This window comes from Carcharodon carcharias (assembly GCF_017639515.1).
Source record: "Carcharodon carcharias isolate sCarCar2 chromosome 35 unlocalized genomic scaffold, sCarCar2.pri SUPER_35_unloc_3, whole genome shotgun sequence".
In the NCBI taxonomy this organism is placed as follows: Eukaryota; Metazoa; Chordata; class Chondrichthyes; order Lamniformes; family Lamnidae; genus Carcharodon; species Carcharodon carcharias.
The window spans coordinates 1,414,096-1,486,184 of NW_024470719.1; the positions used below are offsets into that span (position 1 = coordinate 1,414,096).

General features: G+C 45.2%; 2 protein-coding genes across 3 annotated transcripts; both read right to left on the minus strand.

Annotated features, from left to right (window-relative positions):
• Positions 1-22,470: 22,470 nt before the first annotated feature.
• On the minus strand, positions 22,471-26,637 carry LOC121274217 (tubulin alpha-1C chain-like). Of its 2 annotated transcripts, none has more exons than XM_041181416.1 (5): positions 26,617-26,637; positions 24,825-25,047; positions 24,564-24,712; positions 23,268-23,948; positions 22,471-22,767 (listed from the first exon to the last, which is right to left on the minus strand). In XM_041181416.1, exons 1-5 carry the CDS (start codon positions 26,635-26,637, stop codon positions 22,471-22,473), a joined length of 1,371 nt encoding a protein of 456 aa, XP_041037350.1. The 2 variants fall into 2 exon arrangements, with proteins under 2 accessions (XP_041037350.1, XP_041037351.1); XM_041181417.1 differs by lacking the exon at positions 26,617-26,637 and adding an exon at positions 26,306-26,314.
• Positions 26,638-31,503: 4,866 nt separating this feature from the next.
• On the minus strand, positions 31,504-34,070 carry LOC121274218 (tubulin alpha-1A chain-like). Its single transcript, XM_041181418.1, has 4 exons — positions 33,836-34,070; positions 33,573-33,721; positions 32,301-32,981; positions 31,504-31,800 (listed from the first exon to the last, which is right to left on the minus strand). The coding sequence occupies exons 1-4, from the start codon at positions 33,954-33,956 to the stop codon at positions 31,504-31,506; spliced, it is 1,248 nt and encodes a 415-aa protein (XP_041037352.1). The 5' UTR covers positions 33,957-34,070.
• Positions 34,071-72,089: the final 38,019 nt, after the last annotated feature.

A 72,089-nucleotide genomic window follows, 5' to 3' on the forward strand; every position in this document is an offset into this window, starting at 1 on the left:
ATCAATCAACGTCACATCAATCACACCCCATCAATCAGCCTCACATCAATCACACCCCATCAATCAGATTCACATCAATCACAGCCCATCAATCTGCGTCACATCAATCACACCCCATCAATCAGAGTCACATCAATCACACTCCATCAATCAGTGGCACATCAATAACACTCCCTCAATCAGAGTCACATCAGTTATACCCCATCAATCAACGTCACATCAATCACACCCATCAATCGGAGTCACATCAATCACACCCCATCAATTAGAGTCACATCAAACACACCCCATCAATCAGCGTCACATCAATCACATCCCATCAATCTGCGTCACATCAACCACACTCCGTCAATCAGAATCACATCAATGACACCCCATCAATCAGAGTCACATCAATCACACCCCATCAATCAGCGTCAAATCAATCACACCGATCAATCACACCCCATCAATCAGTGTCACACCAATCACACCCCATCAATCAGAGTCACATCAATCACACTCCATCAATCAGTGGCACATCAATCACACCCCATCAATCAGCGTTACATCACTCACACTCCATCGATCAGCGTCACATCAATCACACCCCATCAATCAACGTCACATCAATCACACCCCATCAATCAGATTCACATCAATCACAGCCCAACAATCTGCGTCACATCAATCACACCCCATCAATCAGCGTCACATCAATCAAACCCATCAATCGGAGTCACATCAATCACACCCCATCAATCAGAGTCACATCAATCACACCCCATCAATCAGCGTTAAATCAATCACACCGATATTCAGCGTCACATCAATCACACTCCAATCAGCATCACATCAATCACACTTCTTCAATCAGTGTCCCGTCAATCACTCTCCATCAATCAGTGTCAAGTCAATCACTTCCATCAGTCAGAGTCAAATCAGTCACACCCCATCAATCAGCGACACATCCCATGAATCCGAGTCACATCAATCACACCCTAAAAATCAGAGTCACATCAATCACACTCCATCAATCAGCATCACATCAATCATACCCCATCAATTGTTATCATTTCGATCCCACCCACCAATCAGCTTCACATCGATCGGAGTCACATCAATCACACTCCATCAATCAAATTCACGTCAATCACACTCCATCAATCGGCGTCACATAACTCACACCCCATCAATCAGCAGCATATCAATGACTCTCCGTCAATCAGTGTCACATAAATCACAGCCCATCAATCAGCTTCACACGAACCACACATCATCAACCAGTGTCGCATCAATCCCACTCCATCAATTAGTGTCATATCAACCACCCCCCATCAATCAGCGTCACATCAATCATACCCCATCAATCGTTATAATTTCGATCCCACCCACCAATCAGCGTCACATCAATCACACCCCATCAAGTAGCGTGACATCAATCACACTCCATCGATCAGCGTCACATCAATCACACCCCATCAATCAGCATCACATCAATCACACCCCATCAATCAGCATCACATCAATCACACTCCATCAATCAGCGTCACATCAATCACACCCCATCAATCAGAGTCACATCAATCACACCCCATCAATCAGCGTCACATCAATCACACCCCATCAAGTAGCGTGACATCAATCACACCCCATCAATCAGCATCACATCAATCACACCCCATCAATCTGAGACACATCTACCACACCCCATCAATCAGTATCACATCAATTAGACCATGATAAATCAGCTTCACCTCAAACACACTCCATCAGTCAGAGTCACATCAACCACACCCCATCAATCAACAGCACATCAATAACACCCCATCAATCAGAGTCACATCAATCATTCTCCATCAATCAGCATCACATCAATCACACTCCATCAATCAACATCACATCAATCAATCTCCATCAATCAGCATCACATCAATCACACCCCATCAATCAGCGTCACATCAATCACACCCTTCAATCAGTGTCGCATCAATCACACCCCATCATTCAGCGTCACATCAATCACACCCCATCAAGTAGCGTGAAATCAATCACACTCCATCGATCAGCGTCACATCAATCACACCCCATCAATCAGCATCACATCAATCACACCCCATCAATCAGCATCACATCAATCACACCCCATCAATCAGCATCACATCAATCACACCCCGTCAATCAGCATCACATCAATCACACCCCATCAAGTAGCGTCACATCAATCCCACTCCATCAATCAGCTTCACATCACTCAGACAATATCAGTCAGAGTCACATCAAAAACACACCATCAACCAGTATCACATCTATCACACTCCATCAATCAGTGTCACATAAATCACACCCCATCAATCGGAGTCACATCAATGAGACCCCATCGATCAGAGTCACATCAATCACACTCCATCAATCAGATTCATGTCAATCACACCCCATCAATCAGAGTCAAAACAAACACACCTCATCCATCAGCATCACGTCAACCACACACCATCAACCAGTGTCACATCAACCACACCCCATCAATCAGCGTCACATCAACCACACCCCATCAATCAGCTTCACTTCAATCACACTCCATCAATCAGCGTCACATCAATCACACTCCATCAATCAGTGTCACATCAATCACACCCCATCAATCAGAGACATAAAAAACACAGCTCATCCATCAGCATCACATCAACCACACACCATCAACCAGTGTCAAATCAACCACACCCCATCAATCAGTGTCACATCAACCACACTCCAACAATCAGCGTCACACAAATCACATTACATCAAACAGAGTCATATCAAACACACTCCATCAATCAGCATCACGTCAGTCACACCCCATCAATCAGCTTCACATCAATCAGACCATATCAATCAGTCACATCAACCACACAACATCAACCAGAGTCAGATCAACCACACAACATCAACCAGTGTCACATCAATCACACTCTATCAATCAGAGTCACATCAGTCACACCCAATCAATCAGTCACATCAATCACACCCCATCAATCTGCGTCACATCAATCACACCCCATCAATCAGAGTCACATCATTCACTCCCCATCAATCAGAGTCACATCAATCATACCCCATCAATCAGTCATATCAATCACACCCCATCAATCAGCGTCACATCAATCATACCCCATCAATCAGAGTCACATCAATCACACCCCATCAATCTGAGACACATCAATCACACCCCATCAATCAGAGTCACATCAATCACACCACATCAATCTGCATCACATCAATCACACCCCATCAATCAGCGTCACATCAATCAAACCCCATCAATCAGAGTCACATCAATCGCACCCCATCAATCTGCGTCACATCAATCAATCTCCATCGATCAGAGTCACATCAATCACACCCCATCAATCAGCATCACATCAATCACACCCCATCAATCAGCATCACATCAATCACACTCCATCAATCAGCGTCACATCAATCACACCCCATCAATCAGAGTCACATCAATCACACCCCATCAATCAGCGTCACATCAATCACACCCCATCAAGTAGCGTGACATCAATCACACCCCATCAATCAGCATCACATCAATCACACCCCATCAATCTGTGACACATCTACCACACCCCATCAATCAGTATCACATCAATTAGACCATGATAAATCAGCTTCACCTCAAACACACTCCATCAGTCAGAGTCACATCAACCACACCCCATCAATCAACAGCACATCAATAACACCCCATCAATCAGAGTCACATCAATCATTCTCCATCAATCAGCATCACATCAATCACACTCCATCAATCAACATCACATCAATCAATCTCCATCAATCAGCATCACATCAATCACACCCCATCAATCAGCGTCACATCAATCACACCCTTCAATCAGTGTCGCATCAATCACACCCCATCATTCAGCGTCACATCAATCACACCCCATCAAGTAGCGTGAAATCAATCACACTCCATCGATCAGCGTCACATCAATCACACCCCATCAATCAGCATCACATCAATCACACCCCATCAATCAGCATCACATCAATCACACCCCATCAATCAGCATCACATCAATCACACCCCGTCAATCAGCATCACATCAATCACACCCCATCAAGTAGCGTCACATCAATCCCACTCCATCAATCAGCTTCACATCACTCAGACAATATCAGTCAGAGTCACATCAAAAACACACCATCAACCAGTATCACATCTATCACACTCCATCAATCAGTGTCACATAAATCACACCCCATCAATCGGAGTCACATCAATGAGACCCCATCGATCAGAGTCACATCAATCACACTCCATCAATCAGATTCATGTCAATCACACCCCATCAATCAGAGTCAAAACAAACACACCTCATCCATCAGCATCACGTCAACCACACACCATCAACCAGTGTCACATCAACCACACCCCATCAATCAGCGTCACATCAACCACACCCCATCAATCAGCTTCACTTCAATCACACTCCATCAATCAGCGTCACATCAATCACACTCCATCAATCAGTGTCACATCAATCACACCCCATCAATCAGAGACATAACAAACACAGCTCATCCATCAGCATCACATCAACCACACACCATCAACCAGTGTCAAATCAACCACACCCCATCAATCAGTGTCACATCAACCACACTCCAACAATCAGCGTCACACAAATCACATTACATCAAACAGAGTCATATCAAACACACTCCATCAATCAGCATCACGTCAGTCACACCCCATCAATCAGCTTCACATCAATCAGACCATATCAATCAGTCACATCAACCACACAACATCAACCAGAGTCAGATCAACCACACAACATCAACCAGTGTCACATCAATCACACTCTATCAATCAGAGTCACATCAGTCACACCCAATCAATCAGTCACATCAATCACACCCCATCAATCTGCGTCACATCAATCACACCCCATCAATCAGAGTCACATCATTCACTCCCCATCAATCAGAGTCACATCAATCATACCCCATCAATCAGTCATATCAATCACACCCCATCAATCAGCGTCACATCAATCATACCCCATCAATCAGAGTCACATCAATCACACCCCATCAATCTGAGACACATCAATCACACCCCATCAATCAGAGTCACATCAATCACACCACATCAATCTGCATCACATCAATCACACCCCATCAATCAGCGTCACATCAATCAAACCCCATCAATCAGAGTCACATCAATCGCACCCCATCAATCTGCGTCACATCAATCAATCTCCATCGATCAGAGTCACATCAATCATACCCCATCAATCAGAGTCATATCAATCACATCCCATCATCAGCGTCAAATCAATCACTCTTCATTGATCAGCGTCACATCAATCACATCCCATCAATCAAAGTCTCATCAATCATATCCCATCAATCAGCATCACATCAATCACACGCCATCAATCAGCGTCACGTCAATCACACCCCATCAATCAGCATCACATCAATCGCACCCCATCAATCTGCGTCACATCAATCAATCTCCATCGATCAGAGTCACATCAATCATACCCCATCAATCAGAGTCATATCAATCACACCCCATCAATCAGCGTCAAATCAATCACTCTTCATTGATCAGCGTCACATCAATCACACCACATCAATCAGAGTCACATCAATCATACCCATCAATCAGCATCACATCAATCAAACACCATCAATCAGCGTCACATCAATTACTCTCCATCAATCAGAATAACATCTACCACACCCCATCAATCAGCATCACATCAAACACACCCCATCAATCAGTATCACATCAATCAGACCATAATAAATCAACGTCACCTCAAACACACTCCATCAATCAGAGTCACATCAACCACACCCCATCAGTCAACAGCACATCAATAACACCCCATCAATCAGAGTCACATCAATCATTCTCCATCAATCAGCATCACATCAATCACACTCCATCAATCAACATCACATCAATCAATCTCCATCAATCAGCATCACATCAATCACACCCCATCAATCAGCGTCACATCAATCACACTCCATCAATCAGTGTCACATCAATCACACCCCATCAATCAGAGACATAACAAACACAGCTCATCCATCAGCATCACATCAACCACACACCATCAACCAGTGTCAAATCAACCACACCCCATCAATCAGTGTCACATCAACCACACTCCAACAATCAGCGTCACACAAATCACATTACATCAAACAGAGTCATATCAAACACACTCCATCAATCAGCATCACGTCAGTCACACCCCATCAATCAGCTTCACATCAATCAGACCATATCAATCAGTCACGTCAACCACACAACATCAACCAGAGTCAGATCAACCACACAACATCAACCAGTGTCACATCAATCACACTCTATCAATCAGAGTCACATCAGTCACACCCAATCAATCAGTCACATCAATCACACCCCATCAATCTGCGTCACATCAATCACACCCCATCAATCAGAGTCACATCATTCACTCCCCATCAATCAGAGTCACATCAATCATACCCCATCAATCAGTCATATCAATCACACCCCATCAATCAGCGTCACATCAATCATACCCCATCAATCAGAGTCACATCAATCACACCCCATCAATCAGAGTCACATCAATCACACCACATCAATCTGCATCACATCAATCACACCCCATCAATCAGCGTCACATCAATCAAACCCCATCAATCAGAGTCACATCAATAGCACCCCATCAATCTGCGACACATCAATCAATCTCCATCGATCAGAGTCACATCAATCATACCCCATCAATCAGAGTCATATCAATCACACCCCATCATCAGCGCCAAATCAATCACTCTTCATTGATCAGCGTCACATCAATCACACCCCATCAATCAAAGTCTCATCAATCATATCCCATCAATCAGCATCACATCAATCACACGCCATCAATCAGCGTCACGTCAATCACACCCCATCAATCAGCATCACATCAATCGCACCCCATCAATCTGCGTCACATCAATCAATCTCCATCGATCAGAGTCACATCAATCATACCCCATCAATCAGAGTCATATCAATCACACCCCATCAATCAGCGTCAAATCAATCACTCTTCATTGATCAACGTCACATCAATCACACCACATCAATCAGAGTCACATCAATCATACCCATCAATCAGCATCACATCAATCAAACACCATCAATCAGCGTCACATCAATTACTCTCCATCAATCAGAATAACATCTACCACACCCCATCAATCAGCATCACATCAAACACACCCCATCAATCAGTATCACATCAATTAGACCATAATAAATCAACGTCACCTCAAACACACTCCATCAATCAGAGTCACATCAACCACACCCCATCAGTCAACAGCACATCAATAACACCCCATCAATCAGAGTCACATCAATCATTCTCCATCAATCAGCATCACATCAATCACACTCCATCAATCAACATCACATCAATCAATCTCCATCAATCAGCATCACATCAATCACACCCCATCAATCAGCGTCACATCAATCACACTCCATCAATCAGTGTCACATCAACCACACCCCATCAATCAGCGTCACATCAACCACACCCCATCAATCAGCTTCACTTCAATCACACTCCATCAATCAGCGTCACATCAATCACACTCCATCAATCAGTGTCACATCAATCACACCCCATCAATCAGAGACATAAAAAACACAGCTCATCCATCAGCATCACATCAACCACACACCATCAACCAGTGTCAAATCAACCACACCCCATCAATCAGTGTCACATCAACCACACTCCAACAATCAGCGTCACACAAATCACATTACATCAAACAGAGTCATATCAAACACACTCCATCAATCAGCATCACGTCAGTCACACCCCATCAATCAGCTTCACATCAATCAGACCATATCAATCAGTCACATCAACCACACAACATCAACCAGAGTCAGATCAACCACACAACATCAACCAGTGTCACATCAATCACACTCTATCAATCAGAGTCACATCAGTCACACCCAATCAATCAGTCACATCAATCACACCCCATCAATCTGCGTCACATCAATCACACCCCATCAATCAGAGTCACATCATTCACTCCCCATCAATCAGAGTCACATCAATCATACCCCATCAATCAGTCATATCAATCACACCCCATCAATCAGCGTCACATCAATCATACCCCATCAATCAGAGTCACATCAATCACACCCCATCAATCTGAGACACATCAATCACACCCCATCAATCAGAGTCACATCAATCACACCACATCAATCTGCATCACATCAATCACACCCCATCAATCAGCGTCACATCAATCAAACCCCATCAATCAGAGTCACATCAATCGCACCCCATCAATCTGCGTCACATCAATCAATCTCCATCGATCAGAGTCACATCAATCACACCCCATCAATCAGCATCACATCAATCACACCCCATCAATCAGCATCACATCAATCACACTCCATCAATCAGCGTCACATCAATCACACCCCATCAATCAGAGTCACATCAATCACACCCCATCAATCAGCGTCACATCAATCACACCCCATCAAGTAGCGTGACATCAATCACACCCCATCAATCAGCATCACATCAATCACACCCCATCAATCTGTGACACATCTACCACACCCCATCAATCAGTATCACATCAATTAGACCATGATAAATCAGCTTCACCTCAAACACACTCCATCAGTCAGAGTCACATCAACCACACCCCATCAATCAACAGCACATCAATAACACCCCATCAATCAGAGTCACATCAATCATTCTCCATCAATCAGCATCACATCAATCACACTCCATCAATCAACATCACATCAATCAATCTCCATCAATCAGCATCACATCAATCACACCCCATCAATCAGCGTCACATCAATCACACCCTTCAATCAGTGTCGCATCAATCACACCCCATCATTCAGCGTCACATCAATCACACCCCATCAAGTAGCGTGAAATCAATCACACTCCATCGATCAGCGTCACATCAATCACACCCCATCAATCAGCATCACATCAATCACACCCCATCAATCAGCATCACATCAATCACACCCCATCAATCAGCATCACATCAATCACACCCCGTCAATCAGCATCACATCAATCACACCCCATCAAGTAGCGTCACATCAATCCCACTCCATCAATCAGCTTCACATCACTCAGACAATATCAGTCAGAGTCACATCAAAAACACACCATCAACCAGTATCACATCTATCACACTCCATCAATCAGTGTCACATAAATCACACCCCATCAATCGGAGTCACATCAATGAGACCCCATCGATCAGAGTCACATCAATCACACTCCATCAATCAGATTCATGTCAATCACACCCCATCAATCAGAGTCAAAACAAACACACCTCATCCATCAGCATCACGTCAACCACACACCATCAACCAGTGTCACATCAACCACACCCCATCAATCAGCGTCACATCAACCACACCCCATCAATCAGCTTCACTTCAATCACACTCCATCAATCAGCGTCACATCAATCACACTCCATCAATCAGTGTCACATCAATCACACCCCATCAATCAGAGACATAACAAACACAGCTCATCCATCAGCATCACATCAACCACACACCATCAACCAGTGTCAAATCAACCACACCCCATCAATCAGTGTCACATCAACCACACTCCAACAATCAGCGTCACACAAATCACATTACATCAAACAGAGTCATATCAAACACACTCCATCAATCAGCATCACGTCAGTCACACCCCATCAATCAGCTTCACATCAATCAGACCATATCAATCAGTCACATCAACCACACAACATCAACCAGAGTCAGATCAACCACACAACATCAACCAGTGTCACATCAATCACACTCTATCAATCAGAGTCACATCAGTCACACCCAATCAATCAGTCACATCAATCACACCCCATCAATCTGCGTCACATCAATCACACCCCATCAATCAGAGTCACATCATTCACTCCCCATCAATCAGAGTCACATCAATCATACCCCATCAATCAGTCATATCAATCACACCCCATCAATCAGCGTCACATCAATCATACCCCATCAATCAGAGTCACATCAATCACACCCCATCAATCTGAGACACATCAATCACACCCCATCAATCAGAGTCACATCAATCACACCACATCAATCTGCATCACATCAATCACACCCCATCAATCAGCGTCACATCAATCAAACCCCATCAATCAGAGTCACATCAATCGCACCCCATCAATCTGCGTCACATCAATCAATCTCCATCGATCAGAGTCACATCAATCATACCCCATCAATCAGAGTCATATCAATCACATCCCATCATCAGCGTCAAATCAATCACTCTTCATTGATCAGCGTCACATCAATCACATCCCATCAATCAAAGTCTCATCAATCATATCCCATCAATCAGCATCACATCAATCACACGCCATCAATCAGCGTCACGTCAATCACACCCCATCAATCAGCATCACATCAATCGCACCCCATCAATCTGCGTCACATCAATCAATCTCCATCGATCAGAGTCACATCAATCATACCCCATCAATCAGAGTCATATCAATCACAGCCCATCAATCAGCGTCAAATCAATCACTCTTCATTGATCAGCGTCACATCAATCACACCACATCAATCAGAGTCACATCAATCATACCCATCAATCAGCATCACATCAATCAAACACCATCAATCAGCGTCACATCAATTACTCTCCATCAATCAGAATAACATCTACCACACCCCATCAATCAGCATCACATCAAACACACCCCATCAATCAGTATCACATCAATCAGACCATAATAAATCAACGTCACCTCAAACACACTCCATCAATCAGAGTCACATCAACCACACCCCATCAGTCAACAGCACATCAATAACACCCCATCAATCAGAGTCACATCAATCATTCTCCATCAATCAGCATCACATCAATCACACTCCATCAATCAACATCACATCAATCAATCTCCATCAATCAGCATCACATCAATCACACCCCATCAATCAGCGTCACATCAATCACACTCCATCAATCAGTGTCACATCAATCACACCCCATCAATCAGAGACATAACAAACACAGCTCATCCATCAGCATCACATCAACCACACACCATCAACCAGTGTCAAATCAACCACACCCCATCAATCAGTGTCACATCAACCACACTCCAACAATCAGCGTCACACAAATCACATTACATCAAACAGAGTCATATCAAACACACTCCATCAATCAGCATCACGTCAGTCACACCCCATCAATCAGCTTCACATCAATCAGACCATATCAATCAGTCACGTCAACCACACAACATCAACCAGAGTCAGATCAACCACACAACATCAACCAGTGTCACATCAATCACACTCTATCAATCAGAGTCACATCAGTCACACCCAATCAATCAGTCACATCAATCACACCCCATCAATCTGCGTCACATCAATCACACCCCATCAATCAGAGTCACATCATTCACTCCCCATCAATCAGAGTCACATCAATCATACCCCATCAATCAGTCATATCAATCACACCCCATCAATCAGCGTCACATCAATCATACCCCATCAATCAGAGTCACATCAATCACACCCCATCAATCAGAGTCACATCAATCACACCACATCAATCTGCATCACATCAATCACACCCCATCAATCAGCGTCACATCAATCAAACCCCATCAATCAGAGTCACATCAATAGCACCCCATCAATCTGCGTCACATCAATCAATCTCCATCGATCAGAGTCACATCAATCATACCCCATCAATCAGAGTCATATCAATCACACCCCATCATCAGCGCCAAATCAATCACTCTTCATTGATCAGCGTCACATCAATCACACCCCATCAATCAAAGTCTCATCAATCATATCCCATCAATCAGCATCACATCAATCACACGCCATCAATCAGCGTCACGTCAATCACACCCCATCAATCAGCATCACATCAATCGCACCCCATCAATCTGCGTCACATCAATCAATCTCCATCGATCAGAGTCACATCAATCATACCCCATCAATCAGAGTCATATCAATCACACCCCATCAATCAGCGTCAAATCAATCACTCTTCATTGATCAACGTCACATCAATCACACCACATCAATCAGAGTCACATCAATCATACCCATCAATCAGCATCACATCAATCAAACACCATCAATCAGCGTCACATCAATTACTCTCCATCAATCAGAATAACATCTACCACACCCCATCAATCAGCATCACATCAAACACACCCCATCAATCAGTATCACATCAATTAGACCATAATAAATCAACGTCACCTCAAACACACTCCATCAATCAGAGTCACATCAACCACACCCCATCAGTCAACAGCACATCAATAACACCCCATCAATCAGAGTCACATCAATCATTCTCCATCAATCAGCATCACATCAATCACACTCCATCAATCAACATCACATCAATCAATCTCCATCAATCAGCATCACATCAATCACACCCCATCAATCAGCGTCACATCAATCACACTCCATCAATCAGTGTCACATCAATCACACCCCATCAATCAGAGACATAACAAACACAGCTCATCCATCAGCATCACATCAACCACACACCATCAACCAGTGTCAAATCAACCACACCCCATCAATCAGTGTCACATCAACCACACTCCAACAATCAGCGTCACACAAATCACATAACATCAAACAGAGTCAGATCAAACACACTCCATCAATCAGCATCACGTCAGTCACACCCCATCAATCAGCTTCACATCAATCAGACCATATCAATCAGTCACATCAACCACACAACATCAACCAGAGTCAGATCAACCACACAACATCAACCAGTGTCACATCAATCACACTCTATCAATCAGAGTCACATCAGTCACACCCAATCAATCAGTCACATCAATCACACCCCATCAATCTGCGTCACATCAATCACACCCCATCAATCAGAGTCACATCATTCACTCCCCATCAATCAGAGTCACATCAATCATACCCCATCAATCAGTCATATCAATCACACCCCATCAATCAGCGTCACATCAATCATACCCCATCAATCAGAGTCACATCAATCACACCCCATCAATCTGAGACACATCAATCACACCCCATCAATCAGAGTCACATCAATCACACCACATCAATCTGCATCACATCAATCACACCCCATCAATCAGTGTCACATCAATCAAACCCCATCAATCAGAGTCACATCAATCGCACCCCATCAATCTGCGTCACATCAATCAATCTCCATCGATCAGAGTCACATCAATCATACCCCATCAATCAGAGTCATATCAATCACACCCCATCATCAGCGTCAAATCAATCACTCTTCATTGATCAGCGTCACATCAATCACACCCCATCAATCAAAGTCTCATCAATCATATCCCATCAATCAGCGTCACATCAATCACACCCCATCAATCAGTGTTACATCAATCACACCCCATCAATCAGCGTCACATCATCACACCCCATCAATCAGAGTCACATCAATCACACCCCATCAATCAGCGTCAAATCAATCTCACTGATATTCAGCGTCACATCAATCACACTCCAATCAGCATCACATCAATCACACGCATCAATCAGCGTCACATCAATCACACTTCTTCAATCAGTGTCCCGTCAATCACTCTCCATCAATAAGTGTCAAGTCAATCATTTCCATCAGTCAGAGTCAAATCAGTCACACCCCATCAATCAGCGACACATCCCATCAATCCGAGTCACATCAATCACACCCTAAAAATCAGAGTCACATATATCACACTCCATCAATCAGCGTCACATCAATCATACCCCATCAATCGTTATCATTTCGATCCCACCCACCAATCAGCTTCACATCGATCGGAGTCACATCAATCACACTCCATCAATCAAATTCACGTCAATCACACTCCATCAATCGGTGTCACATAACTCACACCCCATCAATCAGCAGCATATCAATGACTCTCCGTCAATCAGTGTCACATAAATCACAGCCCATCAATCAGCTTCACACGAACCACACATCATAAACCAGTGTCGCATCAATCCCACTCCATCAATTAGTGTCATATCAACCACCCCCCCATCAATCAGCGTCACATCAATCACACCCTATAACTTAGCATCACATCAATCACTACCCTATCAATCAGAGTCACATCAATCACACTCCATCAATCAGCGTCACATCAATCATACCCCATCAATCGTTATAATTTTGATCCCACCCACCAATCAGCGTCACATCAATCACACCCCATCAAGTAGCGTGACATCAATCACACTCCATCGATCAGCGTCACATCAATCACACCCCATCAATCAGCATCACATCAATCACACTCCATCAATCAGCGTCACATCAATCACACCCCATCAATCAGCATCACATCAATCACACCCCATCAATCAGCGTCACATCAATCACACCCCATCAAGTAGCGTGACATCAATCACACTGCATCGATCAGCGTCACATCAATCACACCCCATCAATCAGCATCACATCAATCACACCCCATCAATCAGAGTCACATCAATCACACCCCATCAATCAGTGTCACACCAATCACACCCCATCAATCAGAGTCACATCAATCACACTCCATCAATCAGTGGCACATCAATCACACCCCATCAATCAGCTTTACATCACTCACACTCCATCGATCAGCGTCACATCAATCACACCCCATCAATCAACGTCACATCAATCACACCCCATCAGTCAGAATCACATCAATCACACCCCTCAATCAGCATCACATCAATCACACCCCATCAATCAGATTCACATCAATCACAGCCCAACAATCTGCGTCACATCAATCACACCCCATCAATCGGCGTCACATAACTCACACCCCATCAATCAGCAGCATATCAATGACTCTCCATCAATCAGTGTCACATAAATCACAGCCCATCAATCAGCTTCACACGAACCACACATCATCAACCAGTGTCGCATCAATCCCACTCCATCAATTAGTGTCATATCAACCACCCCCCATCAATCAGCGTCACATCAATCATACCCCATCAATCGTTATAATTTCGATCCCACCCACCAATCAGCTTCACATCAATCACACCCCATCAAGTAGCGTGACATCAATCACACTCCATCGATCAGCGTCACATCAATCACACCCCATCAATCAGCATCACATCAATCACACCCCATCAATCAGCATCACATCAATCACACTCCATCAATCAGCGTCACATCAATCACACCCCATCAATCAGAGTCACATCAATCACACCCCATCAATCAGCGTCACATCAATCACACCCCATCAAGTAGCGTGACATCAATCACACCCCATCAATCAGCATCACATCAATCACACCCCATCAATCAGAGTCACATCAATCACACCCCATCAATCAGTGTCACACCAATCACACCCCATCAATCAGAGTCACATCAATCACACTCCATCAATCAGTGGCACATCAGTCACACCCCATCAATCAGCGGCATATCAATGACTCTCCGTCAATCAGTGTCACATAAATCGCGGCCCATCAATCAGCTTCACGCTAACCACACAACATCAACCAGTGTCGCATCAATTCCACTCCATCAATCAGTGTCACATCAATCACACCCAATCAATCAGAGTCATATCAATCACACCCCATCAATCAGCATCACATCAATCACACCCTATAATTTAGCGTCACATCAATCACTACTCTATCAATCAGAGTCACAAGAATCACACTCCATCACTCAGTGTCACATTAGTTACACCCCGTCAATCAGTATCACATCAATCACTCTCCATCAATCAGAATCAAATCATCACAGCTCATCAATCAGCATCACACCAATCACACGCATCAATCAGCATCACATCAATCACACGCACCAGTCAGCTTCACTTCGATCACACCCATCGATCAGAGTCACATCAATCAGATTGCATCAATCAGCATCACATCAATCAAACCTAATCAGTCAGCGTCACATCAATCACTCTACATCAATCAAAGTAACATCAATCACACCCCATCAATCAGTGTCATATCAATCCCACTCCATCAATCAGCGTCACATCAATCACTCTCCATCAATCAGCTTCACATCACTCATGCAATATCAATCAGAGTCACATCAACAACACACCATCAACCAGTATCACATCAGTGACACTCCATTAATCAGCATCACATCAATCACACCCCATCAATCAGCATGACATCAATCACTCTTCATCAATCAGTGTCACATAAATCACACCCCATCAATCGGAGTCACATCAATCAGACCCCATCGATCAGAGTCACATCAATCACACTCCATCAATCAGATTCATGTCAATCACACCTCATCAATCAGAGTCACATCAATCACACTCCATCAATCAGAGTCATATCAATGACACCCCTTCAATCAGCGTCATATCAATCACACCCCATCAATCAGCGTTACATCAATCACATCCCATCAAGTAGCGTGACATCAATCACACTACATCGATCAGCGTCACATCAATCACACCCCATCAATCAGCGTCACATCAATCACACGCCATCAATCAGAATCACATCAATCACACTCCATCAATCAGCATCACATCAATCACACTCCATCAATCAGTGTCACATCAATCACACCCCATCAATCAGCGTCACTTCAATCACACCCCATCAATCAGATTCACATCAATCACACCCCATCAATCAATGTCACACCAATCACACCCCATCAATCAGAGTCACATCAATCACACTCCATCAATCAGTGGCACATCAATCACACTCCATCACTCAGAGTCACATCAATCACACCCCATCAATCAGCATCACATCAATCACACCCCATCAATCAGAGTCACATCAATCACACCCCATCAATCAGCCTCACATCAATCACATCCCATCAATCAGAGTCACATCAATCACACTCCGTCAATCAGAGTCACATCAATGACACCTCATCAATCAGAGTCACATCAATCACACCCCATCAGTCAGCGTCAAATCAATCAGACCATATCAATCAGAGACACATCAACCACACACCATCAACCAGTGTCACATCAATCACATCCAACAATCAATGTCACATCAATCACTCCCCATCAATCAGCGTCAAATCAATCACACCGATCATTCAGCGTCACATCAATCACACTCCAATCAGCATCACATCAATCACACGCATCAATCAGCGTCACATCAGTCACACTTCTTCAATCAGTGTCGTGTCAATCACTCTCCATCAATCAGTGTCACGTCAATCACTCTCCATCAGTCAGAGTCAAATCAGTCACACCCCTTCAATCAGCAACACATCCCATCAATCCGAGTCACATCAATCACACCCTAAAAGTCAGAGTCACATCAGTCATACCCCATCAATCGTTATCATTTCGATCCCACCCACCAATCAGCTTCACATCGATCGGAGTCACACTCCATCAATCAAATTCACGTCAATCACACTCCATCAATCGGCGTCACATAACTCAAACCCCATCAATCAGCAGCACATCAATGACTCTCCGTCAATCAGTGTCACGTAAATCACAGCCCATCAATCAGCTTCACGTGAACCACACATCATCAACCAGTTTCGCATCAATCCCACTCCATCAATCAGCGTCACATCAATCACACCCTATAACTTAGCGTCACATCAATCACTACCCTATCAATCAGAATCACAACAATCACACTTCATCAATCAGCCTCACATCAATCACACCCCATCAATCAGTGTCACATCAATCACTCTCCATCAATCAGAATTAAATCAATCACAGCCCATCAATCAGAGTCACATCAATCACATGCATCAATCAGCATCACATCGATCACACCCATCGTTCAGAGTCACATCAATCAGATTGCATCAATCAGCATGACGGCAATCACACCCCATCAATCAGCGTCACATCAATCAGCCGATAATAAATCAGCGTCCCCTCAAACACACTCCATCAATCAGAGTCATATCAACCACATCCTGTCAATCAGCGTCACATGAATGACTTTCCTTCAATCAGAGTCATGTCAACCACACCCCATCAATCAGCAGCACATCAATCACACCCCATCAATCAGAGTCACATCAATCATTCTTCATCAATCAGCATCACATCAGGCTCACTCCAATCAGCATCACATCAATTAATCTCCATCAATCAGCATCACATCAATCACGGCCCTTCAATCAGCGTCGCATCAATCAATCTCCATCAATCAGTGTCACATCAATGACACCCCATCAATCAGCGTGACATCAATCACTCTCCATCAATCAGCATCACTTCAGTCACACTCCATCAATTAGCATCACATCAATCAATCTCCTTCAATCAGCATTACGTCAATCACACCCCATCAATCAGCATCACATCAATCACGCCTCTTCAATCAGAGTCGCATGAATCACACTCCATCAATCAGCGTCACATCAATATCACCCCATCAATCAGCGTCACATTAATCACACCCCATCAACCAGAGTCGTATGAAACACACTCCATCAATCAGCTTGACCTCAAACACATCCGATCAATCAAAGTCATATCAATCACACCCCATCAATCAGCGTCACATCAATCACACTGATCAATCAGTGTCACATCAATCACATGCATCAATCAGCATCACATCAATCACTCCCCGTCAATCAGTGTCACGTCAATCACTCTCCATCAATCAGAGTCAAATCAATCACACCCCATCAATCAGCAACACATCCCATCAATCAGCATCACATCAATCACACCCTAACAATCAGAGTCACATCAATAACACCCCATCAATCAGCTTCACAGCAGTCATACTCCATCAATCAGTGTCACATCAATCATACCCATCAATCGTCATCATATCATTCCCACGCATCAATCAGTGTCACATCAATCACACCCCATCAATCAGTGTCACATCAATCACTCTCCATCAATCAGCTTTACATCACTCAGACAATATCAATCAGACTCACATCAATAACACACCATCAACCAGTGTCACATCAACCACACCCTATCAATCAGCAACACATCAATCACACCCCATCAACCACGTCACATCAACCGCACCCCATCAATCAGCGTCACATCAATCACACTCCATCAATCAGAGTCACATTAATCACACCCCATCAATCAGCGTGACATCAACCACACCCCATCAAGCAGCGTCACATCCAGCACATTCCATCAATCAACATCACATCAATCACACTCCATCAATCAGCATCACATTAATCACACTCCATCAATCAGCATCACATCAATCACACTCCATCAATCAGCATCACATCAATCACACCCCATCAATCAGAGTCACATTAATCACACCCCATCAATCAGCGTGACATCAACCACACCCCATCAAGCAGCGTCACATCCAGCACATTCCATCAATCAACATCACATCAATCACACTCCATCAATCAGCATCACATTAATCACACTCCATCAATCAGCATCACATCAATCACACTCCATCAATCAGCATCACATCAATCACACCCCATCAATCAGCACCACATCAATCACACCCTATCATTTAGCATCACATCAAGCACTACCCTATCAGTCAGAGTCACAACAATCACACCCCATCAATCAGAATCAAATCAATCACACCACATCAATCAGCACCACATCAATCACATCCTATCATTTAGTGTCACATCAAACACTACCCTATCAATCAGAGTCACAACAATCACACTCCATCAATCAGTGTCACACCAATCACTCACCATCAATCAGAATCAAATCAATCACACCCACCAATTAGCTTCACATCAATCACACCCATCGATCAGAGTAACATCAACCATAGCCCATCCATCAGCAATACATCAATCACACTCCAGTAATCAGCATTACATCAATCATACTCCATCAATCAGTGTCACATCAATCACACTCCATCAATCAGTGTCACATCAATCACACTCCATCAATCAGCTTTACATCACTCAGACAATATCAATCAGAGTCACATCACTCAGACAATATCAATCAGAGTCACATTAACAACACACCATCAATCAGAGTCACATCAATCACACTCCATCAATCACCTTCACATCACTCAGACAATATCAATCAGAGTCACATCAATCACACCCCATCAATCAGAGTCACATCAATCACACCCCATCAATCACCTTCACATCACTCAGACAATATCAATCAGTCACATCAATCACAATCCATCATTCAGCGTCACATCAATCACACCCCATCAATCTGCGTCACATCAATCACACTCCATCAATCACCTTCACATCACTCAGACAATATCAATCAGAGTCACATCAATCACACCCCATCAATCAGTGTCACATCAATCACACTCTATCATTCAGCGTCACATCAATCACACCCCATCAATCAGCATCACATCAATCACACCCCATCAATCAGCATCACATCAATCACACCCCATCAATCAGCATCACATCAATCACACTCCATCAGTCAGTGTCCCATTAATCACACCCCATCACTCAGCATCATATTGATCCCACCCACCAATCAGCTTCACATCGATCACACCCCATCAATCAGCATCACATCAATCACACCCCATCAGCCACAGTCACATTACTCATACGCCATCAAGCACAGTCATATCACTCACACCCCCTCAACCACCATCACATTGTTCACAACCCATCAACAACAGTCACACCACTCACGCCCCATCAATCGCAGTCACATTGCTCACACCCCATCAACCACAGTCATATCACTCACACCCCATCAATCACAGTCACATCACTCACACCCCATCAATCACAGTCACATCACTCACACCCCATCAATCACAGTCACATCTCTCACGCCCCATCAACCACAGTCACATCACTCACGCCCCATCAACCACAGTCACATCACTCCTACCCCATCACAGTCACATCACTCACACCCCATCAATCACAGTCACATCACTCACACCCCATCAATCACAGTCACATCACTCACACCCCATCAATCACAGTCACATCACTCACACCCCATCAATCACAGTCACATCTCTCACGCCCCATCAACCACAGTCACATCACTCACGCCCCATCAACCACAGTCACATCACTCACACGCCCTCAACCACAGTTGCTTCACTCCCACGCCATCAACCACAGTCACATTGCTCACACCCCATCAACCACAGTCACATCACTTATGTCCCATCAATCACAGTCACATCGCTGACAGCCCATCAACAACAGTGACATCACTAATGCCTCATCAATCACAGTCATATCGCTGACACTCCATCAACAACAGTCACATCACTCACAGCCCATCAATCAGTTACATCGCTCACACCCCCTCAACAACAGTCACATCATTCACACCCATCAATCACAGTCACATTGCTCACACCCCCTCAACAACAGTCACATCACTCATGCCCCAATCATCACATTCACATCTCTCACACCCCATCAATTACAGTCACATCGTTGAAATCCCATCAACAACAGTCACAGCACTCACGCACCATCAATCACAGTCACATCACTGACACTCCACCAACAACAGTCACATCACTCACACCCCATCAACCACAGCCACATCACTCACGCCCTATCAATCAAAGTCACATCGCTGACACCCCATCAACCACAGTCACATCACTCACGCCCTATCAATCAAAGTCACATCGCTGACACCCCATCAACAACAGTCACATCACTCACACCCCAGCAATCACAGTCACATCACTCAATCACGTCAGTGATGGAAGGGGTCATCAAGGAAGGTTATCAGGCAATAAAAAAGAAAAATGGGAGACGGTGGTGTAGTTGCAATATCTCTGGACTTGTAATCCAGACATTCCGGCTAATGCTTGGAGACACGGGTTCAAATACCACCATGACTGCTAGTGGAATTTAAAGTCAATGAATTTGATCTTGGGTTCACTATTAAATCTGCTGTCCCCACCTGGCCTGGCCTATGTGTGACTCCACAGCAATGCGTTGACTCTTAACTGTGTTCCAAAATGGCCTGAGTGCTATTAGGCGTGGCCACAATCATGAATAATGGAGAAGATGGTGGCCATCTGCCTTTTTGAACCACAGACTCTAATTAAATATTGAAAGGTATGTAACAGAGGTCATTGTTTTAATGAATGAAGTGCTGTGTGAATCCTGGGATTCCCGCTGTGGGGTTTGATGGACTTTCACTCTTGGACCCACTTTCTGGGTCAATTCATCTACTTCTATCGTCAAACTTCTTTTACACCGAATTTCTCAATCTCTTGTCTGCAGCTGCAGCATTTAATCAGACACACTTCCAAAATCATTCTAAATACCTTATTTTATTAAATAAAATGTATAATATCCATGTGAAGTAATGTTAGAATCGTTAAATTTTCTAAATTAATAAATCTTATTCTTCCTCTTCGCCCTTTCTGTCCAGTGATGAAGAATCGATGCCCACCTCTTCATAATCCTTCTCGAGTGAGGCCATGTCTTCCCGTGCATCCTGGAACTCCCCTTCCTCCAGACCCTCCCCCACGTACCAGTGGACAAAGGCCCGTTTGGCGTACATCTTATCGAATTTGAGGTTCAGGCGGGTCCAAGCCAAGGAAATGGCGGTGGTGTTGCTCAGCATACAGAGGGCCCGCTGCACCTTGGCCAGGTCACCCCCTGGTACCACCGTCGGGGGCTGGTAGTTGATGCCAACCTGTTGGGGAGAAGCAAATTTGTTCTATTTCAGTTACGTACGACGCAGCCTCAAAAATCAGACCTCGGAGCCGCCCGTTACTTTTCAGACAGACACATTTCTCAATGTGTTTGTGTCTTTCCCTGTACAAACACCGAGATCTGCTTATTCCCTGGGCTCTTCCCCCAGATCCAAGCTGCAGTTTGTGATGGGCGGGACTGCATTCAGGAGCAAATTCATTCTTTATCACAGAGACCGGGGAGAGGCCTCTCGTGTCAAGAAGCCTCTTCCTAGTTTCAGGACGGGATTTCTCCTGGAACATTCTGGGCAGCAGTCAATGGAGTGAACTCAAGAGAATTCCGCCTCAAGCCTCTCTTTGAGGGCTTCTCTGTCACCAGGAATGGGAAGAGCCTGTTCCATGACTGAGCCGGACTGAATAGAATATTGTTCACATCTGTTATCAGATTGACACAATCCACAATTCCCTGGACTCTTGGATTGAGGACAAACTCCACACTTACCTTGAACCCAGTCGGGCACCAGTCAACAAACTGGATCGAGCGCTTGCTCTTGATGGTGGCGATGGCAGCGTTCACATCCTTGGGCACCACATCTCCCCGGTACAACATGCAGCAAGCTATGTACTTGCCCTGGCGAGGGTCACACTTCACCATCTGGTTGGCTGGTTCAAAGCAGGCGTTGGTGATCTCCGGCACCGAGAGTTGTTCGTGGTAAGCCTTCTCGGCTGAAATAAGGGGCGCGAAAGTTGCCAGAGGGAAGTGGATGCGGGGATATGGGACCAGGTTGGTTTGGAACTCAGTCAGGTCCACATTGAGGGCACCGTCGAACCGGAGCGAGGCCGTGATGGACGACACTACCTGTCCAAGAAGTCGGTTGAGGTTGGTGTAGGTTGGTCTCTCAATGTCCAGGTTACGCCGACATACATCATAAATGGCCTCATTGTCCACCATGAAGGCGCAGTCAGAGTGCTCGAGGGTGCAGTGGGTGACCAGCACAGAATTGTATGGCTCAACCACCGCAGTGGAGATCTGGGGAGCAGGGTAAACGGAAAACTCCAGCTTGGATTTCTTGCCATAGTCGACGGAGAGTCTTTCCATCAGGAGGGAAGTAAAGCCGGAGCCGGTCCCACCCCCAAAACTGTGGAAGACGAGGAACCCCTGCAGTCCTGTGCACAGATCAGCCTGTGGGGAAAAGCACACCCAACGCATCAAACAGGCAACAGGCAACGGAATCAGTCCTCAAAAGGGCAGTGGATTCGATACATGAGCAATTGTCCTCACGGTCCCTGCTGAGATGGCGCAATGGGAGCGTGGGAGTTGGAGCAGTGGGAGCCTGGGAAATGCAATCATGGACATTGTGGCGGAGGGAGTGGGGAACCAGGGTGAAGCAGCTCAGAGAGTACTGATGTGAGAGGCGTGGGGCTGGGAAGAGGGAGCAGGGACAATCAGGCACCGGGAAATGCCGATTGCACAGGATGCCTGCAAGGATTTAGAATTCCTTGCAAAAATTCCTTCCTGAATCCCTGTGTTTCTCATCGCCAGTAGTTTGAGCGGAATACAGAGTTAGAAGCTTGTTCTCGGTCTGGGTGGGGCACTGCTGGAGGACAATCTTCCTCCTGATATAGATCTCATGCGATTGAAATGAGGCGGCTTATAGAAAGGACAGGAAACATAACGTCTCCGATTCACCGAACAGAGCCACCCATGGGTGCATCTCCTTCACTGGGACCACCCAGAATCAATATCCTGGTGAATCTGGGGCGGAAAATGCTGGAGCACTAAACCGAGAGGACCTACCACCTTGCGGACGCGGTCCAAGACCAGATCCACGATCTCCTTGCCGATGGAGCAGTGACCCCGGGCGTAGTTATTAGCCGCATCCTCCTTGCCAGTGATGAGCTGCTCGGGATGAAAGAGCTGTCGGTAGGTGCCTGTGCGGACCTCATCTGGAGACAGGGAACAGAGATTTAACAACAGGAACAGAGAACTCAGGCCACATTTCACTGAGTTTAGTGAGAACACGGACTGAGCAACCCCATCAACAATCTCTCCTCTTACCAATCACAGTGGGCTCCAGGTCTATAAACACGGCTCGGGGAACGTGTTTCCCTGCCCCCGTTTCACTGAAGAAAGTGTTGAAGGAGTCGTCACCACCTCCGATGGTCTTGTCACTGGGCATCTGCCCATCAGGCTGGATCCCATGCTCCAGGCAATACAGCTCCCAGCAAGCGTTTCCGATCTGTACACCGGCCTGGCCAATGTGGATTGACAGACACTCACGCTAAAGAGGGTACAAGAGGTGGTTATTGACACAGGATGGAGAGGGATACTTTATACATTTAGTCTGGTGATGGATGGAGAAGGGTCTGGGGTCCGCTCCTGTATCCTGTGGATCCCATCCAATCCCCACTATAACTCTATTCTACCTCGATCTACTGTCCATGGAAATCCGGCCATGTCCTGGAAAACCCGATCCTTGTGACTGCTCTGTGTGATTTCCCATTCCTACTGCAGCACGGGAAACAGGAAACCCAACCGTCCCTCCCACAATGACCATGGATCCTGTAACCACACTGCACATCTCCCTATCCATGTTGATCCCCATTTTCCGATGGATTTGTGCTCCGTGTGACCCTCCTTCTCCTTGTATTTTCACCCTCCCACGGGACCTCTTTTCGTCTCCTTTATATCCCGCCCCACCATGTGGAATTCACTTCTCCCACTGTGGATCCCTCTTCCCTACTTGGGGATTGCATCTCTTCCTGTGGGTCTCTGGCTCGCTCTATATCTTGGATTCCACACTCGGTTACAGATCCTGCTCTCTCCCTGTTGATCCCCCTCTACCGAGTGAGCACTCCCTGTTTGTGCTACACGTTCCATTCGCCATTACTCAATGCTCACTCACCATGATGCCCTTTTATTCTCACAACTCCTCACAATGTGTTGCGTCCGTTCCCGCTCGCGCTATTTATACCAAATTCTATGAAGCCAACTCGAGTTCCGATTGGTCAGTGAGAACAAAGTGCTCCGGTTGCTTGGGGAAACATCAACATAAAATGGAATTTCGGTGCACAGCGCTGATTGGTTGCTTTGTGTAAAAGGAGGAGCCAAGTGATGGTCACAATTGGTGATGGGAGGAGCTTTAGACAACGAGAGAGACGAGCTTTGTCGATCAGTCTCCCACCTCAAAGTGCCATCAATCAGAGCCCTACATTCAGACCTCCTATTGAGACAGTATCCATCCGACCCCCGTCAATCAGACCCGATAATAAACAACCCATTCTAACATTCTAAAGGAGCAGATCGCTGTCTGTCAAACCCCGATATATCTGTCCACTCTCCCTCAAACCTTTTTCAGTTTGGCGGCCTTCCATCAGAAACCTGTCTGTCAGAACTGATACAACCAGATATAAAAACAAAAAACAGCGGATGCTGGACATCCAAAACAAAAACAGAATTACCTGGAAAAACTCAGCAGGTCTGGCAGCATCGGTGGCGAAGAAAAGAGTTGATGTTTCAAGTCCTCATGACCCTTCAACAGAACTGAGTAAATATTAGGAGAGGGGTGAAATATAAGCTGGTTTAAGGTGGGGGGTTGGGGTTGGGGGGTGGGTGGGGGTAGGGGAGAGAAGTGGGAGGGGGAGGGTGGTGTGGTTGTAGGGACAAGCAAGCAGTGATAGGAGCAGATAATCAAAAGATGTCAACGACTGACAGGGCCCTGAACCGTGTCCGACCCATCTCCTGCGCATCCACCCTCACGCCTTCTCCTCCCTCCCAGAAACATGATAGGGTCCCCCTTGTCCTCACTTATTACCCCACCAGCGTCTGCATTCATAGGATCATCCTCCACCATTTCCGCCAACTCCAGCATGATGCCACCACCAAACACATCTTCCCTTCACCACGCCCCCCCCCCGCCGTGGCGGCATTCCGTAGGGATCGTTCCCTCCGGGACACCCTGGCACTCCTCCATCACCCTCTACCCCTCAACCCCCACCTATGGCACCTCCCCATGCCCACACAAAAGATGTAACACCTGCCCCTTCACTTCCTCTCTCCTCACCGTCCAAGGGCCCAAACACTCCTTTCTAATGAAGCAGCATTTCACTTGCATTTCCCCCAACTTAGTCTACTGTATTTGTTGCTCCCAATGCGGTCTCCTCTACATTGGAGAGACCAAACGTAAACTGGGCGACCGCTTTGCAGAACACCTTCCATCTGTCTGCAAGAAAGACCCAAACCTCCCTGTCGCTTGCCATTTTAACACTCCACCCTGCTCTCTTGCCCACATGTCTGTCCTTGGCTTGCTGCATTGTTCCAGTGAAGCCCAACGCAAACTGGAGGAACAGCACCTCCTCTTCCGACTAGGCACTTTACAGCTTTCCGGACTGAATATTGAATTCACCAACTTTTGATCTTGAACTCCCTCCTCCATCCCCACCCCCTTTCCATTTCTTCCCCCTTCCTTTTATTTTTTCCAATAATTTATATAGATTTTTCTTTTCCCACCGATTTCCATAATTTTTAAATCTTTTATGCCCTGCTAGTCTTTCCACCCCACCCCCACTAGCGCTGTAACCTGAGTGCCCTGCCATCCATTCTTAATTAGCACATTCGTTTGTTCTTTTGTCTGTGACATCTTTTGATTATCTTCTCCTATCACTGCTTGCTTCTCCCAACAACCACACCACCACCCACCCCACCACTTCTCTCACCCCACCCTCCCCCACTTTAAACTAGCTTATATTTCACCCCTGTCCTAATATTCACTCAGTTCTGTTGAAGGGTCATGAGGAATTGAAATATCAACTTTGTTCTTCTCTGCCGATGCTGCCAAACCTGCTGAGATTTTCAAGGTAATTCTGAAACAACCAGACCACATCCATCAGACATAATCTATTCAATCAGAATCTATCAAACCCCATCCGCCAGACACAGTCCATTCAATCAGAGTCTATCAGACCCCATAATTAATTTCCCTGCAACCATATTCATGTCCCGCATTCTGCATTTATCACATCCCGTTTAATATCATTCTGCTCTCATGTATCTGAAAAGCATCCTTCAGACTCACAACTCTCTACAACTAATTGTGCTCTTATTGTGTGTCACAGCGCATGTGTTCACTGTGGATGCATCATACCAATATCTGCCTGGTCCCATTAATCAGCTGGCTGCTCATCAGGCCCTATTAGACTCTATCCAACACAGTAATGCACCAGAGACTCACTTAACAAGACCCACAATTTCATAGTTGGTGTTTTAGATACTGGTCCGCCAGGGTCCCACACCTTCCTGTCTTCTATGCATCAGGCATCATTAAGGGAACACTACCTACCAGAGCTGCATATATCAGCCCACATATCTGGGCCTGAATTTTACACTCTGAATTGCTTGTGGTCCCCGACAGAGCCCGAGGGCCAGGAAGAACACAGAAATTCTCAACGGAGGCACAGATGAGATTATGCCACCCCAAGCATAAACACACAGCAATCAGAGTCACATCAATCACACCCCATCAATCTGAATGAGATCAATCACACCCCATCACTCAGTCACATCAATCACACCCCATCAATCAGAGTCACATCAATCACACACCATCAATCTGAATGACATCAATTACACCCCATCACTCAGAGTCACATTAATCACACCCCATCAATCAGAGTCACATCAATCACACCCCATCAATCAGAATGACATCAATCACACCCCATCAATCAGAGTCACATCAATCACACTCCATCAATCAGAGTCACATCAATCACACCCCATCAATCAGAGTCACATCAACCACACCCCGTCAATCAGAGTCACATCAATCACACCACATCACTCAGAGTCACATCAATCAAACCCCATCACTCAGAGTCATATCAATCACATCTCATCAATCAGCATCACATCAATCACTCTCCATCAATCAATGTCATATCAAACACACCCCATCAATCAGAGTCACATCAATCACACCCCATCAATCAGAATGACATCAATCACACCCCATCAATCAGAGTCACATCAATCACACTCCATCAATCAGAGTCACATCAATCACACCCCATCAATCAGAGTCACATCAACCACACCCCATCAATCAGAGTCACATCAATCACACCCCATCAATCAGAGTCACATCAATCACACCCCATCAATCAGAGTCACATCAATCACACTCCATCAATCAGAGTCACATCAATCACACTCCATCAATCAGCGTCATATCAATCACACCCCATCAATCAGTGTCACATCAATCACACCCCATCAATCAGTGTCACATCAATCACACCCCATCAATCAGTGTCATATCAATCACATCTCATCAATCAGCATCACATCAATCACTCTCCATCAATCAATGTCATATCAAACACACCCCATCAATCAGAGTCACATCAATCACACCCCATCAATCAGAATGACATCAATCACACCCCATCAATCAGAGTCACATCAATCACACTCCATCAATCAGAGTCACATCAATCACACCCCATCAATCAGAGTCACATCAACCACACCCCATCAATCAGAGTCACATCAATCACACCCCATCAATCAGAGTCACATCAATCACACCCCATCAATCAGAGTCACATCAATCACACCTCATCAATCAGAGTCACATCAACTACACCCCATCAATCAGAGTCACATCAATCACACCACATCAATCAGCGTCACATCAATCACACCACATCACTCAGAGTCACATCAATCAAACCCCATCAATCAGAGTCACATCAATCACACTCCATCAATCAGCGTCATATCAATCACACCCCATCAATCACACCCCATCAATCAGAGTCACATCAATCACACTCCATCAATCAGCGTCATATCAATCACACCCCATCAATCAGTGTCACATCAATCACACCCCATCAATCAGAGTCACATCAATCATACCCCATCAATCAGCGTCACATCAATCACACCCCATCAATCAGAGTCACATCAATCACACCCCATCAATCAGCGTCACATCAATCACACTCCATCACTCAGGGTCACATCAATCACACCCGATCAATCAGAGACATATCAAAGACACCTCATCAATCAGCATCACATCAATCACATCCCATCAATCACAGTCACATCAATAACGCCCCCTCAATCAGATTGACAGCAATCACACCCCAGTGGTGGCAGAGACTTAGTGGCATTGTCACTGGGCTGGTAATCCAAAAACGGAGGTAATGATTTCGGATCCATCCAGAGCAAATGGTGGAACTTGTATTCAAAAATCTGTAATTAAAAGTCATTGTTGTTAAAAAAAAAACTCTCTTATACATTAATGTCGTTTGGAGAATAAAATCTATAGTCCTTACCTGGTCTGGCCTACATGTGCCTCCAGATACTCAGTAATGTGGTTGACTCGTAAGTGCCCTCTGAATTGGCCTAGCAAGCCACTCAGATGCATCAAACCTCTACAAAGTGAATACAAAGGAATGAAATCGGACGGACCACCTGGCATCAATGTAGGCACTGGAAACGACAAAAAAATCTTAGCCCTGTCGACCCTGCAAAGTTCTCCTTACTAACATCTAGGGGCTAGTTCTAAAATTGGGAGAGCTGTCTCAGCCTAGTCAAGCAATAGTTGACATAATCATTCTCAAGGAATCATAATTGACAGATCATGTCCCAGAAACTAGCATTATCATTGCTGGGTAAGAGGTGGCAGCAAAGTGGTATACAGTCGGGAAGGATTTGCCCTGGGAGTCCTCAACATCGACTCCAGCCCGCTCGAAGTCTCAAGGCATTAGGTCAAACATGGAAAAGAAAACCTCCTGTTCATTGCCACATACCTTCCTCCCACACCCCCACCCCCGCATTGCCGACTCCCCCTCCCCTCAGCTGATGAATCATTACTCCTCCATGTTGAACAACACTTGGAGGAAGCACTGAAGATGGCTAAGGGCACAGAATGTACCCTGGGTGGGGGACTTCAGTGTCCATCACCAAGAGTGGCTCGGTAGCACCACCACAGAATGAGTTGCCAGGACAAAGCAGGACAAATCCAACCTGACCAATTACCGACCCATGAATCTACTCTTTACTGTCAGTAAAGTGATGGAAGGGGTCATCAACAGTGTTATCAAGCAATACAGAGAGAAAAATGGGAGACGGTGGTGTAGTTGCAATATCTCTGGACTTGTAATCCAGACATTCAGGCTAATGCTTGGAGACACGGGTTCAAATACCACCATGACTGCTAGTGGAATTTAAAGTCAATGAATTTGATCTTGGGTTCACTATTAAATCTGCTGTCCCCACCTGGCCTGGCCTATGTGTGACTCCACAGCAATGTGGTTGACTCTTAACTGTGTTCCAAAATGTCCTGAGTGCAATTAGGCGTGGCCACAACCATGAATAATGGAGAAGATGGTGGCCATCTGCCTTTTTGAACCACAGACTCTAATTAAATATTGAAAGGTATGTAACAGAGGCCAGTGTTTTAATGAATGAAGTGCTGTGTGAATCCTGGGATTCCCGCTGTGGGGTTTGATGGACTTTCACTCTTGGACCCACTTTCTGGGTCAATTCATCTACTTCTATCATCAAACTTCTTTTACACCGAATTTCTCAATCTCTTGTCTGCAGCTGCAGCATTTAATCAGACACACTTCCAAAATCATTCTAAATACCTTATTTTATTAAATAAAATGTATAATATCCATGTGAATTAAAGTTAAAGCCGTTAAATTTTCTAAATTAATAAATCTTATTCTTCCTCTTCGCCCTTTCTGTCCAGTGATGAAGAATCGATGCCCACCTCTTCATAATCCTTCTCGAGTGAGGCCATGTCTTCCCGTGCATCCTGGAACTCCCCTTCCTCCAGACCCTCCCCCACGTACCAGTGGACAAAGGCCCGCTTGGCGTACATCTTATCGAATTTGAGGTTCAGGCGGGTCCAAGCCAAGGAAATGGCGGTGGTGTTGCTCAGCATACAGAGGGCCCGCTGCACCTTGGCCAGGTCACCCCCTGGTACCACTGTCGGGGGCTGGTAGTTGATGCCAACCTGTTGGGGAGAAGCAAATTTGTTCTATTTCAGTTACGTACGACGCAGCCTCAAAAATCAGACCTCGGAGCCGCCCGTTACTTTTCAGACAGACACATTTCTCAATGTGTTTGTGTCTTTCCCTGTACAAACACCGTGATCTGCTTATTCCCTGGGCTCTTCCCCCAGATCCAAGCTGCAGTTTGTGATGGGCGGGACTGCATTCAGGAGCAAATTCAGTCTTTATCACAGAGACCGGGGAGAGGCCTCGCGTGTCAAGAAGCCTCTTCCTAGTTTCAGGACGGGATTTCTCCTGGAACATTCTGGGCAGCAGTCAATGGAGTGAACTCAAGAGAATTCCGCCTCAAGCCTCTCTTTGAGGGCTTCTCTGTCACCAGGAATGGGAAGAGCCTGTTCCATGACTGAGCCGGACTGAATAGAATATTGTTCACATCTGTTATCAGATTGACACAATCTACGATTCCCTGGACTCTTGGATTGAGCACAAACCCCACACTTACCTTGAACCCAGTCGGGCACCAGTCAACAAACTGGATCGAGCGCTTGCTCTTGATGGTGGCGATGGCAGCGTTCACATCCTTGGGCACCACATCTCCCCGGTACAACATGCAGCAAGCCATGTACTTGCCCTGGCGAGGGTCACACTTCACCATCTGGTTGGCCGGTTCAAAGCAGGCGTTGGTGATCTCCGGCACCGAGAGTTGCTCGTGGTAAGCCTTCTCGGCTGAAATAAGGGGCGCGAAAGTTGCCAGAGGGAAGTGGATGCGGGGATATGGGACCAGGTTGGTTTGGAACTCAGTCAGGTCCACATTGAGGGCACCGTCGAACCGGAGCGAGGCCGTGATGGACGACACTACCTGTCCAATAAGACGGTTGAGGTTGGTGTAGGTTGGTCTCTCAATGTCCAGGTTACGCCGACAGACGTCGTAAATGGCCTCATTGTCCACCATGAAGGCGCAGTCAGAGTGCTCGAGGGTGCAGTGGGTGACCAGCACAGAATTGTATGGCTCAACTACCGCAGTGGAGATCTGGGGAGCAGGGTAAACGGAAAACTCCAGCTTGGATTTCTTGCCATAGTCGACGGAGAGTCTTTCCATCAGGAGGGAAGTAAAGCCGGAGCCGGTCCCACCCCCAAAACTGTGGAAGACGAGGAACCCCTGCAGTCCTGTGCACAGATCAGCCTGTGGGGAAAAGCACACCCAACGCATCAAACAGGCAACAGGCAACGGAATCAGTCCTCAAAAGGGCAGTGGATTCGATACATGAGCAATTGTCCTCGCGGTCCCTGCTGAGATGGCGCAATGGGAGCGTGGGAGTTGGAGCAGTGGGAGCCTGGGAAATGCAATCATGGACATTGTGGCGGAGGGAGTGGGGAACCAGGGTGAAGCAGCTCAGAGAGTACTGATGTGAGAGGCGTGGGGCTGGGAAGAGGGAGCAGGGACAATCAGGCACCGGGAAATGCCGATTGCACAGGATGCCTGCAAGGATTTAGAATTCCTTCCAAAAATTCCTTCCTGAATCCCTGTGTTTCTCATCGCCAGTAGTTTGAGCGGAATACAGAGTTAGAAGCTTGTTCTCGGTCTGTTTAGGGCATTGCTGGAGGACATCCGATTGAAATGAGGCGGGTTATAGAAAGGACAGGAAACATAACATCTCCAATTCACCCAATAGAGCCAACCATGGGTGCATCTCCTTCACTGGGACCACCCAGAATCAATATCCTGGTGAATCTGGGGCGGAAAATGCTGGAGCACTAAACCGAGAGGACCTACCACCTTGCGGACGCGGTCCAAGACCAGATCCACGATCTCCTTGCCGATGGAGCAGTGACCCCGGGCGTAGTTATTAGCCGCATCCTCCTTGCCAGTGATGAGCTGCTCGGGGTGAAAGAGCTGTCGGTAGGTGCCTGTGCGGACCTCATCTGGAGACAGGGAACAGAGATTTAATAACAGGGACACAGAGAATTCAGGCCACATTTCACTGAGTTTAGTGAGAACACTGACTGAGCAACCCCATCAACAATCTCTCCTCTTACCAATCACAGTGGGCTCCAGGTCTATAAACACGGCTCGGGGAACGTGTTTCCCTGCCCCCGTCTCACTGAAGAAGGTGTTGAAGGAGTCGTCACCACCTCCGATGGTCTTGTCACTGGGCATCTGCCCATCCGGCTGGATCCCATGCTCCAGGCAATACAGCTCCCAGCAAGCGTTCCCGATCTGTACACCGGCCTGGCCAATGTGGATTGACAGACACTCACGCTGAAGAGGGTACAAGAGGTGGTTATTGACACAGGATGGAGAGTCATACTTTATACATTGATTCTGGTGATGGATGGAGAAGGGTCTGGGGTCCGCTCCTGTATCCTGTGGATCCCATCCAATCCCCATTATAACTCTATTCTACCTCGATCTACTGTCCATGGAAATCCGGCCATGTCCTGGAAAACCCGATCCTTGTGACTGCTCTGTGTGATTTCCCATTCCTACTGCAGCATGGGAAACAGGAAACCCAACCGTCCCTCCCACAATGACCATGGATCCTGTAACCACACTGCACATCTCCCTATCCATGTTGATCCCCATTTTCCGATGGATTTGTGCTCCGTGTGACCCTCCTTCTCCTTGTATTTTCACCCTCCCACGGGACCTCTTTTCGTCTCCTTTATATCCCGCCCCACCATGTGGAATTCACTTCTCCCACTGTGGATCCCTCTTCCCTACTTGGGGATTGCATCTCTTCCTGTGGGTCTCTGGCTCGCTCTATATCTTGGATTCCACACTCGGTTACAGATCCTGCTCTCTCCCTGTTGATCCCCCTCTACCGAGTGAGCACTCCCTGTTTGTGCTACACGTTCCATTCGCCATTACTCAATGCTCACTCACCATGATGCCCTTTTATTCTCACAACTCCTCACAATGTGTTGCGTCCGTTCCCGCTCGCGCTATTTATACCAAATTCTATGAAGCCAACTCGAGTTCCGATTGGTCAGTGAGAACAAAGTGCTCCGGTTGCTTGGGGAAACATCAACATAAAATGGAATTTCGGTGCACAGCGCTGATTGGTTGCTTTGTGTAAAAGGAGGAGCCAAGTGATGGTCACATTTGGTGATGGGAGGAGCTTTAGACAACGAGAGAGACGAGCTTTGTCGATCAGTCTCCCACCTCAAAGTGCCATCAATCAGAGCCCTACATTCAGACCTCCTATTGAGACAGTATCCATCCGACCCCCGTCAATCAGACCCGATAATAAACAACCCATTCTAACATTCTAAAGGAGCAGATCGCTGTCTGTCAAACCCCGATATATCTGTCCACTGTCCATCAAACCTTTTTCAGTTTGCGAACCTGTCTGTCAGACCTGAAACAACCAGACCCCATCCAACCGACACAATCCATTCAATCAGAATCTATCAAACCCCATCCGCCAGACACAGTCCATTCAATCAGAGTCTATCAGACCCATAATTAATTTCCCTGAAACCATATTCATGTCCCGCATTCTGCATTTATCACATCCCGTTAATATCATTCTGCTCTCATATATCTGAAAAGCATCCAACAGACTCACAGCTCTGTACAACTAATTGTGCTCTTATTGTGTGTCACAGCGCATGTGTTCACTGTGGATGCATCATACCGATATCTGCCTGGTCCCATTAATCAGCTGGCTGCTCATCAGGCCCTATTAGACTCTATCCAACACAGCAATGCACCAGAAATTCACTTAACAAGACCCACATTGTCATAGTCGGTGTGTTAGATACAGGTTCCGCCAGGGTCCCACACCTTCCTGTCTTCATTAAGGGAACACTATCTACCAGAGCTGCATATATCAGCCCACGTATCTGGGTCTGAATTTTACACTCCGAGTTGGTTGCGGTCCCGCTTTAAGGAACACGTTATGGGGCATGATGTTGCCAAGAACCATTTTGACGTCACCACCTCGATTTGCGATAATATGACTGTGTTGGCAGGGTGAGGGGGGTGGCGCATCAGGTCAAGCAGTCGGGAGTCTGATCGCCTTATTTCGTTATCCATTCACAAGGCAATTCAACCCATGAACTACCCAACTCAGTGCAATAACAGGGCTTCTTGAAGTTCTCCCCTGTTTGGGTGCTTTTGAAAAGTGCAGCTGAGACCAGTGTCTCTGCTGAGTGCAGGGACAGCTCATTTGAGTGTAAAGAGGAATCTTTTGGGTATTTTTCAAGAGGAGACCTCTCCTCTGATTAAAATGGCTCTTTTGTTTAGATTTTATCCAGCCTGTAACACAGGGGTGAGGGGGGAAAAGTGTCTGAGACAGATGGAGAATGTTGTCTCAGTTGGAGACACAAATGCCGGTGAGGAGGAGTCAAATATTTGGAGGTGGATGAGGAGAAGGGTGAGAGGAAGAAGGCAACACAGAGAGGCTCAGAGTTTTGTCATTCCTCAGGAAGGAGAGAGAGCCCGAGGTCCAGGAAGAACACAGAAATTCTCAGCGGAGGAACAGAGGAGATTATGCCACGCCAAGCATAAACACACAGCAATCAGAGTCACATCAATCACTCTCCATCAATCAGAGTCACATCAATCACACTCCATCAATCAGCGTCACATCAATCACACCAGATCAATCAGCATCACATCAATCACACCCCATCAATCAGAGTCACATCAATCACTCTCCATCAATCAGAGTCACATCAATCACACTCCATCAATCAGCGTCACATCAATCACACCAGATCAATCAGCATCACATCAATCACACCCCATCAATCAGAGTCACATCAATCACATACAATCAAGCAGTTACATCAATCACTCTCCATCAATCAGAGTCACATCAATCACACCCCATCGATCAGAGTCACAACAATCACACCCCATCAATCAGAGTCACATCAATGACACCAGATCAATCAGCATCACATCAATCACACCCCATCAATAAGAGTCACATCAATCACACCCCATCAATCAGAGTCACATCAATCACATACAATCAAGCAGAGTTACATCAATCACTCTCCATCAATCAGAGTCACATCAATCACACCCCATCGATCAGAGTCACAACAATTACACCCCATCAATAAGAGTCACATCAATCACACCCCATTAATCAGAGTCACATCAATCGCACCCCATCATTCAGAGTCACATCAATCACACTCCATCAATCAGTTTCACATCAATCACACTCCATCAATCAGAGTCACATCCATCACACCCCATCAGTCAGAGTCACATCAATCACACTCCATCAATCAGCGTCAAATCAATCACACCCCATCATTCAGAATCACATCAATCACAATCCATCAATCAGCATCACATCAATCACTCCCCATCAATCAGTGTCACATCAATCACACCCCGTCAATCTGCGTCACATCAATCACACCCCATCAATCAGAGTCACATAAATCACACCCCATCATTCAGCGTCACATCAATCACACCCCATCAATCAGAGTCACATAAATCACACCCCATCAATCAGCGTCACATCAGTCCCACCGCATCAATCAGCGTCACATCAATCACACCCCATCAATCAGAGTCACATAAATCACACCCCATCAATCAGCACCACATCAATCAGACTCCATCAATCAGTGTCACATCAATCACACTCCAGCAATCAGTGTCACATCAATCACACCCCATCACTTAGCGTCACATCAATCATTCTCCATCAATCAGCGTCACATCAATCACACCCCATCAATCAGAGTCACATCAATCACACCCCATCAATCAGAGTCACATCAATCACTCCCCATCAATCAGCGTCACATCAATCACACCCCATCAATCAGAGTTACATCAATCGCACCCCATCAATCAGCGTCACATCAATCACACCCTTTCAATCAGAGTCACATTAATCACACACAATCAATCAGAGTCACATCAATCACACTCCAAATGAGAGTCACATCAATCACACCCCATCAATCAGAGTCACATCAATCACACCCCATCAATCAGTGTCACATCAATCACAGCCCTTCAATCATCGTCACATCAATCACACCCCATCAATCAGCGTCACATCAAACACTCTCCATCAATCAGAGTCACATCAATCACACCCCATCAATCAGAGTCACATCAATCACACCCCATCAATCAGCGTCACATCAAACGCTCTCCATCAATCAGAGTCACATCAATCACACCCCATCAATCAGAGTCTCATCAATCACACCCCTTCAATCAGCGTCACATCAATCACACCCCTTCAATCAGCGTCACATCAATCACACTCCATCAAAGTGACATCAATCACACCCCTTCAATTAGCGTCACATCAATCGCACCCCTTCAATCTGCGTCACATCAATCACACCCCAACACTCAGAGTCACATCATTCACACTCCATCAATCAGCGTCAAATCAATCGCACCACATCAATCAGAGTCACATCATTCACACCCCATCAATCAGATTCACATCAATCACACCCCATCAATCAGAGTCACATCAATCACACCCCATCACTCAGAGTCATATCCATCACACCCCATCAATCAGAGTCACATAAATCACACCCAACAATCAGCGTCACATCAATCCCATCCCATCAATCAGAGTCACATAAATCACACCCCATCAATCAGCATCACATCAATCATACTCCATCAATCAGTCACATCAATCACACCCCATCACTTAGCGTCACATCAATCACACCCCATCAATCAGAGTCACATCAATCACATCCCATCAATCAGCGTCACATCAATCACATGCCATCAATCAGCGTCACATCGATCACACCCCATCAATCAGAGTCACATCAATCACACAAAATCAATCAGAGTCACATCAATCACACTCCAATTCAGAGTCACATCAATCACACTGCATTAATCAGAGTCACATAAATCACACCCCATCAATCAGCGTCACATCAATCACACCCCATCAGTCAGAGTCACATAAATCACACCCCATCAATCAGCATCACATCAATCACAGAAAATCAATCAGAGTCACATAAATCGCACCCCATCAATCAGCGTCACATCAATCACACCCCATCAATCAGCATCACATCAATCACACCCCATCAATCAGAGTCACATGAATCACACACAATCAATCAGAGTCACATCAATCACACTCCAAATCAGAGTCACATCAATCACACTCCATTAATCAGAGTCACATAAATCACACCCCATCAATCAGCGTCTCATCAATCACACTCCAAATCAGAGTCACATCAATCACACCACATCACTTAGTGTCACATCAATCACTCCCCATCAATCAGAGTCACATCAAACACTCTCCATCAATCAGTCACATCAATCACACCCTATCAATCAGAGTCACATCCATCACTCCCCATCATTCAGTCACATCAATCACACCCCATCAATCAGTGTCACATCAATCACAGCCCTTCAATCATCATCACATCAATCACACCCCATCAATCAGCGTCACATCAAACACTCTCCATCAATCAGTCACATCAATCACACCCCATCAATCAGAGTCACATCAATCACACTCCATCAATCAGAGTCACATCAATCACACCCCATCAATCAGAGTCACATCAATCACACCCCTTCAATCAGTGTCACATCAATCACACCCCATCAATCAGCATCACATCAATCACACCCCTTCAATCAGCGTCACATCAATCACACTCCATCAATCAAAGTGACATCAATCACACCCCTTCAATTAGCATCACATCAATCGCACCCCTTCAATCTGCGTCACATCAATCACACCCCAACACTCAGAGTCACATCATTCACACTCCATCAATCAGCGTCAAATCAATCGCACCACATCAATCAGCGTCACATCATTCACACCCCATCAATCAGATTCACATCAATCACACCCCATCAATCAGAGTCACATCAATCACACCCCATCACTCAGAGTCACATCATTCACACCCCATCAATCAGAGTCACATAAATCACACCCCATCAATCAGCATCACATCAATCACACTCCATCAATCAGTCACATCAATCACACCCCATCACTTAGCGTCACATCAATCACACCCCATCAATCAGAGTCACATCAATCACATCCCATCAATCAGCGTCACATCAATCACATGCCATCAATCAGCGTCACATCGATCACACCCCATCAATCAGAGTCACATCAATCACACAAAATCAATCAGAGTCACATCAATCACACTCCAATTCAGAGTCACATCAATCACACTCCATTAATCAGAGTCACATAAATCACACCCCATCAATCAGCGTCACATCAATCACACCCCATCAGTCAGTCACATAAATCACACCCCATCAATCAGCATCGCATCAATCACAGAAAATCAATCAGAGTCACATAAATCGCACCCCATCAATCAGCGTCACATCAATCACACCCCATCAATCAGCATCACATCAATCACACCCCATCAATCAGAGTCACATGAATCACACACAATCAATCAGAGTCACATCAATCACACTCCAAATCAGAGTCACATCAATCACACTCATTAATCAGAGTCACATAAATCACACCCCATCAATCAGCGTCACATCAATCACACCCCATCAATCAGCGTCTCATCAATCACACCCTATCAATCAGAGTCACATCAATCACACCCCATCACTTAGCGTCACATCAATCACACCCCATCAGTCAGAGTCACATCAATCACACTCCAAATCAGAGTCACATCAATCACACCCCATCACTTAGCGTCACATCAATCACACCCCATCAATCAGAGTCACATCAATCACACCCCATCAATCAGTGTCACATCAATCGCACCCCATCAATCAGAGTCACATCAATTGCACCCCATCAATCATAGTCACATCAATCACACTCCATCAATCAGAATGACATCAAGCACACCCCATCAATCAGTGTCACATCAGTCACAGTCCATCAATCAGTGTCACATCAATCACACCCCATCAATCAGCATCACATCAATCACACCCCATCAATCATTGTCACATCAATCACACCCCATCAGTCAGAGTCACATCAATCACACCCCATCAATCAGAGTCACATCAATCACACCCCATCAATCAGAGTCACATCAATCACACCCCATCAATCAGAGTCACATCAATCACACCCTATCTATCAGTGTCACATCAAGCACAACCGAGAGGAACATCACGCACTCTTAATCAAAATGAAATCAACCCCATGAGCCAGAGTCACAACAATCAGACGCCATGAAACAGAGTCATGTTAGTCCCACCTGTCATGAAGCTATTAATGTATTTATATTGTTGAAAAGTATTTTTAAATAGAGGTTTGGTCTGTGGGTATCTCTTAATTGAATTAAAGCCAGCTAGTCTGGGTGCTTTGATGTATACTATTTTTTAAATGCAAGAGAGGTAGTGCGCATTCAAGAAGGGGAATGAAATCTAGGATCTAGCTAGCAGAGACCAAGCAATGTTTATATTACTAAGACAATTGGTCCTGTGAAAGGGTTTTATTGCTAGAAGAGGTGGAGCTCAAAGTGATTGGTGATACAATGAGAATTTACATTCAAAGAGATGTGCTGAGTATAACAGACAGCAGTTTTGTGTATGCAGGGCACTGGCATCTACCATCAAAGCAGCTGGAAGCCTACAACTGTCTGCACAGGAACCAAACTGAAAGGAACTTCATTTTGAATTTTTAAGGTGAAAATGCTTTGGCTGGTTATTGTGCAACCTCCTGCAGCCTTAGTGGAGATTAGTTTGGGAATTTGTTTAAAGTTATGATATAGTAATTTATAGCCATGTGTTTTTTTAACCTGTGTAAACTAACAAATGTCTCATGTAATTTGATGTAAAAACTGCAGAGAACTGCTGCTTTTATGCCTTAATTCGGAATTGCATCACAGACATACCTAATGAAAATGTAGGTTATGAGAATTGTTTAAAGTTTCCCTCTGGGATTTTTAAATAACTCAGCTTTACCAAATCTGTGCCATTGCAATTTGGGGCCTTTGGCAACATAAAAATATTTCTAATTCCTTTATTGGTTTGCAATTGGTGAATCTTAAAGTTACAAGTGCGAGAAGCACCTTGAATTCAGGAGCTCGTGAGATATTTTAGAAGTGGTGAGACTGCACGATGGCTTTGGCAATTGCTAAGACATGCCTGGGAGTAGAAGGTATAACTGACTGGGTTAGAGAAAATAACCAAAAGTAAGTTAACAGTGTTGGCAGATAAGTTAAAATTGGGGTTACCTTGGAGGTGGGGGAGGGGGGGGTGGGTGTTGGGGGGGGTGCGGTTAGGAAATCAGATATAATTAATAGTATAGTACAGCATCTACAGTTGGGAGTGAAACCTGACACGATTGAGTCATAGCTGGAGGTAGCGAGACTTCAGTTACAAATGAGGATGCTTGAATTTGAATAAACAAAGGAACTGAAGAAAAAAAACTTGAATTAGAAACAAAGGACAGAGAAATGGCTTTTAAAGGGGGACGATAAATTGGCAAGATAGAGAAGGAGGAAAGAGGAAGAGAGAGAGTGAGAGAATTCCAATTGAAAATGTTGGCAGTTAAAAAAGAGATGCCAGTAGGGGAGGAAGTACATATCTCCAGAGGAGAATCCAGTGGGAAGATGTTTAAATTTTAACACACTCTTCCAAAGTTTGAGGAAATAGATATCGAAACATTCTTTATTTCATTTGAGAAGCTAGCTAAACAGATGAAATGGCCACAGGAAAACTGGATGTTATTTTTACAGTCTAAGTTGTTAGGTAGGGCATGTGAGGTATATGCTTCACTATCAGGAGAAATGTCCATTAATTATGATGTGGTGCAAAAGGCTATTTTGAGTGCATATGAGTTGGTTTCTGAGGAATACAGGCAGAAATTTAGGAATATGAAAAAATAGCCTGGGCAAACTTTTATTGAGTTTGAAAGAGTAAAACAAAGTAATTTTGACCAGTGAACATGGGCATTAAAAATAGAGAAAACCTATGCAGCTCTTAGTCAAGTAATTCTTTTGGAGGAGTTAAAAGACTCAATCCCTTTGGTAACGAGAATTCAGGTGGAGGAACAGAGGGTTGATTCTGTAACACAGGCAGCAGAGATAGCTGAAGATTATGAGTTAGTTCATAGAGCTAAACCTATTTTACATCACGCTTTCAAATTGGAAAAGAATAAAAAAGTGGGCAGGTGAAAAGAAGGTAATTAGTCAGTGAAGAGAAGGAATAGCTGGAAGTTCCTGGGAAGTTTTTTTCTCAGCATAAAAAGGAAAGTGCTGAAGCTGGAAGTGACATTCGAAAATTGAGGCGTTTTCATTGTAATAAAGTTGGGCAGACAAAGTCAGTGTGTTGGAGATTGCAGGAATAATCTGTTGGAATTATTGGGGTACAGAAAAGTTCTGGAAGAAAAAAGTACTATGTGTTCTGAAGTTCAGACACAGGAGAAGCCATCGGTTTGTATACAGATGAAACAGGAAGAATCAGTGAAAGGTAAAGAAGTTGGAATGTGTTCACAGTTTACTCAAGGGAGTTCTGAGGAGCAGATTGCAGAAATGTTTCAGGAGTTTATATGCGAAGGGAAAGTCTTTCCATGTGTACAGGGTGGAGTAGGTAAAGGTGTTAAAATTTTAAGAGACATAGGGTCATTCCTTAATGATAGTGATATTTGTTGTTCAAAGGTAGTATTGCAGGAACAGGTAATAATAAGTGGGCCTCATGGAAGTGCTAAATCTATCCCATTGTGGAAGGTAAATTTAAAGTGCAAATGGAAGGTAGGTGAAGTTATAATTGGAGTGGTGGAAAAATTGCCCATGGCTTGGGTTTAATTTATTCTGGGTAATGGAAAAGCTGGATCGCAAATGTGGGTGCTGCCTCTGGCAGTGGAGCAGCTGGTAGAAGTGTTTTCAACAGAGGTGTTACAGAAGCACCATCCTGGATTGTTTCCTGATTATGTTGTCGCGAGATCAAAGGTTCATAGGGAAGAACAAGAAAAACGAGTTGGGCAGGCATTCAAAGGCAAGAGGAAAGTTTAGCAATCCAATTAACTGGCACCGTATATGATAACATTGTTCAGGAAGAAGAAATACGGGGCAGTTCAGCTGAAGTGTTTAACTCAAAGAGTTTGGGGGAGTCACAGAAAAATTATTTGCAATTAAAGCAATTATATCAGAAAGCTTATTCAGCAACAGAAGCAAAATGTATTTCATTATGTGATTATCTTTGGGGAAGTATTTTGCTGAGAAAGAGGTAGAAATGCAGGTTTCTGAAATTGGTTTTCCTCTAGTCAAATTGGATAATGAGCAGATGCTTGAAAATTTAAATGTAATATTGAGTTACCTTCCAAGCACGTGTCAATGTGATTTGGAAAAGCGACGGCAGTCACACAAACATATTTGTGGAAATAAGTTGGGGAAGACATACTTAACTATAAATTATGTACGTATAGCAATTTCATCTTCAATAAGGCAACATCCTTATAGATTAAATCCAGCAAAGTTATGCCAAGTACAAAAAGAAATTGATTTCATGCTTCAAAGTGATATTATTGAGTCAAGTGCAGTAATTGGAGTTCGCCTATTGTACTGGTACTGAAACCAGATGGAATACAAAGACTGTGTGTGGACTATCGAAGGATACGTTTGGTGACAAAGGCGAATTCATATTCTATACCACGGTTGGAAAATTGCATTGAGAAAGTGGGACAAATGAAATTTATCACAAAGATTGACTTGTTAAAAGGGTATTGGTAGGTACCATTGTTGGAGAGAGCAAAGGAGATATCAGCTTTTGTAACGCCAAGTGGAGTGTTATCAGTTTAAATTCATGACATTTAGTATGCAGAATGCACATGCAGCATTTCAAAGACTGACAAACAAAGTGATTGCAGGTCTAAGCAATTGTGCTGTTTATATCAATGATCTAATCGTTTTCAGTCAGACGTGATGGGGTGGCATTTACAGCACCTGGAAAAATTATTTACTCGACTACTAGAGGCTAATTTGGCGATGGGCTTGGCTAAAAGTGAATTTGCAAAAGCGCAAGTTGCATATCTGGGCCATACCATTGGACATGGTAAGGTGGCTCTGAGAGATGTGAAAGTGAAGGCTATCGTGGATTTCCCAGTGCCTACAACAAAATGAGGAGTTTTGAGATTTCTGGGCATGAGTGACTTTTACTGGAAATTTGTACCAAATTTTAGCCGAGTGGTTGCTGAATTATTAATTAAGTACAGGAAGTTTCAATGGACACTGGAGTGTCAGAAGTCATTCGATAGTTTGAAAACTGTATTAACTACATCAATTTTGGCAGCACCCAATTATGCCAAGCAATTCAAGTTGGCCATTGATGCAAGCGATATAGGCATTGGGGCTGTAGTGTTACAAGAAGATGACACTGGAATTGAAAAACCGATCGGGCATTTTTCATGGAAGTTGAATGTACAACAGAGAAGATATTCAATGATCGAAAAAGAGACTTTGAGTTTGGTGTTAGCATTGCAGCATTTTGAAATATATGTTGCAACAATTCACCTGGAACAATTGTTTATGTGAACTATATTCCTTTGACAAATTTCGAGACAAAACAGTGCAAGAATTTTCAGAGGAAGCCTATTATTGTAACCATTTAATCTACAGATTGTACATATTTCTGGTGGAGAAATCCATTTGCAGATGTGTTATCAAGAGCCTGAAGCCTAAATGAAAATGGGACATTTTTTAAAACCCTGGACATTGAACTGTAGTGATTTCTGTTGATACTTGTGTATATCTGTTGTTATTTTAATCATGCATCTGCATAATGCAATAGTGTAATAAGAATAGGAGCTGGTGTGAGATGGGTTATTAAAAATGAAGCCATCTTTTAGAATTATGACAATTCATTTTACGATAGGGAGGAGATGTCATGAAGCTAATAAAGCATCTAATATTGTTGGAATTAAAAAAAACCCATAAAGATTTAGCCTGTGGGTGTGTCTTGATCGGACCAAAGCCATCTACTGGTGTATACTAGTTGTGAGATGTAAGAGAGGTAATTTGCATTTTTTTAAACAGGGCATTCAAGAAGGGGAGTAAAATCTAGCACCTAGCTAGCAGAGACCAAGTAATGTTTATATTGCAAATAAAATTGGTACTATGAAAGAGGTTTTATTGTTAGGAGAGTGGAGCTCAAAAGGGTTGGTGATACAATGAGAAATTACTTTAAAAGAGATGTGCTGGGTATAACAGAGAACAGTTTTATGTGTGTGGAGCAGAGGCATGTAATATCAAAGCAGCTGTAAGCCTATAACTGTCCGCACAGGAAGCAAAAGGAAAGGAACCTCATTTTGAATTTGTAAGGTGAAAATGCTTTGCCTACTGCTTGCTCAAAGTCTGTGGATTCCTTAGCCTTAGTGGAGATTAGTTTGGGAATTTGTTAAAAGTTATGATAGTAGTAATTTGTAGTCATGTGTATATGTTTAACTTGTTTAAATTAACAAATGTCTCACGTAATTTGATATCAAAACATCTCGAGAAATGCTGGTTTTATGTCTGAATTCAGAGTTGCATCTCAAACATACCAAATGAAAATATAGGTTGTGACAGTTGATTAATGTGTCACTCAGGGATTTTCAAGTAACACAGCTTTAGCAACTGCTGTGGAATATCACACCCCATCAATCAGCGTCACATCAATCACACCCCATCAATCAGCGTCACATCAATCACACCCCATCAATCAGCGTCACATAAATCACACCACATCAATCAACGTCACATCAATCACACCCCATCAATCAGAGTCACATCAATCACAAGCCATCAATCAGCATCACATCAATCACACCCCATCAATCAGCGTCAGATCAATCACACCCCATCAATCAGCGTCACATCAATCACACCCCATCAATCAGCGTCACATCAATCACACCCCATCAATCAGCGTCACATCAATCATACCCCATCAATCAGCGTCACATCAATCACACCCATCAATCAGCGTCACATCAATCACACCCCATCAATCAGCGTCACATCAATCACACCCCATCAATCAGAGTCATATCAATCACACACCATCAATCAGCATCACATCAATCACACCCCATCAATCAGCGTCACATGAATCACACCACATCAATCAACGTCACATCAATCACACCCCATCAATCAGAGTCACATCAATCACACGCCATCAATCAGCATCACATCAATCACACCCCATCAATCAGCGTCACATCAATCACACCCCATCAATCAGCGTCACATCAATCACACCCCATCAATCACCGTCACATCAATCACACCACATCAATCAACGTCATATCAATCACACCCCATCAATCAGAGTCACATCAATCACACGCCATCAATCAGCATCACATCAATCACACCCCATCAATCAGCGTCACATCAATCACACCCCATCAATCAGCGTCACATCAATCACACCCCATCAATCAGCGTCACATCAATCATACCCCATCAATCAGCGTCACATCAATCACACCCATCAATCAGCGTCACATCAATCACACCCCATCAATCAGCGTCACATCAATCACACCCCATCAATCAGCGTCACATCAATCATACCCCATCAATCAGCGTCACATCAATCACACCCCATCAATGAGCGTTACATCAATCACACCCCATCAATCAGCGTCACATCATCACACCCCATCAATCAGCGTCACATCAATCACACCCCATCAATCAGCGTCACATCAATCACACTCCATCAATCAGCGTAACATCAATCAAACCCCATCAATCAGCGTCACATCAATCACACCCCAATCAGAGTCACATCAATCACACCACAATCAGAGTCACATCAATCACACCCCATCAATTAGCGTCACATCAATCACACCCCAATCAGAGTCACATCATTCACACCCCAATCAGAGTCACATAAATCACACCCCATCAATCAGCGTCACATCAATCACACCCCAATCAGAGTCACATCAATCACACCCCAATCAGAGTCACATCATTCACACCACAATCAGCGTCACTTCAATCACACCACAATCAGAGTCACATCATTCACACCCCAATCAGAGTCACATAAATCACACCACATCAATCAGCGTCAAATCAATCACACCGCAATCAGAGTCACATCATTCACACCCCAATCAGAGTCACATCATTCACACCCCAATCAGCGTCACATCAATCACACCCCAATCAGAGTCACATCATTCACACCCCAATCAGCGTCACATCAATCACACCCCATCAATCAGAGTCACATCAATCACACCCCAATCAGAGTCACATCATTCACACCCCAATCAGAGTCACATCAATCACACCCCATCAAGCAGCGTCACATCAATCACTGTCCATCAATCAGAGTCACATCATTCACACCCCAATCAGCGTCACATCAATCACACCCCAAGCAGAGTCACATCATTCACACCCCAATCAGCGTCACATCAATCACACCCCATCAATCAGCGTCACATCAATCACACCCCATCAATCAGCGTCACATCAATCACACCACATCAATCAACGTCACATCAATCACACCCCATCAATCAGAGTCACATCAATCACACGCCATCAATCAGCATCACATCAATCACACCCCATCAATCAGCGCCACATCAATCACAACCCATCAATCAGCGTCACATCAATCACACCCCATCAATCAGCGTCACATCAATCACACCCCATCAATCAGCGTCACATCAATCATACCCCATCAATCAGCGTCACATCAATCACACCCATCAATCAGCGTCACATCAATCACAACCCATCAATCAGCGTCACATCAATCACACCCCATCAATCAGAGTCACATCAATCACACGCCATCAATCAGCATCACATCAATCACACCCCATCAATCAGCGTCACATCAATCACACCACATCAATCAACGTCACATCAATCACACCCCATCAATCAGAGTCACATCAATCACACGCCATCAATCAGAGTCACATCAATCACACGCCATCAATCAGCATCACATCAATCACACCCCATCAATCAGCGTCACATCAATCACACCCCATCAATCAGCGTCACATCAATCACACCCCATCAATCAGCGTCACATCAATCACACCACATCAATCAACGTCACATCAATCACACCCCATCAATCAGAGTCACATCAATCACACGCCATCAATCAGCATCACATCAATCACACCCCATCAATCAGCGTCACATCAATCACACCCCATCAATCAGCGTCACATCAATCACACCCCATCAATCAGCGTCACATCAATCATACCCCATCAATCAGTGTCACATCAATCACACCCATCAATCAGCGTCACATCAATCACACCCCATCAATCAGCGTCACATCAATCATACCCCATCAATCAGCGTCACATCAATCACACCCCATCAATTAGCGTCACATCAATCACACCCCATCAATCAGCATCACATCAATCACACCCCATCAATCAGAGTCACATCAACCACACCCCATCAATCAGAGTCACATCAATCACACCCCATCAATCAGCATCACATCAATCACACCCCATCAATCAGAGTCACATCAACCACACCCCATCAATCAGCGTCACATCAATCACACCCCAATCAGAGTCACATCATTCACACCCCAATCAGAGTCACATCAATCACACCACAATCAGTCACATCAATCACACCCCATCAATTAGCGTCACATCAATCACACCCCAATCAGAGTCACATCATTCACACCCCAATCAGAGTCACATAAATCACACCCCATCAATCAGCGTCACATCAATCACACCCCAATCAGAGTCACATCAATCACACCCCAATCAGAGTCACATCATTCACACCCCTATCAGAGTCACATCAATCACACCCCAATCAGAGTCACATCATTCACACCCCAATCAGCGTCACATCAATCACACCCCAATCAGAGTCACATCATTCACACCCCAATCAGAGTCACATCAATCACACCCCAATCAGAGTCACATCAATCACACCCCAATCAGAGTCACATCATTCACACCCCATCAATCAGCGTCACATCAATCACACCCCAATCAGAGTCACATCATTCACACCCCAATCAGCGTCACATCAATCACACGCCATCAATCAGAGTCACATCAATCACACCCCAATCAGAGTCACATCATTCACACCCCAATCAGAGTCACATCAATCACACCCCATCAAGCAGCGTCACATCAATCACTGTCCATCAATCAGAGTCACATCATTCACACCCCAAGCAGAGTCACATCAATCACACGCCAATCAGAGTCACATCTTTCACACCCCAATCAGCGTCACATCAATCACACCCCATCAATCAGCGTCACATCATTCACACCCCAATCAGCGTCACATCAATCACACCCCAATCAGAGTCACATCATTCACACCCCAATCAGCGTCACATCAATCACACCCCATCAATCAGCGTCACATCAATCACTGTCCATCAATCAGAGTCACATAATTCACACCCCAATCAGCGTCACATCAATCACTACCCAAGCAGAGTCACATCAATCACACCCCAATCAGCGTCACATCAGTCACAACCCTATCAGAGTCACATCAATCACACCACAATCAGCGTCACATCATTCACACCCCAATCAGTGTCACATCAATCACACCCCAATCAGCGTCACATCAATCACACCCAAATCAGAGTCACATCATTCACACCCCAATCAGAGTCTCATCATTCACACCCCAATCAGAGTCACATCATTCACACCCCAATCAGAGTCACATCAATCACACGACATCAATCAGAGTCACATCAATCACAACCCAATCAGAGTCACATCAATAACACCCCAATCAGCGTCACATCATTCACACCCCAATCAGAGTCACATCAATCACACCCCAATCAGCGTCACATCAATCACACCCAAATCAGCGTCACATCATTCACACCCCAATCAGAGTCTCATCATTCACACCCCAATCAGAGTCACATCATTCACACCCCAATCAGAGTCACATCAATCACACGCCATCAATCAGAGTCACATCAATCACAACCCAATCAGAGTCACATCAATCACACCCCAATCAGCGTCACATCATTCACACCCCAATCAGAGTCACATCAATCACACCGCAATCAGCGTCACATCAATCACACCCCAATCAGCGTCACATCATTCACACCCCAATCAGAGTCACATCATTCACACCCCAATCAGAGTCACATCATTCACACCCCAATCAGCGTCACATCAATCACACCCCATCAATCAGCGTCACATCAATCACACCACACTCAGCGTCACATCAATCACACCCCATCAATCAGCGTCAGATCAATCACACCCCAGTCAGCGTCACATCATTTAGACCCCAATCAGCGTCACATCAATCACACCCCGATCAGCGTCTCATCAATCACACCCCAATCAGCGACACATCATTCACACCCAAATCAGAGTCACATCAATCACACCCCAATCAGCGTCACATCAATCACACCCCAATCAGCGTCACATCATTCACACCCCAATCAGAGTCACATCAATCACACCCCAATCAGCGTTACATCATTCACACCCCAATCAGAGTCACATCAATCACACCCAAATCAGAGTCACATCAATCACACCCCATCAATCAGAGTCACATCAATCACACCCCATCAATCAGCGTCACATCAATCACTGTCCATCAATCAGAGTCACATAATTCACACCACAATCAGCGTCACATCAAACACTACCCAAGCAGAGTCACATCAATCACACCCCAATCAGAGTCACATCATTCACACCCCAATCAGCATCACATCAATCACACACCATCAATCAGCGTCACATCATTCACACCCCAATCAGCGTCACATCAATCACACCCCAATCAGAGTCACATCAATCACACCCCAATCAGCGTCACATAATTCACACCCCAATCAGCGTCACAATAATCACAACCCTATCAGAGTCACATCAATCACACCACAATCAGCGTCACATCAATCACACGCCATCAATCAGAGTCACATCAATCACACCCCAATCAGAGTCACATCAATCACACCCCAATCAGCGTCACATCATTCACACCCCAATCAGAGTCACATCATTCACACCCCAATCAGAGTCACATCAATCACACCCCAATCAGAGTCACATCATTCACACCCCAATCAGCGTCACATCAATCACACGCCATCAATCAGAGTCACATCAATCACACCCCAATCAGAGTCACATCAATCACACCCCAATCAGCGTCACATCATTCACACCCCAATCAGAGTCACATCAAGCACACCCCAATCAGCGTCACATCATTCAGAACCCAATCAGCGTCACATCAATCACACCCCTATCAGAGTCACATCATTCACACCCCAATCAGCGTCACATCAATCACACCCCATCAATCAGCGTCACATCAATCACACCCCAATCAGCGTCACATCATTCAGAACCCAATCAGCGTCACATCAATCACACCCCTATCAGAGTCACATCAATCACACCCCAATCAGAGTCACATCATTCACACCCCAATCAGAGTCACATCATTCACACCCCAATCAGCGTCACATCATTCACACCCCAATCAGAGTCACATCATTCACACCCCAATCAGAGCCACATCATTCACACCCCAATCAGAGTCACATCATTCACACCCCAATCAGAGTCACATCAGTCACACGCAAATCAAACTCACATCATTCACACCCCAATCAGCGTCACATCAATCACACCCCATCAATCAGAGTCACATCAATCACACGCCATCAATCAGCGTCACATCAATCACACCCCAATCAGAGTCAAATCAATCACACCCCATTCAATGTCACATAAATCACACCCCATCAATCAGAGTCACATCAATCAAACCCCATCAATCAGAGTCACTTCAATCACACACCAATCAGAGTCACATCATTCACACCCCAATCAGAGTCACATCAATCACACGCCATAAATCAGAGTCACATCAATCACACGCCAATCAGAGTCACATCAATCACACCCCTTCAATCAGCATCAAATCAATCACACCACAATCAGAGTCACATCATTAACACCCAATCAGCGTCACATCAATCACACCCCATCAATCAGTGTTACATCAATCACACCCCATCAATCAGCGTCACATCATCACACCCCATCAATCAGCGTCACATCAATCACACCCCATCAATCAGCGTCACATCAATAACACTACATCAATCAGCGTCACATCAATCACACCCCATCAATTAGCGTCACATCAATCACACCCCATCAATCAGCATCACATCAATCACACCCCATCAATCAGAGTCACATCAATCACACCCCATCAATCAGAGTCACATCAATCACACCCCATCAATCAGAGTCACATCAACCACACCCAAATCAGAGTCACATCATTCACACCCCAATCAGAGTCACATCAATCACACCACAATCAGAAAGACATCAATCACACCCAATCAATTAGCGTCACATCAATCACACCCCATCAATCAGCGTCACATTAATCACACCCCAATCAGAGTCACATCAATCACACCCCAATCGGAGTCACATCATTCACACCCCAATCAGAGTCACATCAATCACACCCCAATCAGAGTCACATCAATCACACCCCAATCAGAGTCACATCAATCACACCCCAATTAGAGTCACATCAATCACACCCCAATCAGAGTCACATCAATCACACCCCAATCAGAGTCACATCATTCACACCCCATCAATCAGCGTCACATCAATCACACCCCAATCAGAGTCACATCATTCACACCCCAATCAGCGTCACATCAATCACACCCCATCAATCAGAGTCACATCAATCACACCCCAATCAGAGTCACATCATTCACACCCCATCAATCAGCGTCACATCAATCACACCCCAATCAGAGTCACATCATTCACACCCCAATCAGCGTCACATCAATCACACCCCATCAATCAGAGTCACATCAATCACACCCCAATCAGAGTCACATCATTCACACCCCAATCAGAGTCACATCAATCACACTCCATCAAGCATCGTCACATCAATCACTGTCCATCAATCAGAGTCACATCATTCACACCCCAATCAGCGTCACATCAATCACACCCCAAGCAGAGTCACATCAATCACACCCCAATCAGAGTCACATCATTCACACCCCAATCAGCGTCACATCAATCACATCCCATCAATCAGCGTCACATCATTCACACCCCAATCAGCGTCACATCAATCACACCCCAATCAGCGTCACATCAATCACACCCCATCAATCAGAGTCACATCATTCACACCCCAATCAGAGTCACACCAATCACACCCCAATCAGAGTCACATCAATCACACCCCAATCAGAGTCACATCATTCACACCCCATCAATCAGCGTCACATCAATCACACCCCAATCAGAGTCACATCATTCACACCCCAATCAGCGTCACATCAATCACACCCCATCAATCAGAGTCACATCAATCACACCCCAATCAGAGTCACATCATTCACACCCCAATCAGAGTCACATCAATCACACCCCAATCAGCGTCACATCAATCACACCCAAATCAGCGTCACATCATTCACACCCCAATCAGAGTCACATCATTCACACCCCAATCAGAGCCACATCATTCACACCCCAATCAGAGTCACATCATTCACACCCCAATCAGAGTCACATCAATCACACCCCAATCAGCGTCACATCATTCACACCCCAATCAGCGTCACATCAATCACACCCCATCAATCAGAGTCACATCAATCACACGCCATCAATCAGCGTCACATCAATCACACCCCAATCAGAGTCAAAACAATCACACCCCATTCAAAGTCACATCAATCACACCCCATCAATCAGTCACATCAATCAAACCCCATCAATCAGAGTCACATCCATCACACCCCAATCAGAGTCACATCATTCACACCCAAGTCAGAGTCACATCAATCACACGCCAATCAGAGTCACATCAATCACACCCCAATCAGAGTCACATCAATCACACCCCATCAATCAGAGTCACATCAATCAGACCCCATCATTCAGAGTCACGTCAAACACACCCCATCAATCAGCGTCACATCAATCACACCCCAATCAGAGTCACATCAATCAGTGTCCATCAATCAGTCACATCAATCACACCCTTCAAACAGAGTCACATCAATCACACGCCATCAATCAGAGCAACATCAATCACACACCATCAATCAGATTCACACCATTCAGATCTCTTCAATTAGAGTCATAATAATCACACTGCACAAGCGGAGTCACATCAATCACATGTCATCAATCAGCGTCACATCAATCACACCCCAATCAGAGTCACATCATTCACACCCCAATCAGAGTCACATCAATCACACCCCATCAATCAGAGTCACATCAATCACACGCCAATCAGCGTCACATAAATCACAGCCCAAGCAGAGTCACATCAATCACACCCCAATCAGAGTCACATCATTCACACCCCAATCAGCGTCACATCAATCACACCCCATCAATCAGCGTCACATCATTCACACCCCAATCAGCGTCACATCAATCACACCCCAATCAGAGTCAAATCAATCACACCCCATTCAAAGTCACATAAATCACACCCCATCAATCAGAGTCACATCAATCAAACCCCATCAATCAGAGTCACTTCAATCACACCCCAATCAGAGTCACATCATTCACACCCCAATCAGAGTCACATCAATCACACGCCATAAATCAGAGTCACATCAATCACACGCCAATCAGAGTCACATCAATCACACCCCTTCAATCAGCGTCAAATCAATCACACCCCAATCAGCGTCACATCAATCACACCCCATCAATCAGTGTTACATCAATCACACCCCATCAATCAGCGTCACATCATCACACCCCATCAATCAGCGTCACATCAATCACACCCCATCAATCAGCGTCACATCAATCACACTACATCAATCAGCGTCACATCAATCACACCCCATCAATTAGCGTCACATCAATCACACCCCATCAATCAGCATCACATCAATCACACCCCATCAATCAGAGTCACATCAATCACACCCCATCAATCAGAGTCACATCAATCACACCCCATCAATCAAAGTCACATCAACCACACCCAAATCAGAGTCACATCAATCACACCACAATCAGAAAGACATCAATCACACCCAATCAATTAGCGTCACATCAATCACACCCCATCAATCAGCGTCACATTAATCACACCCCAATCAGAGTCACATCTATCACACCCCAATCGGAGTCACATCATTCACACCCCAATCAGAGTCACATCAATCACACCCCAATCAGAGTCACATCAATCACAACCCAATCAGAGTCACATCAATCACACCCCAATTAGAGTCACATCAATCACATCCCAATCAGAGTCACATCATTCACACCCCATCAATCAGCGTCACATCAATCACACCCCAATCAGAGTCACATCATTCACACCCCAATCAGCGTCACATCAATCACACCCCATCAATCAGAGTCACATCAATCACACCCCAATCAGAGTCACATCATTCACACCCCATCAATCAGCGTCACATCAATCACACCCCAATCAGAGTCACATCATTCACACCCCAATCAGCGTCACAACAATCACACCCCATCAATCAGAGTCACATCAATCACACCCCAATCAGAGTCACATCATTCACACCCCAATCAGAGTCACATCAATCACACTCCATCAAGCATCGTCACATCAATCACGTCCATCAATCAGAGTCACATCATTCACACCCCAATCAGCGTCACATCAATCACACCCCAAGCAGAGTCACATCAATCACACCCCAATCAGAGTCACATCATTCACACCCCAATCAGCGTCACATCAATCACACCCCATCAATCAGCGTCACATCATTCACACCCCAATCAGCGTCACATCAATCACACCCCAATCAGAGTCACATCATTCACACCCCAATCAGAGTCACACCAATCACACCCCAATCAGAGTCACATCAATCACACCCCAATCAGAGTCACATCATTCACACCCCATCAATCAGCGTCACATCAATCACACCCCAATCAGAGTCACATCATTCACACCCCAATCAGCGTCACATCAATCACACCCCATCAATCAGAGTCACATCAATCACACCCCAATCAGAGTCACATCATTCACACCCCAATCAGAGTCACATCAATCACACCCCAATCAGCGTCACATCAATCACACCCAAATCAGCGTCACATCATTCACACCCCAATCAGAGTCACATCATTCACACCCCAATCAGAGCCACATCATTCACACCCCAATCAGAGTCACATCATTCACACCCCAATCAGAGTCACATCAATCACACCCAAATCAAACTCACATCATTCACACCCCAATCAGCGTCACATCAATCACACCCCATCAATCAGAGTCACATCAATCACACGCCATCAATCAGCGTCACATCAATCACACCCCAATCAGAGTCAAATCAATCACACCCCATTCAAAGTCACATCAATCACACCCCATCAATCAGTCACATCAATCAAACCCCATCAATCAGAGTCACATCCATCACACCCCAATCAGAGTCACATCATTCACACCCAAGTCAGAGTCACATCAATCACACGCCAATCAGAGTCACATCAATCACACCCCAATCAGAGTCACATCAATCACACCCCATCAATCAGAGTCACATCAATCAGACCCCATCATTCAGAGTCACGTCAAACACACCCCATCAATCAGCGTCACATCAATCACACCCCAATCAGAGTCACATCAATCAGTGTCCATCAATCAGTCACATCAATCACACGCCATCAATCAGAGCAACATCAATCACACACCATCAATCAGATTCACACCATTCAGATCTCTTCAATTAGAGTCATAATAATCACACTGCACAAGCGGAGTCACATCAATCACATGTCATCAATCAGCGTCACATCAATCACACCCCAATCAGAGTCACATCATTCACACCCCAATCAGAGTCACATCAATCACACCCCATCAATCAGCGTCACATCAATCACTGTCCATCAATCAGAGTCACATCATTCACACCCCAATCAGCGTCACATAAATCACAGCCCAAGCAGAGTCACATCAATCACACCCCAATCAGAGTCACATCATTCACACCCCAATCAGCGTCACATCAATCACACCCCATCAATCAGCGTCACATCATTCACACCCCAATCAGCGTCACATCAATCACACCCCAATCAGAGTCACATCAATCACACCACAATCAGCGTCACATCATTCACACCCCAATCAGCGTCACATCAATCACACCCCTAACAGAGTCACATCAATCACACCACAATCAGCGTCACATCATTCACACCCCAATCAGAGTCACATCAATCACACCCCAATCAGCATCACATCAATCACACCCAAATCAGCGTCACATCATTCACACCCCAATCAGAGTCACATCATTCACACCCCAATCAGAGTCACATCAATCAAACGCCATCAATCAGAGTCACATCAATCACACCCCAATCAGAGTCACATCAATCACACCCCAATCAGCGTCACATCATTCACACCCCAATCAGAGTCACATCAATCACACCCCAATCAGCGTCACATCAATCACACCCCAATCAGCGTCACATCATTCACACCCCAATCAGAGTCACATCATTCACACCTCAATCAGAGTCACATCATTCACACCCCAATCAGAGTCACATAATTCACACCCCAATCAGAGTCACATCATTTACACCGCAATCAGCGTCACATCAATCACACCCCATCAATCAGCGTCACATCAATCACACCCCAATCAGCGTCACATCATTCAGACCCCAATCAGCTTCACATCAATCACACCCCATCAATCAGAGTCACATCATTCACACCCCAATCAGCGTTACATCATTCACACCCGAATCAGAGTCACATCATTCACACCCCAATCAGAGTCACATCATTCACACCACAATCAGCGTCACATCAATCACACCCCATCAATCAGCGTCACATCAATCACACCCCAATCAGCGTCACATCATTCAGACCCCAATCAGCGTCACATCAATCACACACCGATCAGAGTCACATCAATCACACCCCAATCAGCGTCACATCATTCACACCCCAATCAGAGTCACATCAATCACACCCCAATCAGAGTCACATAAATCACACCACAATCAGAGTCACATCAATCACACCCCAATCAAACTCACATCATTCACACCCCAATCAGCGTCACATCATTCACACCCCATCAATCAGAGTCACATCAATCACACCCCATCAATCAGAGTCACATCAATCACACGCCATCAATCAGCGTCACATCAATCACACCCCAATCAGCGTCACATCAATCAAACCCCAATCAGCGTCACATCATTCACACCCCAATCCGCGTCACATCAATCACACCCCTAACAGAGTCACATCAATCACACCACAATCAGCGTCACATCATTCACACCCCAATCAGAGTCACATCAATCACACCCCAATCAGCATCACATCAATCACACCCAAATCAGCGTCACATCATTCACACCCCAATCAGAGTCTCATCATTCACACCCCAATCAGAGTCACATCATTCACACCCCAATCAGAGTCACATCAATCAAACACCATCAATCAGAGTCACATCAATCACACCCCAATCAGAGTCACATCAATCACACCCCAATCAGCGTCACATCATTCACACCCCAATCAGAGTCACATCAATCACACCCCAATCAGCGTCACATCATTCACACCCCAATCAGAGTCTCATCATTCACACCCCAATCAGAGTCACATCATTCACACCCCAATCAGAGTCACATCAATCAAACGCCATCAATCAGAGTCACATCAATCACACCCCAATCAGAGTCACATCAATCACACCCCAATCAGCGTCACATCATTCACACCCCAATCAGAGTCACATCAATCACACCCCAATCAGCGTCACATCAATCACACCCCAATCAGCGTCACATCATTCACACCCCAATCAGAGTCACATCATTCACACCTCAATCAGAGTCACATCATTCACACCCCAATCAGAGTCACATAATTCACACCCCAATCAGAGTCACATCATTTACACCCCAATCAGCGTCACATCAATCACACCCCATCAATCAGCGTCACATCAATCACACCCCAATCAGCGTCACATCATTCAGACCCCAATCAGCTTCACATCAATCACACCCCATCAATCAGAGTCACATCATTCACACCCCAATCAGCGTTACATCATTCACACCCCAATCAGAGTCACATCATTCACACCCCAATCAGAGTCACATCAATCACACCCCATCAATCAGCGTCACATCAATCACACCCCAATCAGCGTCACATCATTCAGACCCCAATCAGCGTCACATCAATCACACACCGATCAGAGTCACATCAATCACACCCCAATCAGCGTCACATCATTCACACCCCAATCAGAGTCACATCAATCACACCCCAATCAGAGTCACATCAATCACACCCCAATCAGAGTCACATCAATCACACCCCAATCAGAGTCACATAAATCACACCACAATCAGAGTCACATCAATCACACCCCAATCAAACTCACATCATTCACACCCCAATCAGCGTCACATCATTCACACCCCATCAATCAGAGTCACATCAATCACACCCCATCAATCAGAGTCACATCAATCACACGCCATCAATCAGCGTCACATCAATCACACCCCAATCAGAGTCACATCAATCACACCCCAATCAAAGTCACATCAATCACACCCCATCAATCAGAGTCACATCAATCACACCCCAATCAGAGTCACATCAATCACACCCCAATCAGAGTCACATCAATCACACCCCATCAATCAGAGTCACATCAATCATACGCCAATCAGAGTCACATCAATCACACCCCAATCAAAGTCACATCAATCACACCCCATCAATCAGAGTCACATCAATCACACCCCATCAATCAGCGTCACATCAATCACACCCCAATCAGAGTCACATCAATCACTGTCCATCAATCAGAGTCACATCAATCACACGCCATCAATCAGTCACGTCAATCACACTCTTCAATCAGAGTCACATCAATCAGACGCCAAACAGAGTCACATCAATCACACCCCATCAATCAGTGTCACATCAATCACACCCCAATCAGAGTCACATCAATCACACCCCAATCAGAGTCACATCATTCACACCCCATCAATCAGCGTCACATCAATCACACCCCAATCAGAGTCACATCATTCACACCCCAATCAGCGTCACATCAATCACGCCCCATCAATCAGAGTCACATCAATCACACCCCAATCAGAGTCACATCAATCACACCCCAATCAGAGTCACATCATTCACACCCCATCAATCAGCGTCACATCAATCACACCCCAATCAGAGTCACATTATTCACACCCCAATCTGCGTCACATCAATCACACCCCATCAATCAGAGTCACACCAATCACACCCCAATCAGAGTCACATCATTCACACCCCAATCAGAGTCACATCATTCACACACCAATCAGAGTCACATCAATCACACCCCATCAATCAGCGTCACATCAATCACTGTCCATCAATCAGAGTCACATAATTCACACCCCAATCAGCGTCACATCAATCACTACCCAAGCAGAGTCACATCAATCACACCCCAATCAGTGTCACATCATTCACACCCCAATCAACGTCACATCAATCTCACCCCATCAATCAGCGTCACATCATTCACACCCCAATCAGCGTCACATCAATCACACCCCAATCAGAGTCACATCAATCACACCCCAATCAGCGTCACATAATTCACACCCCAATCAGCGTCCCATCAATCACAACCATATTAGAGTCACATCAATCACACCCAAATCAGAGTCACATCATTCACACCCCAATCAGAGTCTCATCATTCACACCCCAATCAGAGTCACATCATGCACACCCCAATCAGAGTCACAACATTCACACCCCAATCAGAGTCACATCAATCACACAACATCAATCAGAGTCACAACAATCACACCCCAATCAGAGTCACATCAATCACACCCCAATCAGCGTCACATCATTCACACCCCAATCAGAGTCACATCAATCACACCCCAATCAGCGTCACATCAATCACACCCCAATCAGCGTCACATCATTCACACCCCAATCAGAGTCAGATCATTCACACCCCAATCAGAGTCACATCATTCACACCCCAATCAGCGTCACATCAATCACACCCCATCAATCAGCGTCACATCAATCACACCCCAATCAGCGTCACATCATTCAGAACCCAATCAGCGTCACATCAATCACAGCCCTATCAGAGTCACATCAATCACACCGCAATCAGCGTCACATCATTCACACCCCAATCAGAGTCACATCATTCACACCCCAATCAGCGTCACATCATTCACACCCCAATCAGAGTCACATCAATCACACCCCAATCAGCGTCACATCATTCACACCCCAATCAGAGTCACATCAATCACACCCCAATCAGCGTCACATCAATCACACCCAAATCAGCGTCACATCATTCACACCCCAATCAGAGTCACATCAATCACACCCCAATCAGAGTCACATCATTCACACCCCAATCAGCGTCACATCAATCTCACCCCATCAATCAGCGTCACATCATTCACACCCCAATCAGCGTCACATCAATCACACCCCAATCAGAGTCACATCAATCACACCCCAATCAGCGTCACATAATTTACACCCCAGTCAGCGTCACATCAATCACACCACAATCAGCGTCACATCATTCACACCCCAATCAGTGTCACATCAATCACACCCCAATCAGCGTCACATCAATCACACCCAAATCAGAGTCACATCATTCACACCCCAATCAGAGTCTCATCATTCACACCCCAATCAGAGTCACATCAATCACACCCCAATCAGAGTCACATCATTCACACCCCAATCAGAGTCACATCAATCACACCCCAATCAGCGTCACATCAATCACACCCCAATCAGCGTCACATCATTCACACCCCAATCAGCGTCACATCATTCACACCCCAATCAGAGTCAGATCATTCACACCCCAATCAGAGTCACATCATTCACACCCCAATCAGCGTCACATCAATCACACCCCATCAATCAGCGTCACATCAATCACACCCCAATCAGCGTCACATCATTCAGAACCCAATCAGCGTCACATCAATCACACCCCAATCAGCGTCACATCATTCACACCCCAATCAGCGTCACATCAATCACACCCCATCAATCAGCGTCACATCAATCACACCCCAATCAGCGTCACATCATTCAGAACCCAATCAGCGTCACATCAATCACACCCCTATCAGAGTCACATCAATCACACCCCAATCAGCGTCACATCATTCACACCCCAATCAGCGTCACATCAATCACACCCCATCAATCAGAGTCACATCATTCACACCCCAATCAGAGTCACATCATTCACACCGCAATCAGCGTCACATCATTCACACCCCAATCAGAGTCACATCATTCACACCCCAATCAGAGTCACATCCATCACACCCCAATCAGAGTCACATCCATCACACCCCAATCAGAGTCACATCAATCACACCCCTATCAGAGTCACATCAATCACACCCCAATCAGAGTCACATCAATCACACCCCAATCAGCGTCACATCAATCACACCCAAATCAGCGTCACATCATTCACACCCTAATCAGAGTCACATCATTCACACCCCAATCAGAGCCACATCATTCACACCCCAATCAGAGTCACATCATTCACACCCCAATCAGAGTCACATCAATCACACCCAAATCAAACTCACATCATTCACACCCCAATCAGCGTCACATCAATCACACCCCATCAATCAGAGTCACATCAATCACACGCCATCAATCAGCGTCACATCAATCACACCCCAATCAGAGTCAAATCAATCACACCCCATTCAAAGTCACATCAATCACACCCCATCAATCAGAGCCACATCAATCAAACCCCATCAATCAGAGTCACATCCATCACACCCCAATCAGAGTCACATCAATCACACGCCATAATCAGATTCACATCAATCACACGCCAATCAGAGTCACATCAATCACACCCCATCAATCAGCGTCACATCAATCACACCCCAATCAGAGTCACATTATTCACACCCCAATCAGAGTCACATCAATCACACCCCATCAATCAGCGTCACATCAATCACACCCCAATCAGAGTCACATCATTCACACCCCAATCAGAGTCATATCAATCACACCCCATCAATCAGAGTCACATCAATCAGACCCCATCATTCAGAGTCACATCAATCACACCCCATCAATCAGCGTCACATCAATCACACCCCAATCAGAGTCACATCAATCACTGTCCATCAATCAGTCACATCAATCACACCCTTCAAACAGAGTCACATCAATCACACGCCATCAATCAGAGCAACATCAATCACACACCATCAATCAGATTCACACCATTCAGATCTCTTCAATTAGAGTCATAATAATCACACTGCACAAGCGGAGTCACATCAATCACATGTCATCAATCAGCGTCACATCAATCACACCCCAATCAGAGTCACATCATTCACACCCCAATCAGAGTCACATCAATCACACCCCATCAATCAGCGTCACATCAATCACTGTCCATCAATCAGAGTCACATCATTCACACCCCAATCAGCGTCACATAAATCACACCCCAAGCAGAGTCACATCAATCACACCCAAATCAGAGTCACATCATTCACACCCCAATCAGCGTCACATCAATCACACCCCATCAATCAGCGTCACATCATTCACACCCCAATCAGAGTCACATCAATCACACCCCAATCAGCGTCACATCATTCACACCCCAATCAGCGTCACATCAATCACACCCCTATCAGAGTCACATCAATCACACCACAATCAGCGTCACATCATTCACACCCCAATCAGAGTCACATCAATCACACCCCAATCAGCGTCACATCAATCACACGCTATCAATCAGAGTCACATCAATCACACCCCAATCAGAGTCACATCAATCACACCCCAATCAGCGTCACATCAATCACACCCCATCAATCAGCGTCACATCATTCACACCCAAATCAGCGTCACATCATTCACACCCCAATCAGAGTCACATCAATCACACGCTATCAATCAGAGTCACATCAATCACACCCCAATCAGAGTCACATCAATCACACCCCAATCAGCGTCACATCAATCACACCCCAATCAGCGTCACATCATTCACACCCCAATCAGAGTCACATCAATCACACCCCAATCAGCGTCACATCAATCACACCCCAATCAGCGTCACATCATTCACACCCCAATCAGAGTCACATCATTCACACCCCAATCAGAGTCACATCATTCACACCCCAATCAGCGTCACATCAATCACACCCCATCAATCAGCGTCACATCAATCACACCCCAATCAGCGTCACATCATTCACACCCCAATCAGAGTAACATCATTCAGACCCCAATCAGCGTCACATCAATCACACCCCTATCAGAGTCAGATCAATCACACCCCAATCAGCGTTACATCATTCACACCCCACTCAGAGTCACATCATTCACACCCCAATCAGAGTCACATCATTCACACCACAATCAGCGTCACATCAATCACACCCCAATCAGCGTCACATCATTCAGACCCCAATCAGCGTCACATCAATCACACCCCGATCAGAGTCACATCAATCACACCCCAATCAGCGTCACATCATTCACACCCCAATCAGAGTCACATCAATTACACCCCAATCAGCGTCACATCAATCACACCCCAATCAGCGTCACATCATTCACACCCCAATCAGAGTCACATCAATCACACCCCAATCAGCGTCACATCATTCACACCCCAATCAGAGTCACATCAATCACACCCCAATCAGCGTCACATCAATCACACCCAAATCAGCGTCACATCATTCACACCCCAATCAGAGTCACATCATTCACACCCCAATCAGAGTCACATCATTCACACCCCAATCAGAGTCACATCATTCACACCCCAATCAGAGTCACATCAATCACACCCCAATCAAACTCACATCATTCACACCCCAATCAGCGTCACATCATTCACACCCCATCAATCAGAGTCACATCAATCACACGCCATCAATCAGCGTCACATCAATCACACCGCAATCAGAGTCACATCAATCACACCCCAATCAAAGTCACATCAATCACACCACATCAATCAGAGTCACATCAATCACACCCCATCAATCAGAGTCACATCAATCACATGCCAATCAGAGTCACATCAATCACACCCCAATCAGAGTCACATCAATCACACACCAAACAGAGTCACATCATTCACACCCCAATCAGAGTCACATCAATCACACCCCATCAATCAGAGTCACATCAATCACACGCCAATCAGAGTCACATCAATCACACGGCAATCAAAGTCACATCAATCACACCCCATCAATCAGCGTCACATCAATCAAACCCCATCAATCACCGTCACATCAATCACACCCCAATCAGAGTCACAGCAATCACTGTCCATCAATCAGAGTCACATCAATTACACGCCATCAATCAGTCACATCAATCACACTCTTCAATCAGAGTCACATCAATCATACACCAAACAGAGTCACATCAATCACACCCCATCAATCAGAGTCACATCAATCACACCCCAATCAGAGTCACATCAATCACAGCCCAATCAGAGTCACATTATTCACACCCCAATCTGCGTCACATCAATCAAACCCCATCAATCAGAGTCACATCAATCACACCCCAATCTGCGTCACATCAATCACACCCCATCAATCAGAGTCACATCAATCACACCCCATCAATCAGAGTCACATCATTCACACCCCAATCAGAGTCACATCATTCACACCCAAATCAAACTCACATCATTCACACCCCAATCAGCGTCACATCAATCACACCCCATCAATCAGAGTCACATCAATCACACGCCATCAATCAGCGTCACACCAATCACACCCCAATCAGAGTCAAATCAATCACACCCAATTCAAAGTCACATCAATCACACCCCATCAATCAGAGTCACATCAATCACACCCCAATCAGAGTCACATCATTCACACCCCAATCAGAGTCACATCATTCACACCCCAATCAGAGTCACATCAATCACATGACATAAATCAGAGTCACATCAATCACACGCCATTCAGAGTCACCTCAATCACAACCCAATCAGAGTCACATCAATCACACCCCATCAATCAGCGTCACATCAATCACACCCCAATCAGAGTCACATCATTCACACCCCAATCAGAGTCACATCAATCACACCCCATCAATCAGCGTCACATCAATCACACCCCAATCAGAGTCACATCATTCACACCCCAATCAGAGTCACATCAATCACACCCCATCAATCAGAGTCACATCAATCCGACCCCATCATTCAGAGTCACATCAATCACACCCCATCAATCAGCGTCACATCAATCACACCCCAATCAGTGTCACATAAATCACTGTCCATCAATCAGTCACATCAATCACACCCTTCAAACAGAGTCACATCAATTACACGCCATCAATCAGAGCAACATCAATCACACACCATCAATCAGATTCACACCATTCAGATCTCTTCAATTAGAGTCATAATAATCACACTGCACAAGCGGAGTCACATCAATCACATGCCATCAATCAGCGTAACATCAATCACACCCCAATCAGAGTCACATCATTCACACCCCAATCAGAGTCACATCAATCACACCCCATCAATCAGCGTCACATCAATCACTGTCCATCAATCAGAGTCACATCATTCACACCCCAATCTGCGTCACATAAATCACACCCCAAGCAGAGTCACATCAATCACACCCCAATCAGAGTCACATCATTCACACCCCAATCAGAGTCACATCATTCACACCCCAATCAGCGGCACATCAATCACACCCCATCAATCAGCGTCACATCATTCACACCCCAATCAGCGTCACATCAATCACACCCCAATCAGAGTCACATCAATCACACCCCAATCAGCGTCACATCATTCACACCCCAATCAGCGTCACATCAATCACACCCCTATCAGAGTCACATCAATCACACCACAATCAGCGTCACATCAATCACACCCCAATCAGCGTCACATCAATCACACCCCAATCAGAGTCACATCATTCACACCCCAATCAGAGTCTCATCATTCACACCCCAATCAGAGTCTCATCATTCACACGCCATTCAGAGTCACCTCAATCACACCCCAATCAGAGTCACATCAATCACACCCCATCAATCAGCGTCACCTCAATCACACCCCAATCAGAGTCACATCAATCACACCCCATCAATCAGCGTCACATCAATCACACCCCAATCAGAGTCACATCATTCACACCCCAATCAGAGTCACATCAATCACACCCCATCAATCAGCGTCACATCAATCACACCCCAATCAGAGTCACATCATTCACACCCCAATCAGAGTCACATCAATCACTCCCCAATCAGCGTCACATCAATCACACCCCAATCAGCGTCACATCATTTACACCCCAATCAGAGTCACATCAATCACACGCCAATCAGAATCACATAAATTACACGCCATCAATCAGCGTCACATCAATCACACCCCAATCAGAGTCACATCAATCACTCCCCAATCAGCGTCACATCAATCACACCCCAATCAGCGTCACATCATTTACAGCCCAATCAGAGTCACATCATTCACACACCAATCAGAGTCACATCATTCACACCCCAATCAGCGTCACATCAATCACACCCCATCAATCAGCCTCACATCAATCACACCCCAATCAGCGTCACATCATTCAGACCCCAATCAGCGTCACATCAATCACACCCCTATCAGAGTCACATCAATCACACCCCAATCAGCGTTACATCATTCACACCCCAATCAGAGTCACATCATTCACACCCCAATCAGAGTCACATCATTCACACCACAATCAGCGTCACATCAATCACACCCCGTCAATCAGCGTCACATCAATCACACCCCAATCAGCGTCACATCATTCAGACCCCAATCAGCGTCACATCAATCACACCCCAATCAGCGTCACATCAATCACACCCCGATCAGAGTCACATCAATCACACCCCAATCAGCGTCACATCATTCACACCCCAATCAGAGTCACATCAATCACACCCCAATCAGCGTCACATCAATCACACCCCAATCAGCGTCACATCATTCACACCCCAATCAGAGTCACATCAATCACACCCCAATCAGCGTCACATCATTCACACCCCAATCAGAGTCATATCAATCACACCCCAATCAGCGTCACATCAATCACACCCAAATCAGCGTCACATCATTCACACCCCAATCAGAGTCACATCATTCACACCCCAATCAGAGTCACATCAATCACACCCCAATCAAACTCACATCATTCACACCCCAATCAGCTTCACATCATTCACACCCCATCAATCAGAGTCACATCAATCACACGCCATCAATCAGCGTCACATCAATCACACCCCAATCAGAGTCACATCAATCACACCCCAATCAAAGTCACATCAATCACACCCCATCAATCAGAGTCACATCAATCACACCCCATCAATCAGAGTCACATCAATCACACGCCAATCAGAGTCACATCAATCACACCCCAATCAGAGTCACATCATTCACACCCCATTAATCAGCATCACATCAATCACACACCAATCAGAGTAACATCATTCACACCCCAATCAGAGTCACATCAATCACACCCCATCAATCAGATTCACATCAATCACACGCCAATCAGAGTCACATCAATCACACCCCAATCAGAGTCACATCAATCACACCCCATCAATCAGAGTCACATCAATCACACCCCATCAATCAGAGTCACATCAATCACACGCCAATCAGAGTCACATCAATCACACCCCAATCAGAGTCACATCAATAACACCCCATCAATCAGATTCACATCAATCACACGCCAATCAGAGTCACATCAATCACACCCCAATCAGAGTCACATCAATCACACCCCATCAATCAGAGTCACATCAATCACACCCCATCAATCAGAGTCACATCAATCACACGCCAATCAGAGTCACATCATTCACACCCCAATCAGAGTCACATCAATCACACCCCATCAATCAGCGTCACATCAATCACACGCCATCAATCAGCGTCACATCAATCACACCCCAATCAGAGTCACATCAATCACACCCCAATCAGAGTCACATCAATCACTGTCCATCAATCAGAGTCACATCAATCACACGCCATCAATCAGTCACATCAATCACACTCTTCAATCAGAGTCACATCAATCATACGCCAAACAGAGTCACATCAATCACACCCCATCAATCAGAGTCACATCAATCACACCCCAATCAGAGTCACATCAATCACACCCCAATCAGAGTCACATCATTCACACCCCATCAATCAGCGTCACATCAATCACACCCCAATCAGAGTCACATTATTCACACCCCAATCTGCGTCACATCTATCACACCCCATCAATCAGAGTCACATCAATCATACCCCAATCAGAGTCAAATCATTCACACCCCAATCAGAGTCACATCATTCACACCCCATCAATCAACGTCACATCAATCACACCCCAATCAGAGTCTCATCAATCACACCCCAATCAGAGTCACATCATTCACACCCAAATGAGAGTCACATCAATCACACCCCAATCAGAGTCACATCATTCACACCCCAATCAGCATCACATCAATCACACCCCAATCAGCGTCACATCATTCACACCACAATCAGAGTCACATCAATCACACCCCAATCAGCGTCACATCATTCACACCCCAATCAGAGTCACATCAATCACACCCCAATCAGCGTCACATCACTCACACCCAAATCAGCGTCACATCATTCACACCCCAATCACAGTCACATCATTCACACCCCAATCAGAGTCACATCATTCACACCCCAATCAGAGTCACATCATTCACACCCCAGTCAGAGTCACATCAATTACACCCCAATCAAACTCACATCATTCACACCCCAATCAGCGTCACATCAATCACACCCCATCAATCAGAGTCACATCAATCACACGCCATCAATCAGCGTCACATCAATCACACCCCAATCAGAGTCACATCAATCACACCTCAATCAAAGTCACATCAATCACACCCCATCAATCAGAGTCACATCAATCACACGCCAATCAGAGTCACATCAATCACACCCCATCAATCAGAGTCACATCAATCACACGCCAATCAGAGTCACATCAATCACACCCCATCAATCAGCGTCACATTAATCACACCCCAATCAGAGTCACATCAATCACTGTACATCAATCAGTAACATCAATCACGCCCTTCAATCAGAGTCACATCAATCACACCCCATCAATCAGAGTCACATCAATCACACGCCATCAATCAGCGTCACATCAATCACACCCCAATCAGAGTCACATCAATCACACCTCAATCAAAGTCACATCAATCACACCCCATCAATCAGAGTCACATCAATCACACGCCAATCAGAGTCACAACAATCTCACCCCAATCAAAGTCACATCAATCACACCCCATCAATCAGAGTCACATCAATCACACGCCAATCAGAGTCACATTAATCACACCCGAATCAGAGTCACATCATTCACACCCCAATCAGAGTCACATCAATCACACCCCATCAATCAGCGTCACATCAATCACACCCCAATCAGAGTCACATCAATCACTGTACATCAATCAGTCACATCAATCACACGCCATCAATCATAGCAACATCAATCACACACCATCAATCAGATTCACACCATTCAGATCTCTTCAATTTGAGTCATAATAATCTCACTGCACAATCGGAGTCACATCAATCACATGCCATCAATCAGAGTCACATCAATCACACGCCAATCAGAGTCACATCAATCACACCCCATCAGACTCACATCAATCACACCCCATCAATCAGCGTCACATCAATCACACCCCAATCAGAGTCACATCAATCACACCCCATCAATCAGCGTCACATCATTCACACCCCAGTCAGAGTCACATCAATCACACGCCAATCAAAGTCACATCAATCACACCCCATCAATCAGCGTCACATCATTCACACCCCATCAATCAGCGTAACATCAATCACACCCCAATCAGAGTCACATCATTCACACCCCAATCAGAGTCACATCAATCACACCCCAATCACAGTCACATCATTCACACCCCATCAATCAGAGTCACATCAATCACACACCATCAATCAGCCTCACAT

Coding starts and splice junctions, on each gene's coding strand:
- LOC121274217 (XM_041181416.1), bottom strand. CDS start 26,637: ATGCTGGAGTTGGCGGAAATG. Junction 25,048..26,616: donor TGCTGGAGTTGGCGGAAATG/GTGGAGGATGAT, acceptor TACCCTCTTTAG/CGTGAGTGTCTGTCAATCCA. Junction 23,949..24,563: donor TGGACCGCGTCCGCAAGGTG/GTAGGTCCTCTC, acceptor TTTTCCCCACAG/GCTGATCTGTGCACAGGACT.
- LOC121274218 (XM_041181418.1), bottom strand. CDS start 33,956: ATGCCCAGTGACAAGACCATCGGAGGTGGTGACGACTCCTTCAACACC. Junction 33,722..33,835: donor CCTGGAGCCCACTGTGATTG/GTAAGAGGAGAG, acceptor CCCTGTCTCCAG/ATGAGGTCCGCACAGGCACC. Junction 32,982..33,572: donor TGGACCGCGTCCGCAAGGTG/GTAGGTCCTCTC, acceptor TTTTCCCCACAG/GCTGATCTGTGCACAGGACT.